The following is a 72089-nucleotide window of genomic DNA, read 5'->3' on the forward strand; positions in this document are numbered from 1 at the left end:
CTGTAGAGGAAATTCAAGTTGACAGGACAGCACAAAGACTTTCAACAGATACATATGTAGCCAAGTTAAATAAGAAATATACAAATGTACATGTTTCATGTACATATGCATGTGCAAACTTTGTGTGCAGTTCATGTATATGTTGTAGATACATACAGTGCAAGTAATGAGGGATACATCCAGTTTTGTTCTTCTAATACACACTCTAGAAAATGAACCGCTGCCTCAACGAGAAAAAGTGATTAACAATTTGCATAGATTTTATTAAAGTTATTTCAAGTTAACTAGAGGAGTCTTGTGAAATTAACTCAGTTAAAAGTTGAAATAACTGAGTTTAAATAACTTTAAAATATCTATGCAAATTTTAACATAAATTGTTCTCGTTGAAAGGCAGTTCTTTTTTCAGAGTGCACACATTGCACTTCACATTTTATCAGGCGTTAGGAATATTTTGTTGTGTATATAACCATAATGTTTCAGAAATACTACACATGGGTGAAAATACAGTCAACGCTCCTTTGACTTCCTACTGAGTGCACAAATATCAGTCACATGTATTGAGCCTACGGAGCCAATAATCAATGATACCTTCCTGTGCATGCACTATAAATACAGCTTATTTGAGTCTATATGAATAAAACAGATAATTTCTGAAATAGTTAAATGAAATGTTGATTTATATGACTAATAACAGTGTGTTATTAAGATAAACTGGTCTCACTTACTAAGTACTTTTTAATGTATTTTACAGAGTTTTCAAGAATGAAACTTTCCCTAGGCTGTTAACCCAAAATTCTATCATTAAGTTTCAGTGACTTTTTGTCAGAACAGACGGGAGCCCGGCACCCGGAGAAGGTGGACCCACAATACAAACTCCCAAAGCTCCCAGGCTTTGAGGTACAAGTAGTCATTGTGTTTATTTCAGGCTGAGGTTCAGTACACAGGTTGTCAGATAGCGGAGCAGAGGTACAAGCAAGGTAAGGCAAAAACACAGTCATCTCCAGGCAGGGGTCTGAGGCAGGAGCAAACACTGGCATATGGGCTGAGGCAAAAAGCACGGTCACGAAACACAGAGCAAGATACTGGTACATGGCAAGACAAATCAGGACTGAATACAAGAGGGCTGGAATGTGTGCTGGAAGCGACAACAAACTGGCAAGTGAGTGATGGCTGAGAGGAGATTAAATAGGCAGGTGTTAACAAGGTGCATGTGAGGGAAAGGATCTAGAAAGGGGGCGTGGCTGGTGAACAAAGAGTATGGATGGGGCAAGATGGAGTGCGCAAAGTGGAGTGATGTAATAGACAAAGATATGTGAACAGGTGCCAAGAGCGTGAGTGAACACAAAGCAGACAGAAACAAAGAGAAAGACAAAGACACAGGGCAGGTGTGGTGAAGTGAACATAATCAGATATAAGTGAGGGACGAAGACACGAGGCAGGTGCAGGACATGGGATGAAACAGAGAACTATGAACAGAACTACCACTGAATATAATATTACTATGAACAAGAGTAAAATAAAAACTGAGGACAGAAAAACATAACCAAGAACCGGGCATGAACTGGAAATGGAACCTAAATACTTAAGCAAAACTAAACCATGAAAACAAGGGTACACAAGCTAAGAGAAAAACAAACTACATGAAAACAGAAAGCAAAACCCGACATAAAGCATAACCGATAACACAAAAAGGAAAAGCAAAAATAAACAAGAGATAAACAATGCTAACATAATCTGACAGAACAAAACTAGAATGGAACTGGATGATGGCTAAAGAATGAAAAGAAACAAAGTGACAAAGCAACATGGAACAGAATAAACACAAAATAAATAACTAGTAAAACAAAGCTGGGGCAGATGGTGGGTAGAAGAAAGGAGGAAAAAAAAAACCATAACCACGCTCATGGCCGAGCATGACACTTTTGAAGCGAGTTGACATGAGAAAAGGTAAAAGAGTGAGAATGTTCTAACCAGTAGCAGGCTCACTCCATGCTACAGCGGGATCCTACAGATCCCTTCTCTACTTTCAAGGCTGCAATTTTCTGTCTGATTGTTTCCTCTACAGATGAAAATGGTTTTCATACACACCTAAATGTCATCTCTCTCCCAGAGAGGAGCGCTCTCATGCCATGAGCAGTGTGCCTCCATGAGCGTGTTTTATGTGGGTGTTGTGCATGTCTGTGGGTGTATTAATTGCGATGTAGAGGCGGGTCCTCAGATAGATCTGTTTGACTTTAACACGTTCAGGACAAACCCTTCAGGGTTCAGATGGAAAGGTTCATTTTAACTCCACATATCTGCGATTAAAGCTGGAAGTGGTTTTATTTGATGCATTACAAAATGCAACTGGATGACCCAACGACGTCATGGACCTGACTTAACAGAAAAATAGACCTTTTTACCCCCCGTGAGTCATGCTGAAACATTGGGCCTCATAAAACATCATATTAGTCAACTTATCTCAAATTTCTTCTCCCTTTTTTAGGATGAGCTGCACCAGAGTCAGGAAATGCTCATAGGTCCAGATAATTGCATAAATCACCAAAGTAAACATGGCGAATTCTGCCTACGGGTAAAATCAACACGTTCAATCATTCGATCTGCCTACATAAGTCAGAAGTGTCCCGTCAGGACACTGGGATCAGAGACACAGATTGAAAATTTTACTTGTTAGTCTGAAGGATTAACAGTGTAAAATGTGGAGTGGGTTAAGGGACTTGCTAAAGCCAACGAGAAAGCGAGTTTCCTGAAATATCACCTGAGGGTCGGACAGTGACGGTGAAATGAGTAAATAACAATCTGTCGTAAAAATGGGTTTTCAAAAAAGTCTTCCCATATCAAAGCGTTCAAAGAGAGCTTGACATCGTTAGTTTAATTTGTAGTCCGGGGCGGTGGGGAGGACAGTTGGACTATGACTTTTGTTTTTTCATTTATCTTTGATGTCTTTTTAGTAGAATGCAATGGGCCCCAAACCTGGGGTCTAAAGTTGCATCCTAGGTTCTATAGTTATCTTAACCAGATCTGGCATTGTATCCGAGGGCTCTCTTCAAGATGGTGATCGTTCACTTAATCGCAGACAACTGCACCTCATGTGCACTTGGGTGACCGGGGATTGCCTCAAGGTATTTCTTCAGGTTCTTCTTCATCAGGCCTGTTGCTCCCACCACAACTGGAATGATATCGATGTCTTTCAATGACCATGTTGTTCTTAGGTCATTTTTTAGGTCTTGGTATTTTGAGATCTTTCCCCTTTCGACCTGTCTGTCTATCTTCATGTACCACCAGGTACCCAAAAACTCTCTTGAATGTTTTAACGTCTCTCAAACTGGTTGTAAACAAAAAATACAGTTTGACGTTTATTTGGGCTTCACTGCAGGTGTCCTCTGTATTTACGAGGTCTGTGAGAAAAGTATCTGACCTTTTTATTTTATGCAAAAAATATATGGATTTTATTCATATGTTTTTACGTCAGCCAAGCTTGAACCTTTGTGTGCATGCGTGAGTTTTTTCACGCCTGTCGGTTGCGTCATTTGCCTGTGGGTAGGCTTTGAGTGAGCGCTGGTCCACCCCTCTCATCGTTTTTTCATTGCGAGGAAATTGCAGAATGATTTGGGCTTTTTTCCATCAGAATTTTTTCAGAAACTGTTAGAGACAGGCAGCTGGAAACCATTCAGAACATTTATCTGGCTTTCGGTGAAAATTTTATGGGCTTCACAGAGATTACGGAGTGTTACTACCACTTTAAGGACGGCCCACAATGGCGCACGGCGCGCCGCGCTCCGAGCCGCAATCGATAGGCAGAAACCACCATTTCATTTCTAAACAGATGGCTATGTCGATCCGGGACCGTCGTGTGCAATTTCTCTGGTTATCACAAGAGCTGGACATCAGCCATTTTCCGGCAGATTTCACTTTTAACAAGAGATTTTGTCATGGAAAGCCGCGCGGAGGCTTCACGCGTCACGACGGAGCCGCTGATGGAGCGAGACAAAGAACACCTCCGTTTTGGAGTGTCAGAGGACAAATTTGGACATGCCCAGCTCTCCACAATTTCTCTTATACTCACTCGACTGGTAAGCACTGAAAGCCGAGATAGGCATGTCCCAACTTGTCCTCTGACACTCCAAAACGGAGGTGTTCTTTGTCTCGCTCCATCAGCGAATCCGTCGTGATGCGCGAAGCCTCCGCGCGGTTTTCCATGACAAAATCTCTTGTTAAAAGTGAAATCTGCCGGAAAATGGCTGATGTCCAGCTGCAAAAACATATTAGCCATCTAAAAATTATTGGACTAAAATTTATCAGAAGATAATTGGTCCGATGATGCGTTTCAAAGTTATCTGAAAAACTAATCCGATAATCAACTCAATCAATCAACTTTTTTCTTATATAGCGCCAAATCACAACAAACAGTTGCCCCAAGGCGCTCCATATTGTAAGGCAAGGCCATACAATAATTATGAAAAACCCCAACGGTCAAAACGACCCCCTATGAGCAAGCACTTGGCAACAGTGGGAAGGAAAAACTCCCTTTTAACAGGAAGAAACCTCCAGCAGAACCAGGCTCAGGGAGGGGCAGTCTTCTGCTGAGACTGGTTGGGGCTGAGGGAAAAAAACAGGAAAAAGACATGCCGTGAAGGGGGGCAGAGATCGATCACTAATGATTAAATGCAGAGTGATGCATACGGAGCAAAAAGAGAAAGAAACAGTGCATCATGGGAACCCCCCCACAATCTACGTCTAAAGCAGCATAACCAAGGGATGGTCCAGGGTCACCCGATCCAGCCCTAACTATAAGCCTTAGCGAAAAGGAAAGTTTTAAGCCTAATCTTAAAAGTAGAGAGGGTATCTGTCTCCCTGATCTGAATTGGGAGCTGGTTCCACAGGAGAGGAGTCTGAAAGCTGAAGGCTCTGCCTCCCATTCTACTCTTACAAACCCTAGGAACTACAAGTAAGCCTGCAGTCTGAGAGCGAAGCGCTCTAATGGGGTAATATGGTACTACGAGGTCCCTGAGATAAGATGGGACCTGATTATTCAAAACCTTATAAGTAAGAAGAAGAATTTTAAATTCTATTCTAGAATTAACAGGAAGCCAATGAAGAGAGGCCAACACGGGTGAGATATGCTCTCTCCTGCTAGTCCCCATCAGTACTCTAGCTGCAGCATTCTGAACCAACTGAAGGCTTTTTAGGGAACTTTTAGGACAACCTGATAATAATGAATTACAATAGTCCAGCCTAGAGGAAATAAATGCATGAATTAGTTTTTCAGCATCACTCTGAGACAAGACCTTTCTGATTTTAGAGATATTGCGTAAATGCAAAAAGGCAGTCCTACATATTTGTTTAATATGCGCTTTGAATGACATATCCTGATCAAAAATGACTCCAAGATTTCTCACAGTATTACTAGAGGTCAGGGTAATGCCATCCAGAGTAACGATCTGGTTAGACACCATGTTTCTAAGATTTGTGGGGCCAAGTACAATAACTTCAGTTTTATCTGAGTTTAAAAGCAGGAAATTAGAGGTCATCCATGTCTTTATGTCTGTAAGACAATCCTGCAGTTTAGCTAATTGGTGTGTATCCTCTGGCTCCATGGATAGATAAAGCTGGGTATCATCTGCGTAATGAAAACATTAGCTTCAATAATTAGCAGTTAGCAGTTTAGTGGAACTGTGCCCATCACTGGATGTACTGGACCATCATGGTGAAGAAGGAGCTGGCCTAGAAGGTGGGATTCTCAATTTACTAGTTGATTTATGCTGCTATCCTCTTGAACTTATCCTCAGCTAATTTCACGACCATAGGGTCATGAACTTTGGGTAATGACTGAAAGAACAAGGTGACAGATACAAGCAGCAGAAATGAGATTCCGGCGTCGGTATCTGGGCTTACACTCTGCAACAGGTTTTTAGCTATTAATGCTTAACAGCTAAACACCTTTGTTAAGTCTGATATCAAAGATTTCAACGCTTACCTGTTAAAGGTTTTGTAATCAACAAACCGCTCTATTCTCTGTAAGAGAGGAGAGCTGCTAACCTCTGCAGTCACAGAAGAACTGGTCACAAGATAATTACTCTTGACACCATACCAACTCACCGGCAATATCACCCAAGTCATCCAGAGACATACAGTTTTAACGTATGGTTAAAATTTTAACAAAACTAATTTTGGACATGTTATTTAGATTAACGCCACTTCTGAAGTTTTATAAAGAGAAAGTATCAGCTATATGTTTTAGTTTTAAAGTACTGCACTAATTTTGAAGGTATTAGTGTGGACATGCTGTGTGCAGGTGCATTATGGGTAATCCTGGTACAGTCACGAAAGGAGAAATGCATTTGAGACGCTCTGATCAGGCTCCACACGGACAACAGTATTAAACTCTTTGTTTATTGTGCCTAAAACTCTCATGAATATATTCTCTGGCTTTATAGATGTTGTTACTTGTTATTGTGTTTGTTTTAAATGTCAGATATCAGATATTGTCAATATTTTCCTGTTTGCTGTATGGTCTCGACTGCCTTCTACTGGCCAGTAGTGTTCATGGCAGTATTTGCGCTAGGTATTGAGATATCCCATAAATTATAATTCTTTGCGCACCTGATAGTTGTTGCAGCCTCTTGCTGCAGCTAAAGAAAAAATATACATTTTGTTTGTATAATGTTCATTTACAACTGTTGTTGTGGATTCTGTTGTTTAAACCACAGAACTCTCTGGCGCAAAAAAAAAACAACATGTACTCAAAGGATTATGGGTAACGGTCTGAGCGTCTGGGCACCAGTAGATGGCAGTGTTCTATGCATTTTGACCCCAGTTACATCAGATGGTTGTCAAATCACAACTTGACTTAGTTATGGCTTTATCAAATTGCTTTTTTTTACATATAATTAAAATGGCATATTTTACAAAAGTACATTTAAATACCAACACTCACATCACATTAACGTGTTGGTTTTTACATAAAATGAATGAGTCAGCCAATCAGTATTAGTGGAGGCTCATTTACCCATAATCCCTTTGGTATCTGTTAGTGTTTGTTACAAAACTTCAGAATTAATGCATTATTTAAAAATAAAAGATATGTGTTATATTTTAACCTTGTACAAATGACAGAATTGACATTAATAAAGATATTCTATCGGTATAAATTCATAAACCAAACCATAAGTCAGCATTGATTTATTTTCCAAGACCTCCGCCTCACAGTGACACTGTTATTGAGTAGAGAGTTGCGCTTTGCTGCTCCTCTCAACTGCTTTGGTGTGAGAAGCTATGTAGTAAACAGGAGCTTCCAGCAGGGGTCAGAGTGCTCAAAGACAGAAGTGCTGACTCATTGTTTAGGTCTGTGGCCGTCTTTGATGCTCCCAGAAGCGATCGTGGTGTTAAAACTCAAAATCAGCTTGTTAGTAGTTGCAAGTGTACTGGAGACAGTACTGAAAGTTATCGGTAGCTTCCGATAAATTTTGGGTGGTTTATCAGTTTAGCTTTGTAAAAGATAACTTTTCAGTTAGCTGATTATCTGTCATCGAAGCTAACTTTTTGGTTAGCTGTGCCCACCACTGGGTACAACATCCATAAAAATAAAAAATCAGATGCCGCCCCAATGCATCTATTGATCTCACACTCCAAATTACCCCCACTCATGTACAACACCCCAAGATACTTCAACTCATCCAACCGGAGCATTAACACTCCCCTGACCCAGAGGGGACGATCCACCGTTTTCTGACAGAGGACCATGGTCTCAGATTTTAAGGTGCTGATTCTCATCCCTTCACACTTGGCCTGAAACCTGCTCAGTGCACATCAGAGGTCACTGTCAGTCAACCTGTGTCTGTAGTCATAACAGGGCAGCACAGTGGCTTAGTGGTTAGCACAGTTGCCTCACAGCAGGAAGGTCTGGGGTTCGATTCCACCCATGTCCTGTTCTTCCCTACCTGCATGGATTTCCTTCCACCATCAAAACACACACATTGGAGTCTGTCCCTGATCAAGGCAACACTGCAGATCCGGACTTAGGCGCCAGGCTGTGGCTGCCCACTGCCCCTAGTGTTTGGGTTGTGAATAACTGTAGGATAGGGTTAGGTGGAGATAACAAATTTTGTTGTATGCACAATGACAGTAAAGGCTCTTCTTCTCCTTCTGTAATACTAACAGTTGTCACAAATTAAGTTAGATTGTAAGATTTTTTTTTTTTTTTTAGTTTTACACCAAATGTTTGGAAATTCCAGAAGGATGAATGTGTACAAACTACAGGGTCACCTAAATACAGAGTATGACAGCAGACAAAGTGTATAAATATTGATGTGAAGCATTCAAGATAATGTTCACTGAAGTCACGTGGAGAAACGGTGTTTCTGTGACTAAACGTGAGCTTGGTTTTCGAGATGTTCCTGCGGTCATTTTAATGGGATTTTCCCGTTGAGCCACATGGCTAATTACACGGGGGGGTTTAAACCTTAAAGGGTCATTTTGGAGAAACGGAAGAGAACAGCAGTGACGAATGAATACGATGCTGTCAGCGTAATAACGGATGATGTTTGAGTCACGGCTGGAGGTGAACAGTAGAAATGATGGAGATAAACTTTGAGTCATGATCCACGAGATATGATCAAAGTCAAAAGGGCTATCACTGGCCGACTGAACAAAGCAAAAATCATGGAAAAGTTACAGTCAAGTACTCCCATGACCCGGCACCAAACTCACATGTCAAGACATTTGTCTTGAGCTCAGTTCTTTCTTTCTTTCTTTACAAAATAAATGTTTATATTGTTCTTATCAACTGCACTTAGGCAGTAATAGTATTCACTTCAAATAAAGGGGAAGTAAGGATTGCTGTGTTTTACTTCTGACAAAATTCTACAGAAGGAGAAGGAAAGGTAGTAGAAGGACCGAGAGGTAAACCTTGATGGTGTCAAGTGAAGCCCTACCAGAAGAAGAAAAGTTGCAGTTCCTTGACTGGCCACATGAGGCTGGTTCTAAAAGGGAGAAGCTTCACATTCAACTCCATGTTAAAATGTCCAAATTTAGAGCAGAAATAAAAATGTTTACAGCCTGGTACAAAATATAGTGTATATATAATATAATGATAGTTTTCTCCTTCATGACAACTGGACAGGGGTGAATTTTTCTTTTAACTTCTTAGATTAAGACATTTTTTATAAAGTTCTGTATAATTGGGGGTGTAGCCATTTTGAGTGACAGCTGCTGAGCTGATCCCTACTCTCACGGTGTTGTTTGTCCGCTTCACTCGGTTGCTTGCTGTTGTGTTGTTGTTGTTGTTGTGTCTGTCATTTTGTAGCATTTTATTACAAACAACTGGAATAATCTGGCTTGTTGTGGTGAAATGTCCTAACGGATCATCTAAGACGCCTCTGTTGTAATATTCACACTGAGTGAAATTCATGTATGATTTAATATTGCATGCTAACAGCATTTGCCCTTTTAGCAGCTGTTGATAGTCTCATCCATTAGGTCCACATAATGCACAATCACTGAGAAAATAAGCGTCTCATAAATTTTCATGTCCACATCAAAGAACACCATTATTGTGAATCACCATGTAGTCCCCAAAAATATGATTTAATAAATACACAAACACTGAGTCACCCACACTCTGTCCCTTTATGCATTAATGAATTAAATGTGACATAGCCAGAATCAGTGCAGGAGCTGCTGCCAACATGGAAATCCTACAATCTTTGTCCAGGATAGATACAGTCTATGAGTTAAATGTGTAGTAAGATGTAATGAAAAGTAGTAGTACACACTCCTGTCCAGTTAGTGGCAGTAATGCGTCAACCACAAATAAATTGTACAGTAGAAGAAGAACAACAGCTAGTAAAAGAAGATGACTGGATCCAAGAGTGTCTAACTGCAACTTCCAGAAAATCTTTCCTTAATGCAAGGTTAGTGCTACTTTTTTTTAATCTACATTTTAAAATTGGGATTAGTTGCGAGCTTGGCAGAACGTGCATGTTACTTGGAGGCAGAGTGGGACTGGATCAACAACAATCTGCTGTGAGTGAAGCAAACTGTGAAAAACAACATGATAATTAATTGTTTGAAGCCAACAGAAAATGATGGTGTGATTTCAAGTGTCAATTTAGACATTACACAGCAGCCATCAGACTGGACCCGAAGTCAGACACACCCATCTGACACAAACCCAGATGCATTTGCGTGCGACTCCGCTTTAATAAAGCTGATGCCAGTCGATTAAAAAAAAAACCCAGCCTTGATCTTGGAGACTGGGAAATTCCAACACAAATGTGTAAACGGAGCTTCAGAGTGATTAAGAAGAGATGAGGTAGAACTCAGTCTGAGTTTATTAATCCTCACAGAATGATCACATGAATAAACTTCACAGACAGAAAGAACTGACTTTACATCATCACATCATTTAGTGGAATCTTCCTCTTGTCACGCTCAATCTCACCCCCAGATTTCATGAAAGTCTGTTGAAATATTTATATTAATGCTGACAAAGAAAATAACCAATAGACCACCGAAACTGCGCCACCTCTTTGGCGAAGGCAGCGGCGCCAATGTTCTGCTTCAGGATCTGCTGAGCGTGTTTTAAAGTCTTCTTTTTGTCAGGGTTTTATTTTCTTTGGTTTGTTTTGTTATTTTTGTTTTTATGTGAGGTGATGGTCTAGTGGTTAAGTGTTGGGCTTGAGACCAGAGGATCCTCGGTTCAAATCCCAGCCTGACTGGAAAATCACTAAGGGCCCTTGGGCAAGGCCTTTAATCTCCTAGTTGCTCCTGGTGTGTTGTGGGTGCCTTGTATGGCAGCATCCTGACATCGGGGTGAATGTGAGGCATTAGTGTGTAAAGTGCTTTGAGCGTCTGATGCAGATGGAAAAGCGCTATATGAATGCAGTCTATTTACCATTTATTTCTTTCTCTTGCTGGGTTTTTCTGCTTGGGTCTGTCTGTCTCTATCTCTCTTGTCTTTCTCTTGGGTCTTGGTGATGGGTGTTTCCCTCTCTCTGGCCACGCCCTTGTTATGGTGCTTTCCATGCACACCTGTTCCTGATTTGCTGATTATCACTCGGGGTTATATAAGATCACTAGGTGTGTTTGTCCCTTGCCAGTTTGTTGTGCCTCATGCCTTCATTCCAGCTCTGTTCCTGTGTTCCATAGTCCTGCCTGCCTCTTTGTGTGTTCCTGACCATCCAGCCTGATACTTTTCTAATCGATGCCGGCGTGTGTATTCCTTTCTCTTAAGTGTGAGGCAGCAGGTGAGGTTTTTTTTTGTGCTGTATAATCTCTGTACACTGTAATCAAAATGAATCTTTCAGAGATGCCTGTTTAATCTTTTTGACCTTGTTATAATCCTATTTGTCAGCATGTTTCCACAATGATGATAACTCAGTTACAATTAGCCAGAGGCCTGTTTTGCACTGAAAATAGACGAGCTCACACCATGCGGTGACATCATGGCAGTTGGTGAACTGTTTCTCTCATCTGTCAGTGCCCTTTATTCACATTTACAACATTGTTTAAACAGTAAAATGTATTTTGTTTGTGTAAAATTAAGCAGAAAATTAGGACTTGTCTGTTGATGACGGTGACCCGACTGAATGATGCTCCACCAGATAGGCTCGTCCACGTGCACAGCGGTGGTTTTCACCAGCCTCACATTGCATGAATCTATTTTGCATCCTGCATGTGTTCAAAAGGGCTATAAATGATGGTGGCATGTTCTGTAATCAAGAGAGCATAAGCATCACCTGTGACGAGGACAGTGTGAAGAATTTAGACTCAAGATGGAGCAGCATATAGAAGAATTAGGGTCTTCTGGGATTCCTGCGCTGCATTCAAATAGAAGTTAAAACTGCTACTCATAAGTAGTGCAAGATGTCCATTTTGTGATAAATTCAATACAGTCAACAGACAACTCTCAAGCAGCCAAGAAAGAAAATGTAATGTTAGAAGATGCCAAGCTCAGAAACTAAAGTAAGTCCTTATAGGCCCTGAGGCCCATAAGGACTTTGTTCCTTTAATTTGGCCCACCATGGATGGGATGCCCCAACTTAACAAGGGGATAGGTGGGTACATAGTGAGGACTAGTGCCAGTAGTCCATCCAGAGAGGGCTGGCTACTGAATCTAAAGTTCTACCTCCACTACCACACCTTTCAGTCTCTAACATATAAGTCACTACTGGGGTGATTTGCTTTGTAAATTTTTGTCAGAGTAGTGAGCGAAGATGGCACCTGTGTTTGTTTGGGCTGCGTCTCGCCTGCTAATGTGCCGACTTTCTGTCATGTTTCTGATCGTCTGTGCCATGATATCAGTTTTGATGGACTGCAACTGTGTCGGTGCTGTAAGGAGTTATGATCGAGGCTCTCTTTTTCAAATCAAAGAGTCAATGGAATGCCTTTTCAATGACTGGGACAGCTACAAACAAACTTTCCCACCCCTGTTTGTGTGTTTGTCCTCCTCCCAGGAATACCTGTTGTTATTGCGCTGTCCAGGTAGTTCCAAGAAGGGGTCCAAGAGGAAATTCTCAAGGCCTTGAGGCTGCAGAGTGGGTATCCAGTTTCGGGTAAAATGTGAGGCGAGGTCCGTGGCTCGCTTATACCGAAGCTACAGGTGGCTGCTCCCCATTTCTCTTTGGCGGGACATGGCTGGCGGTGCTGCTCTGCTGGCGCTCTCGGTGATTCCTCCATGCAGCAGTGGTTGGCCTTTGCATCGCTGTATCCCTGATGGACGTCTCGCCTGGATCCCTTGCTCATCTCAGCCGTCTTTGTGTACATCCTGGGAGCGACGTGGGTCGTGCTGGTATAGCTGGACGTCACATGACCGTGGGAGATCCCTGCAGCCAATCTCGCTGCTTCCTGCTGATTCGACCGAGGCGTCATTGCTGAGTCAGAGCGGATTATTGAATACACGCTCCATGGCAACTAAAGCATTCTCTATTAATGAACTTTTTGTCAGGAAGAACCTGGATTTCCTTTTCCTCACTGAAACGTGGCAGAGGGAAAACGAGTTCATACATTTACATGAGCTCTGTCCGGCTGGCTGTTTAGTTGTGGGAAAGCCCCGCCCCTCACCGTGGTGGGGGCCTGGCTGCTGTGTACCAGGACAGGTTCACATGCAGACATACGAACACAGATCACGCCCCCTCTTTTGAGGTACTTATGATGGAAGTTGGTTCCTCAGATACTTTTTATTGTATTTTGATTTATCGCCCACCCAGGCCCTGCTGGGACCTTTTTAAAGGATTTTACAGACCTTTTAACATCCATAATTCGATTGGAAAGGGTTTTAATTATGGGGGATTTTAATTTGCACAATGACACATCAAGTCATGCTGTGGAACTTTTATCAGTGACTGAGGCATTTAATTTTAAACAGCATGTGTCAGGCCCCACCAATAGTAAAGGCCATACTTTGGATCTGGTCTTCACATTGGGTCTGCATGTTGCTGATGTGTGCGTAGAGGATGTTCTGTTGCGCGACCACGCCTGTGTTCTCTTTGACTTGAGGGTGCCGTCTCAGCCAAGGCCTGTGCTCTCCAAGGTAGAGAGGAGGATTATCACAGGGGCAACATCCACACATTTTTGTGATAAGTTTGATCCTCTTCTTTTTAGTGAATGCACTGAAATTGATGGCCTTGTGGACAGCTTTAACGGTCACTGTGCAAGTTGCACCACTTAAATCTAAGAATGCATCTCGTGAAAAGTTCTGCCCCTGGATTAACGATGCAATCATGAATCTAAGGAGATATTGTCGTCAAATTGAACACTTGTGGAAATCTACAAAACTGGAGGTTCACAGGCTGCATTTGAGAGACCTAATAGTCTCCCTAAATAAGATGTTAGAAGAGGCCAGGGCAAACTACTTCAATCTGCTGATTTCCTCTAATAGAGGAAATCCCAAGGTGTTCTTTGAAACTATTAGCTCTATTGTGGCACTTGCTACTTATGTCACTCCTGTTCACTCTAAAACTACTAGTGATGAGTTTCTGACTTTCTTTATTGATAAGGTCAGAGCTATAAAAGACAGATTGCCACAGTCAGTGCCACCTTGTCAAGGCCCCCAGCATATGGGACCACCCCCTCAATGCTGGGCATCATTTGCTCCTGTTACACAGGAGGACATTTTATCCATTTTCAGCAAAATGAAACCATCTTCTAGTACACTAGATGTTCTTCCTTTTAGACTTTTCATGAATGTATTTGACTCTATTGGGCCATGTGTTGCCAAAATGTTTAATATGTCCCTGTTGACTGGTGTGTTCCCCAGTTCTTTTAAGCATGCTGTTGTGGAGCCACAGCTTAAGAAAGCTGGACTGGACCCTACAGATCTGAAGCACTTTAGGCCAATATCAAAAACCCCTTTCCTGGCTAAAGTCCTGGAAAAATTGGTCTGTGCCCAACTAACTTTCTTTTTGCAGACCAACAACATTTATGACACTTTTCAATCTGGGTACCGTGAGTTTCACTCCACTGAAACGGCTCTGTTGAAAGTGTCGCGTGACATTATGATGGCCGCTGACACTGTCAAATGCACTGTCCTTGTTTTGTTAGATCTGTCATCTGCATTTAACACAGTTGACCATGGCATCCTGATCAGGAGACTACAGGATCTGGTGGGGATGTCGGGTCCTGTATTAGAGTGGTTTAGCTCTTACCTGGTTGGTAGAACATTTAGTGTGTCTGTTGATAATGTGATGTCTGAGTCTGCTGACCTTTTGTGGGGTGTGCCCCAGGGCTCAGTTCTGGGACCTATTTTATTTCTTTTGTACATCATCCCTCTTGGCAAGTTGATCCAGCAGTTTTGTGACATATCCTATCATCTCTATACTGATGACCTGCAGCTGTATTGCTCCTTTAAAACAACTGAGACCCAGAAACTCAATTCTTTAACCAGTTGTCTCACCAAAGTTAAGGAATGGCTCAATGAAAACAGCTTGCAGCTGAACTCGGATAAGAGTGAAACATTGATTGTTGCTCCAGAGAGTGCCGTGCCTCCTATTAGGCTGCACCTTGGTGAACTGAATAGTTAAGTTAAGGCCTGCGCAACCTTGGCATCATACGAAACAGTTAGTTAGGAATTGTTTTTTCCAGATCCGGAATATCTCTAAACTTCGAAAAATGGTGTCTTTTGAAGAGATAGAGATGATTGTACATGCTTTTATATCTTCGCGATGGATTATTGTAACAGCCTGTTCATGTGTCTTAATAAGAAAGAACTGGCTCGTTTGCAGGTTGTGCAAAACTCCGCTGCACGGCTTCTGACCCGCACCCACAGGAGAGCCCATATTAGCCCAATACTCAAGTCCCTGCATTGGCTCCCTGTCTCGTTTAGGATAAATTATAAAATGCTGGTGCTTACATTTAGAGCTCTGCATGGGCAGGCTCCGGAATACATCAAGGACCTGATCCAACTGTATGTGTGCACCCGGGGCCTGAGGTCCTCCAACCTGAACCTGCTGATGGTTCCCAGTACCTGTTTTAAAACTCGAGGGGACAGATCTTTTAAAGCCGTGGCGCCGCGCTTTTGGAATGAGCTTCTCTGCTCCCTTCGCTCGATAGACTGTCGATGCTTTTAAAAAGCAACTTAAGACTCACCTTTTTAAAATTGCATTTTAGCTTGATCTTCTTTTAAATGTTTGTAAGTGTTATTTTGTATTTATTGATTTTATCATGTGAAGCACTTTGTGACCCTGGTCTGTGAAAAGTGCTATATAAAGTTTACTTACTTACTAGTAAGTCCCTTCGGCTGCTCCCTTGTTTGCACTTGGGGTCACCACAGCAAATCCAAGGTGGATCTGCATATTGAATTGGCACAAGTTTTACGCCGGATGCCCTTCCTGACACAACTCCACATTACATGGAGAAATGTGGCAGGGGTGGGATTTGAACCCGGAACCTTCCGAACTGAAACCAAGCGCATTAACCACTTGGCCACCACCCCTGCTACTTACTTACTTACTACTGGGCTGTTTGTAGACATGATGATTTGCAAACCACATATTAACGTACATAAATAGTGACACCACAACTGTAAAATTTGATCAGTATCATGTTGCATGTGAAAATTGAATGAAATGTCCCCAAAAGTGGTAGCTGTGTTATGTGTCGGACGCAGCTCGGAGAACCGACCAGCGTTTGAAGGACCCAGTATGAAATAAGCAGAGCATGGTACAAAGGCTAACTGAATTTAATACATAACAGTGATACAAAAAATAACAAAAGAAAGTGCGGTCTGGCGTGGTGCGCTCCCAGCAGCGCTAACGGTCCGGAGCCAGAAGCTGTTCGGACCCAAGGACCCCGCCGACACCCCCCAGGTGGCCGCAACAAACCGAGTCTGTGAAAGAAGGAACCATTATGTGAGTCCACACTCTACACACAGAGAGAACACTTAAAGGTGTACAAACAGCAAACACTTCCTGGCTTGATTACTAATCAGCTTCCCAACCTGCAGGCATGGAACATCCAGTTCACAAAACTCCACTGCAGTGGAAGCCGATACATGACTAACATACAGCTCAATATAAAAAGGTGTGAGGGACACCACATTTACTGACTGTATAAATGTTAGTCACAAAATCTAACGTACCTCAGGAAGTGTGCTGACGAGCGTGAGACCTCACCCCCTCCTCTTTCACAGACCGTGCATCAAACCCTGGACGTTCTCTGCATCCACTGATGATGAGATGGCTCCCGAGACGACGATCTCACCCGTCTGGTCACAAGGTCGAGTCTCTGGCAAATACACACTGTATACTCCAGTCTTAAATGCCACCATGTTCCAATCCATATAGATGCACCTCAGCTGTGAGTCCTGACGAGCCGCAGGTGATCAGGGTGAGGTCCTGATAACCTCAGCAACACAGCCACTCAGTCCCAAATGCAAGCCACCTGGAAGGAAAAACAAAAGACAGAAACAAAAAGGCAGCCAGGCCCCCCAGCCATACAACAAGCTGTTCTGAAGAATGGTGGCCACTTTATAATCTGACTTGACTGATATTCTTTTATGAGTAAGAACCCTACAGTGGACATACTATATGTCAGCTTCAATGCCCCTGTGACTTTTGAACAACCCTCCTGATATTTGCAGTTATCTGCCTCACGACAACATTTTATTTTAATCTGGAGTGGCAGAGTGTTCCAAACCGCCCTGCCTCCTTCTAAAGTTACACTGGAGACAGGAGTGGACAGCACACAAATACACTCAGATAGGCCCCCATTGTCACTTGTTTTCAGCTGGTGATTAGTGGAGGTGGAAACGTACGAGATACGAGCGTCTTAACATAGACACTGCCGTCTCATGAGGTCATTTTCGAGTGGAAACAAAATAAAGCAACCCTTCCTCTGTAGGGTTGTGATCTTCTTGTACTAGATCAAGGGGGGGGCTTTAAGGGTGGATGACGGGTTTGGAAAAGTCAACCACGTGTTCTGTACACACACACACACGCACATATATATATATATATATATATATATATATATATATATATATATATATATATAATGATGGTTCAAGCGGTTGAGTGCACTTGTTTCCACAGTGGAAGGTTCCCAGTTCAAGGCTGTTCTCCGTGTAATGTGGGGTTGCATCAGGAAGGGCATCCATTGTAAAATACATGCAAGTCCACCTTGGAACTATTATGGTGAAAACAAGGAAAAGCCGAAGGGACTTACATTTTCAATACATACATATATATGAGGCTAATGCAGACACTTTAGCGACATCGTTCCAGTCCAGCGGGCTGTAAATCTGAGACATCTGAGCTTGACTGGGAAAGTAACTTATGATGACATGACTTTGAGAAAATGTTCTTGTTCCACCTCATCTCTGCTCCTTCTCACTCCTCTACATCACAGCTGCTCTTAATGTCTATTTTAATGTGCTGCTGTGGTTTAAACTTACATGTAGTTTTCATTGTTTTAAAGACCCCAGCAGAGGGAGACCCTACCACTGCACCCAACCTGTGTAGTCAAGAAAAAACAAACTGAGAGACAGCAGAAAACCGATGTCTATTTCATGTCCATATTTCTGGTGCTTAAATTCACACATTTGACAGACGTTTATCTAAAACGACTTACGGTCAAGAAGATAAACACCATTTTCTTTGCTACGTTGCTGACTTTAAGTCATTTCTTTTAGTAATTGAAAAATTAAAACATTGACAGCTCTAGATCATGTACCACATATCACATGAGTGATTGTCTACAAATATAATTTTAAACAAAAGTTGACAGGGATCCAGATCCTGTCCACACAGTGACTCCCTTGATATCTGCAGTGTTATTTGAACACTGCAAACAACAGCTCAGTGATTAGCTTTTTATCAGCCCGCTAACCTACGGCAATTAGGAAAACACTGATTATAGAGTAAATGTGAGTGCAAAAAACAGACAGCAAAGCGAAACAGTTGTTTCTGGCAGTGAGCAGCCCGTGGCTGAGAATCCACACACACATGAAGCCCTTGTTCCCACTGCTCGATTCAGCATCTGGGCTCAATTTCACACTTCAAAAACACTGAGAACAGCACAACTGTTGTTGGCCAGCAGTCGTCCCATTAGAGGGAGATTTAAATGCTGATATTCCCTTAAACATTAATGGTACACGGACTAACTCTAATGATGCCAAGCAGGGTAGGTTCATCTGAGCAGACTTCAGTTCCTCCAAGTCTGACCTGATTTACGGGCTCATGAAAAATGCCTCATATCTGGAGTATTTGTGTTACTAACTATAATTTCAGATTAGCTGTAATAAGAGATTATCTTCTTTCACTCTTGGGACTCTTATTTTACACCCATCATAAAGCAGTTTGCAGTTGTTGCATAAAGCAGTTGTCTTTTTTACACCCAGCGCCCACGTTGTGCAATTAGCAAGTGCACGTGCACTTGTGTAGATCCGTGAGCGTGTTGGTCTTAAAATGAGGTGTGGTCAGGTGCAGTGCTGGAGCGTCGCTATCATCAGATAGCAAGAAGTGACTGTGCCATAGACCCCTGGTTCCCAACCTGGAGTCCGAGCCAAAGACCAGAGCGAGTATCTGTCAGTCAGGTTTATGAATAAATAGAATAATAAATCACTTTTAGCCTTTCTAAGGCACACGTGGGGGAGCTTAAAAGAAGGCTTTGAACCACTGCCCCAAACCTCCAAAAATGTGGTCTAAATTTGATCACATAGTTTTTCTGCTATTTAGTCGGCACACACGTCAGAGTGAAAGAAGGCATGGTGGCCAAGCGGTTAAGTGTGCATGTTTCCAATGCAGAGGAGTCGCGGTTCAAGACCACCCCTGCACGTTATCCATGTAATGTGGAATTGCATCAGAAAGGGCATATGGTGTAAAACTCCACCTCAGCTCTGCTGGAGTGACCCCAAGTGAAACAAGGGAGAAGGTGAAGGGACCTACATGTCAGAGCAAAAGGAAAAGTCTGCAAGAGTGTAGTTGTACTGCTTAGAGGCGTTGACCCAAACAAAAAAAAAAAAATAAGGAAAATGCAACTAAAGCTGAAAATAGTGTGATTTTCCTTTTTGAGTGACACACATGGAGGGGATTATGACTGACTGTATTACAGGGACAATGTAGCTGGACATTTTGGACATTTCAGAGGGGTGACACTGAGAGGGTGTCAGCAGGACGGTCACACAGTATATAGGGAGAAAGATGCCTAGGATGGAGCCAACAGACAAGAGGAGAAGAAGGAGACCATGTGCTGAGGTAGGACATGCAGGTGGCTGGTGTAATACAGGAAGATACAATGGCCAGGGTGAGATGGAGACTGAAGATCTGCTGTGGTGGTGTCTAACAGGAGCAGCAGAGAAGTAGGAGAAGATCATGACTGCATAATATTCAGGCCCACCTTGCATAGGCAGCAATTCGTCATACTACAAGAAAACTGAACTGAAACCAAAAATGTAAAATGAAATAAAATAAAAATTAGCAGGAGGTGTTCCAGGAACGAGGGCCTCAACTTTTTCACCTCAGGGAGCTCTGGTGGCTCCTCCTATAAATGATCCACCTGTGCAGTTTGATGCTTTGCCAGAAAACCTCTCACTTGTGTCCAACATCTAAACAGTTGTGTACCAGGTGTCAAAGCACCAACTCTTAAAATTAATGACAATCTGACTGGTTTATTTCATACTACTCCCAAAACACACCCATGATTAATCACAGATTACATACAACCACTTTGTGCACTTTGGTATTTACTTGACATGTAAATACTAAAGTGCAATTGGACACGCTCCTATGTGTTATGATTAGACACAGCTGAACCCAAAATGCAGAGAAGACAGACACACAACAGATTCAAGAAATTGTGCTTTATTTACCGTAAGATGAGTGGATGCAGTCCAAAGATCGGGTGCAGTCTAACCTGTTAAGTGACAGGAGGGAAGTTGTGAAGAGGAATAAGAAAGGCCAGTAACAAGATAAGGGATGACATCGCAGGAACAAGGCATTTGAGAAAATAATCCAGCAACCAAACCAAAACAGTGAGCAACTTAAATAGTGGTACAGAAATGAGCAAGAAGTACTGTGATTGGGATGTGGAACAGCTGTGAGGAACAACAAGTGACAGGGCCACACCCACAAACACACAGACGGACCCAGGGTGAGTACAACCTAAACCCTGAAAAAGATGCTCAAAAGCTGTGCATTAACAAAAAGAGACCTCAACCAAACATCGGTGTCAGAAAACCAAAGTAGAACTCAAAAATAACAACAGTATAAAACAACAGTAAGGTGACCAAAAACAACAGTATTTAACAAACAGAATACCAGACAGAGACACAGGGTGGAACCGTTTGGATCATCAAGATGGGGCCCTTGCACTTTATCCATCAGTTTCCCTCCATCTGTGAGTGGTATTCTGCATTACGCTGTAATATGTTTGGATTTATTTGCAGTACTATATTCAACACGTTGCTTAAGAAAAGGCTCCCACAGCGCTGAAGCTCTTAAACCTCTCAGTCAGAGACCAGGATGCCAGAGTCACCATCACAAGACAAAAACAGGATTTGAGTTTGGCTGAGTTCTGGTCACATGGACAGAAAAGTGGATAAAATGTCACAGAAATGAGTTGGGACGGGAAAATTAAGACACATGTCTCAGATTGAGCTGAGTCGTGCTGCCAAAGTGCCTAAGCAGCGATCTGGCTGTGATAAACCTTCTCGGAGATCACTAACATAAATGTGTCTTGAGAAAAGAACGAACAGTGACCGTTTCTTTTCAAGAAAAAAATCATTAAATGAATGTGGAGACAAATGTAATAAGTGAGTCTGAACACTTTCCCCACAGTCACACTGATGCTGATCCACACTGTTAAAAGTGATGATAAAGAGCCAATATCATCAGGATTTTGACAAAGCAAAGTTGTGTGATGTTTTAACATGCAGCACATGAGATGCGCGCTATGTGGCGGAACATCTCTGGACTGGTAACCAGTTTGGATGGTTATCAACTGGTAACCATCCAAACACTTCAAACACAGGGGTATAGTGACTCCTCCCTCTAAAGAGATGAGTGAACCCAAACCATGCTAGCATGATGACCACCATAGCACACAAGAGCCAGCAGATCAATTCACTGTAGACATCAAGTATCTGGGTTTTTCTATTATTTAATCAACCTTCCATAATACACCTTATGGTGTTGGGCCACCAGGTGTCACCAAGCAGGCACTGTGGCACTAGTTCTGAAAGTCTCTGTAACTACTTGAGGGATCAAACACCTTTCTTCCAAAAGATATTTCTTTATTTGGTGTTTTTCTGCCAAACATATCAGTACAAAATCAATCAATCAATCAATCAATTTTTTTATATAGCGCCAAATCACAACAAACAGTTGCCCCAAGGCGCTTTATATTGTAAGGCAAGGCCATACAATAATTATGTAAAAAGTATAAAAAATCTCCCAGAGGTCTTCAGTTGAACTGAGATCTGGTCACTGGGAATCCCATATCGCAAAACCATTCAGTGCCCCCTCGTGCCCTGTGGATGGGGGCATTGTCATCATGGAAGAAATGACTTCCTGCATCATAGCCCTCCCCTCTAAATGGATCCTTTGATTTAGCTCATCATGTTACAGCAAAAGACGTATTTTCATTGCTGCACCAAAGATGGTCTTTTGTGCTTGCTGCAGTTCCATATTTGACCATGTAGAAAACCTGAGGTGCTGTAAAGTTTCTCTGATGTCAGTATACTTCAGTTACTTTGAAACCCTTTAGTGAATGAACACTGCCATCTACTGGCTCAGAAAAAAACACCAAATTCTTCATCAGGCCTGTTTAGCCACTACGTGTCATTGACGAATGTCACAAGAATGTGTATTTAATTATCCAATACTGATTTGTTCCTGTATGTTGTCATTTTTGTCAATTCTTCAAGATTTTCATGACGAAAGTGGACAACACAGCTGTTTTCAGGTAAATTTTCCAAAGCACTGTCTGTCCAGAAGGTGTCTTGCCTTTGAAACGTGCAAAAAAAAAGGGTGTTTTATTATTGCTCCAGTCTGCACATTTAAAGAATACTGCAAAAAGATTACAGTGAAGTGTTTTTTATTATATTGAAATGTAGTTTTAGATTTTAAATGCAAATTGTGTGCAAAATATAATGTTATGTACTTTGCAGGATCATTAAGATTTATTTTTGGCCTGTGGTTGTAAACCCAGATTCATTTCTGGTCCTTCATAGGAAAGAATTTGGGCACCCGTGCTATGAAAGGATAAGTGGACCCAAACCACACCAGCTGAATGCTCCCATAGCACACTGGAGCCACTGGAGGGGGTCAGGCATTTAGGAATTTCCTTTGATTTATCACCCAGCTGTAAAAGACCTCATCTAGGTCTCCTTAAATCATCACAAAACCAATGTAGCGATGTCCAGATACACCAAGGACCTCCAGAGGTCATGTTAGGTGACTATTTGCTGTCCAGTGGTCATGACTGTACGCTAAAACCTTGCTGCAGGACTCTTTATGGACCTCCACAGATATGAGCTCCATGAACATCTGTCTGCTGACTCATGACTAATGTTGACCTGGACTTACATGCAGGAAAGTGAGAAGCATCACATGTGCACACCTCAGTGAGAACAGCCCACTAACCAGAATGAAGAACGTCACTGCTATCAGTTCACTATAACGGATCCCACTGGGGTCCATTCATAACACAGAAAATCTGTCATTATTGGGTCTTTAATACAGAAAAAGGAGATGGTGCCACAGTACAGCTTAATTTATGACTTCTGGATGTGAACATGGACAAACTCAGCATCTAAAAAAGATGTATAGGTAAGAAAAAACCCAAATGCTGCCTACAAAGAAAAACAGCTGAGCTCAAAAGTAGTAAAACAGATAAAAATAACAATTGTCAATTATGACATATATGCATAATAACAATTATGTTCTGTTTTTTACTGTCATGAAAAAGACGTTCTCTGTCTGTCTTCCTTTGATCCTACAATCAGCATCAAAGGAGAGGTAGAACTTGATCTTTAATCCTTACTGATTCACTTAGATCTTGATTGCTGATTACTGTGATCCTGCAAAGAGAAATAATGGAAACAGGATAAAAGCTCAACAATAAAGGATCTGAGGCAAGATCTACCCCATGATCAAGATCAAGGGCATCGGGATCAAAGGCACATTCAGAATCAAAGGAACCAGGATCAAACAGCAAAGGCAGGTGCAGTGTCCACCCCTTGATCAGGATCAAAGGAATCAGGAACAAAGATCAAAGGCAGGTTCAGAGTCATATTAATCAGAATCAAAGGTAGGATCCAACCATTGAACAACTTGCATGACATTGGTGTGTGTGTTAAACCTTTGTTAAAATCATGCTCCCCCCAAAACACAGTCACCTTGGTTCAATGACTACCTGCGTGACCTCAAGCATAAGGCTAGAGGTCTAGAATGGAAATGGCGTAGTTCCATATTAGAAGTATTCCACCTTGCATGGCGAAATGCTATCTGAGACTAAAAGCATGCATTACTAGGTCTCAACTAATTTTAAAAATGTTTGCTGCTGTTCAGCTTGGTTTACTACGTTATCGGTCTAAAAGTTATTGGACGACAATTCATCGGAAGATACACTCAACAAAAATATAAACACAACACTTTTGGTTTTGCTCCCATTTTGTATGAGATGAACTCAAAGATCTAAAACTTTTTCCACATACACAATATCACCATTTCCCTCAAATATTGTTCACAAACCAGTCTAAATCTGTGATAGTGAGCACTTCTCCTTTGCTGAGATAATCCATCCCACCTCACAGGTGTGCCATATCAAGATGCTGATTAGACACCATGATTAGTGCACAGGTGTGGGAGCAAAACCAAAAGTGTTGCGTTTATATTTTTGAGTGTAATTAGTCCGATAATGGCTTTTAAAGTTATCTAAAAAGATAAACCGATAATGAAAACATTATCTTCGATAATTATCTGTTATCGGAAGTGTGCCCACCACTGATTATACCGTATTTCTTGTCTTTCTGATGCCTGATTCTATTTTTCTCTCTGTTTGAGGTGCAGCTCCATGCAGAGATGGGTGTGGTGTCTGTTCTGGAAACTGTCCTGTGCACTGGCAACATTTCTTGTATGTTCGTTTTATGAATTGTTCTGTAATTTGTCTGTATCATGGCCCAAGCAGATGGTCACTCCTTTGAGTCTGGTCTGCTTGAGGTTTCTTCCTCAGAGGTTAGACCTAAGGTTAGACCTTAGTTGTGTGAAGCACCTTGCGGCACCTCTGTTGTGATTTGGTGCTATATAAATCAAAATAAATTGTGTGTGTGTGTGTGTGTGTGTGTGTGCGTGTGTGAGAGAGAGAGAGAGATGCATTTTCATTTACTTTCACTTTTGATACTCTGTGTGCTTCTTACCCTGTGTGCTGCTATACAATGCTGCTGGAACCTCAGTTTCCCTGAGGGAGTCTTCCCAAGTGATCAGTTAAGTCCTATCTAATCTAATCTAAAGACATAAAGCACTGTGAGCATCAGTGAAATTTGTTCATGTCCAAACGACAAAAATCTCCTATATGGATGTTACGATAATAATAATTCTTTAATTATTTCTGGTATATAAATTGTGGCTTCAGTCTTCTCAGGACTATGTTCTTCCACAGCGTGTAAAAACTACACACCAGTGGGAGAAAAAGAAAACGTTTCCAGTTGTGATCGACATCCGGATCGTTGTGGATCAAAGACAGTCACGACTACCCGGATCCAGAGTATGTTCCTGTCACTGACGTTTGAATCCGCCTTCCTGTGTAACAACATGAGTGCATTTAACCTCCCACACAGACGACGTCACACAGCAGTCAGCAGTGGAGTGTGTCACCTTGTGAGTCAGTGTGACCGGGAACACCCACCGTGCTGATATCAGGGGGCCCCAGAGGGCTGGTCTGTGGGGGGAGGAAAGGCTTACCAAAACACTCCGGTAATCTGATCTTCTGAGGGGGAGAAGCTTCCATGGAACTCTGCTCAGTGTCTTTATACCATCTAGCAGAGGGATGTCGAGCTCTGAACTCTGAACCCGTTGAGGTGTCTTGAAAACATCATCTTTTAGATGTTGCCAGTATCACACAGCACGGTGATAACTGCTAAAGTTATCATGACAGAATGGCTCTTTTGTGAGCCTTTTCTTACAAATATCTGTAATAATGTGGCTTGTCATGTGGTTAATTGGCCTAATGGTAAATGGGCTGCATTTATACAGCACTTTACCATCTATATCAGAAACTCAAAGCTGTTTACAATGATGCCTCACATTCACACAGACACTCACACACCGATGTCAGGGGTGTTGCCATGCAAGGCCCTTACTACACAGCTGGGAACAACTGGGGAATTAAGGGCCTGGCCCAAAGGTCTGTAGTGATTGGCCAACTAGGGTTTGAACTGAGGATCCTCTGGTCTGAGGCCCACCGCTTAACCACTAGACCATCACCTCCTGTGTCATGTAAGAACTGTGTGCTGTAGTTTTGTATCTTTTTTTCACTCACTGACTGATTTTGAGTCCAGGGCGTATTCTGCTGTGGGAGTGTTAGACTGCTCTCTGTGCCAGGAAAGGTGCTCACCAGGATTATTTCTAATAGGATTTAGTCACAGTTATTTGCTGGAACAGTCTGACTTCACACAGTTGAACACATTCTAGCTCTGCATCCACGTTTGTGTTTTGCTATTTGTGCAAGAAAAAGAAAATTTGTGAGTGTGACTGAAACATGTCTGACTTCATTTTATGTCTGAAAGAGAAAATGCACGTTGAGGCAGAAATCAGCCTTTTTACCTCTGAATATATATGAGGGGTGACTAAAGGTGTCAAATGTATCGTCTTATAAGTGTCTATAAGGTCCATAGTGTTCGACGCCAAAACGTGTTCTCTGCAGAGAAAATCCAAATCACTGTCATAAAGCAAAAATGAAACCCCCTTTGAGGAAACCACAAGCCAGCAGTGTTTTCCGAACCTCAAAGTGAAATACACTCAGGGAAATGCAGATGTGAAATTCAGTTTAAGAGGAAAGCCACCATGATACCAAACATCTGCTGTTCCACAGGGGGAGAACACTTTCACTGCCTTTAAGGTTGGAAAGGAGTGGATCCCAGTACAAGAGACGAACGTGACATTTCTCTGTCCGATCCACTTCTTATTGAGGTGGTGTCATGGTGGATCATCACTTACAATGGTGTTCCCTGGAAGTTAGAGTTACTTTGCATCATCACTGACACTATATCAGAGTGCAGCTCAAACCAGTCAAATTCCTTGTATTCTTGTAGATACTTGGCGAATAAATGAAGGATCCTGCACAGAGAAACACATCGCATGAAGATCGCAGATGTTGTAGCCGAGACTCCTCATCCATAACTCTGCTGCTGGTGACTAGTGGTGATCTGTGGAGGCAGAATGTACAGTTGTATGCAAAGGTTTGTGCCCCCTGATGATTTCCATGATTTTCCTTTATAAATCAACGGTTGTCTAGATCAGAAATTTCAGTTAAATATATCATATAGCAGACAAACAGTGATATTTGAGAAGTGAAATGAAGTTTATAGGATTTACAGAAAGTGTGCAATAATTCTTTCAACAAAATTAGGCAGGTGCGTAAATTTGGGCACCCCAACAGAAAAAATACATCAATATTTGGTAGATCCTCCTTTTGCAGAAATAACAGCCTCTAAACGCTTCCAATGAGAGTCTGGATTCTGGTTGAAGGTATTTTGGACCATTCTTTACAAAACATCTCAGGTTTGTTAAAAACCACACCACAGATTTTCAATAATATTCAGGTCTGGGGACTGAGATGGCCATTCCAGAACATTGTACTTGTTCCTCTGCATGAATGCCTTAGTAGATTTAAAGCAGTGTTTAGGGTCGTTGTCTTGTTGAAAGATCCAGCCCCGGCACAACTTCAACTTTGTCACTGATTCATGAACACTGTTCTCAAGAATCTGCTGAAATTGACTGGAACCCATGTGACCCTCAACTTTAACAAGATTCCCAGTACTTGCACTGGCCACACAGCCCCACAGCATGGTGGAACCACCTCCTGTGAATGCTGTCTTCTTTTTCAGCCATGCATACCGCCCCTTGTTATGTCCAAATAACCCAATTTTAGTTTCATCAGTCCACAGCACCTTATTCCAAAATGAAGCTGGCTTGCCCAAATGTGCTTTAGCATACCTCAAGCGACTCTGTTTGTGGTATGTACACAGAAAAGACTTCCTTTGCATTACAGCATCATACAGCATCTCTTTGTGCAAAGTGCGCTGTATAGTTGAACGATGCACAGAGACACTATCTGCAGCAAGATAACATTGTAGGTTTTTGGAGCAGGTCTGTGGGTTGACTATGACTGTTCTCACCATCCTTCGCTTCATCTTATCTGAGATTTTTCTTGGCCTGCCACTTCAGGCCTTAACTAGTACTGTGCCTGTTGTCTTCCATTTCCTCAGTATGTTCCTCACAGTGGAAACTGACACCTGAAATCTCTGAGATAGCTTTTTGTATCCTTCCCCTAAACCATGATGTTCAACAATCTTTGTTTTCAGGTCATTTGAGAGTTGTTTAGAGGCTCCCATGTTGCCAATCATTAGAAGAGATGCAAAGAGGAGACACATTTGCAAATGGCCACCTTAAATACCCTTTCTCACAATTGGATTCACCTGTGTAAGGAGGTCAAGGGTCACTGAGCTTACCAAGCCAATTCTGTGTTCCAATAATTAGTGCTAAATGTATTCAAATCAATAAAATGACAAGGGTGCCCAAATTTATACACCTGTCCAATTTTGTTCAAATAATTATTGCACACTTTCTGTAAATACCAGAAATTTCATTTCACTTCTAAAATATCAGTGTGTTCATCCGCTATATGATATATTTCATTGAAATTTCTGATCCAGACAACCAATGACTTATAAAGGAAAATCATGAACATTTTCAGGGGTGCTCAAAGTTTTGCATACAACTGTACATGCAATTTTAAACTGTTTTTGTCCTCTCTATTACACATGATGCTGTCAACCAGCCAATCCACAAAAACTATCTTAAAAACACAGTACAGACCAGTTATTCAATTTTTATATTTTTCAATCCGTTTTTACTACCCCAATTCCAGTGAAGTTGGGACATTGTGAAAAATGTAAATTAAAAGCAGAATACAAGGATTTGCAAATCCTCTTTAACCTATATTCAGTTGAATCCACCACAAAGTCAAGATATTTAATGTTCAAACTGATAAGCTTTATTGTTTTTGGGCAAATATTTGCTTATTTTGAAATGGATGCCTGCAACACATTTCAAAAAAACTGGGACAGTGGTATGTTTACCACTGTGTTACCACTGTATGGGGGTGTGTTAGTGCCGATGGCATGGGCACTAACACACCCCCATGCCATCACAGATGCTGGCTTTTGAACTTTGTACTGGTAACAATCTTGGTGATCTTTTTCCTCTTTTGTCTGGAGGACATGATGTCCATGATTTCCAAAAACAATTTGAAATGTGGACTCATCAGACCACAGCACACTTTTCCACTTTCCGTCGGTTCATTTCAAATGAGCTTGGGCCCAGAGAAGGCGGCGGTGTTTCTGGATGTTGTTGATGTATGGCTTTCACTTTGCATGGTAGAGTTTTAACTTGCACTTGTAGATGTAGCGACGAACTGTGTTAACTAACAATGGTTTTCTGTTTTTTTTTTTTTATGGACTGTAGTTGATGGAGTCCCTAAATTCCTTGCAATTGAACATTGAGAAACATTGTTCTTAAACTGTTGGACTAGTTTTTTCATGCAGTTGTTCACAAAGTGGTGATCCTCGCCCCATCTTTGGTTGTGAATGGCTGAGACTTTTGGGGATGCTCCTTTTATACCCAATCAATGAATGCTTAAAGAACACCTGTTTGGAAACAGGTGTTCTTTAAGCATTCATCAATTTTCCCAGTCTTTTGTTGCCACTGTCCCAGCTTTTTTGAAACATGCTGCAGGCATCCATTTAAAAATGAGCAAATATTTGCACAAAAACAATTAAGTTTATCAGTTTGAATATTAAATATCTTGTCTTTGTGGTGTATTCAGTTGAATATAGGTTGAAGAGGATCCCAACTTCATTGGAATTGGGGTTGTATTTTAATTTTGTTGTTAATTTTTGTTTTCTCTTCAATTTTGTGGTCTAATGATGCTTTAACATGAATCCCTGTGTATACAGTTGACGTGCATGCCATGCAGCTGTGTGTGAATCATGTCTGAAAGCTGCACCAGGTCTGCTGCCTCACAGTCGTCATGTTCAGGCAGGGCACCCAACCATACCAGACTTGGAGACAACACACACGTGGCTGCACGAAATAGCTCATCTGTCCTTACTTACACAACATGAGCACAAAAATGGCAACTGTGCTGTTTGTTCATTGGCAGTGAGAGTTGCCGTGCGCTGGTGGAAACTGTAGCTATGGTACCACAGTAAGTGCTGCAGGTTTCAACCTGCAGCACCAAGTTTGGATACTTGACAGGAACTTGATTAGTTCATTTTGGTTGTATTTCACAAGTTGTTAACAGTGGAAAGTTCATGTGGAGAAGATGTGATTTAATATTTGTTCCTAATAGTCTGATGTGTTTAGGATGAACTTGGCCCAGTTTCAATATTACCTTCCACCCTGTAATACGTTGACTCACTCTGACATTTAACAAAAAACATTTCAGTCGTCTTCCACAGACAAACAGATGATGTTTTCTATTTCAGTCACTCAGACTCAGAACCTCGGTGGGACGTTATGCAAACATAAGCCTGATGTTTTTCTAAGGTGCATATTTTTAGCGTTTTTTGTTTTTTGTTTTTTTACAGTACTCTTTAACGCAGACAAAGTTGTCTGAATAGATTTCAGTGAATTTGTTACAGTTACACATTCTGGAAAGTTGGACACAGAAGAAAAAAAATGACCCCGTCTTTACTCAATTACAAAAAAGAAAAAAGGGTGATGGAAAGTGTTTTATAGTTGGTACTGTGTACATGCATGTGTGCATGCATGTGTGTGTGGTCGATGTCTCACCTGCTGTCAGTTATAGACTAAACACCTTTACAGAATCTTCCACCCAGAGCAAAACAGTGCACAACGTAACACAAGTGTCACTGTGAGTTTAAACTGATGCAGTGTTGCTTCCATGTTCAGCGCCCATATTTCTGAAGTAGTGAGTGTGCATGTGTTCATTTGTGCAGCCTGCATGGCTGTTGGTTGTGTAATGACGTGTGGTTGTAGGTGCAGTGCACGTGCAGAAAGCCTCCAAAACCTGGTCCAGTCTAGTCCAGTTTTTCTTAATTTCATACCTCTTACTATTCACTTGATATACATAATATACATACAATCTGTTTGTTCGCACAAAACTTAACTGAAAACAATTCAGTAAAGGTAAGGTAGTAGAAAAGTACAAAACTGTAATTGGCATTTACACTGCTCCACCTCGGGGTGATTCGGTGACAGTTCTCAGCTTGTACACTGTGTCACATTCTGAGTAAATGTCTGAATTCACCAGAAAACCTCTGATTTTAGTTGCATCAGGTTGTGTAATGGCACTGGATGTACTGAAGACCCCAACACAGAGAACAGACAGTGGACAGTCCAAGGTCAAATGCAGATATTAGTCAATATGGTTGAGATGGACTTAATCTGAGACAGTTCTAGAACCAGTTAAAGATCGAATCCATAGTGATATTGTACAGAATGTTAGAACAGTCTTTGGGGGAGGTCCCAGTCACAGCGGGGAAGGGATATGTTGATCTGGAATCCTGCCATTGGAAGAAGGCAGGATCAGAGACTGCCCCAGGTGTCAGACAGAGAGCAACTGCTTGTGGTGGATCAGAGGAGGTAGTGTTTCAGGCCAGCAACTGCAAGCAGCAGAGAGATTTTTTTTTTTTTAAATGTGTATGCTTCCTAATCATTGTGAGTTGATGACTTAAAGGTGGACCAGCTGCTTCCTCTTCATTGTACAGTCCTGATTAGCTGAATCCAAATGTAAGCTTCAAGATCTGAGTCTTCCAGACAGCACTTCCACTACTCTGGTTTCCCATATTGTCTGCCTGAACCTTGACTTCTGGCTGGCAAAATGAAAATCCAAAGGACAAGTCAAAGGCAGTTTCCAGAAATGGACAATAAGTCAACTCATGACTCAGGCAATCGGTCCAGAAAAACTAAATCCAAGGAGAAAGGTGAGAGAGACAAGACCAAACAGGCACAACAACGGTTGGCAGTGAGGAATCACAAGAAGAATAACAACAATGCTGGTAGTTGCAATGGCATTAGGAAGCATGAAGGAGGAGCTTAAATACATGTGGGAGTGGTTAATATAATCACAGACTGATCACCAAAATGCAAGTAAAGACAGTGAAAACAAACAGAGAGAGGTGACTAACAAAATAAATCAGGAAGTGAGGGAGAAACCAGGACTGCAACAGGTTCTACCACAGCTGGGATCTTCACGATGAAAACATATGACAGTCTGATAGACTGATTTATAATTATTCATTTATGCCCAAAATTCTCCCGTCACTAAGTGAGTCACTGGATACAAGCCCTTTGCTCCCCCTCACATTCCACACCCTGTAAAACAGAGTCGGGCTTCAGAGGGTGCCATAGCTCATCACTGACAGCTTTGACAGGTCCTGTAACAATATTAAATAAGTCATACCTTTTGTTTTTTTATAGTTTGAAAGGTCCTGTGACTGAAAAAAAAACAGTGTGACTTATCAAAAATACAGTAACGATTTTCAGAATAATGTTCAGTATACAAAAAGTATAGCCTAAAAGACACATACGCATGTGCAAAGAGACACCACACGGGACCTTCAAAGGTCTGTGTGCACGTATGTGCCCTGGGATCAAGCTGCCAGCTTGGGTCATTTAATAATCTCTTCAGATTTAACTTTTGCTTTCCAAAGTAACAACTTTTTTCAAGTGGGTCCGTGAAAATCAAAGTATCAGAAACATGTGGTGGTGTAGAGCAGACAGTGACTTACAGGACGAGCTCAGGTTTCTCTAGTTAGTAAAAAGCCTCCACATCCTGAGTGTCTGATAAGCATGACAAAATTCAGGGAGCTTCGGTAATTCTTAGCAGAAACGTAGGTTTGGGTTTATGACAGTGTCCTCTTCTCTGCTGTCCTAATGGTCCTGTATTTTCCCATGACTTGAGGAGATACTAATGCTTGGGGAAAAATGACTTACAGCACTGTTTTGGCTCACCATGCTTAAGTGTTCCATTCTGACTAACTTCAGAGCTTTTAAATCTATTTCTCCTATAAGACGAAGAAAAACCAGTTTCACTTTTTTCTGTGACCCATTTTTGTTCCTGAACATGATCTTCAAAGTGATGGTGCATGCCAGCTCCAACACAGTACAGACCTACCATCCCATAATGGAAACAAAATGTATGGATTCTGTGGGAAGGAAAACTGTGTGGAGTCCCTCAGGGCACGAGCGCATGAACGTAGCCACGTGCTGAGAAAGCATAAAGCTCATGGGGAAGTTCTGCGCTGCAGCGACAGTTCGGGGGGGGGGATGTGTTTTTGAATGACATGTGACAAGTTCAGATGTAAAACTAAAAAGAAAAGCAATAAATATTCACCCGCTGTGGTTTCCACAAAAGCAGTTTGTGGTCCCTGCGGTCACACAGAGATAATTTGAAACAGGGCTGTGTGCATATTAAGAGAATGTTTTGTTCCCATAATTAAAATTTATGAATTAAAAAAAAAAGGCTGTCACATCTAACTAAATAAGACGTAACTCACAATTAATACACCATTTAAGGAAAAAAATTATAAAATGCATGTATTTATTGTCATTCTCCACTTAATGTGAATTGGCTGCACCATATTTAAACAAATGACCAGAAATATAATTTAATGTTCAGTAAACGTATACAGCCTGGTATTGTACACAAATGTCCACAAAGTGATGCTTCTGAGAATTTGTGCTCCATTGTTTGTGGTGCAGAATATAGATAAACATTTTGTACATTTATGCATGGAGCCATTCAGCCTGTAAAGACCAGCAGAACTTATATGTTAAAGCTGTACGGACTTTCAAAGTGCACTGAAATCCAAGAATTACAATGCAGGTTTATTTTTCTAACATGTTGCAAAATTACATCTCATTTTAATGAAGAGGACGGATTTATCTGTGTGTGTGTGTGGTGGGGGGGGGCAAAATGAATATTGTCTTTTCCTTAATTGCCATCATGCAGACTAACTACAGGTGGAAGCACATGTGCACATGTATGGGGTTTTGAGATTACCTGTGACCCATCTTACATTAATATTAGTGGTGTCACGTGACACAAGTCACGGTTCGGTACATATTTGCATTTAGACGTCACAGTTCGGTACGAGTTCGGTACATATTTGCGTTTGGACGTCACTGTTCGGGACGAGTTCGGTACATATTTGCGTTTGGACGTCACTGTTCGGGACGAGTTCGGCACATATTTGCGTTTGGACGTCACTGTTCGGGACGAGTTCGGCACATATTTGCGTTTGGACGTCACTGTTCGGCACATATTTGCGTTTGGACGTCACTGTTCGGGACGAGTTCGGCACATATTTGCGTTTGGACGTCACTGTTCGGGACGAGTTCGGCACATATTTGCGTTTGGACGTCACTGTTCGGCACATATTTGCGTTTGGACGTCACTGTTTGGACGTCACTCCAGCAGAGGACTGCCCCTCCCTGAGCCTGGTTCTGCTGGAGGTTTCTTCCTGTTAAAAGGGAGTTTTTCCTTCCCACTGTAGCCAAGTGCTTGCTCACAGGGGGTCGTTTTGACCGTTGGGGTTTTTACATCATTATTGTATGGCCTTGCCTTACAATATAAAGCGCCTTGGGGCAACTGTTTGTTGTGATTTGGCGCTATATAAAAAAAATTGATTGATTGATTGACTGTTCGGGACGAGTTCGGTACAAAGTGTAAATGTAAACATTTTCGTTAAACGTTTATAAATTGATGACATCTCTTGTCATTCTAATTGAGATAAAATTACTGTGCAGTGCGTTACGTGTTTTACGAAGTTTGTGGACGAAACCGCCATCATCTCATCCAGGATTGTGATGAGGCTGCAGACAGACGAGGTGGAACAGTTGGTCCCCTGGTGTGGTCAGAACAACCTGGAGCTAAACCCGCTCAAGACTGTGGAGGCGACAGTGAACTTCAGGAGGAACCCCCACCCCCCATCCTCAACAACACTGTGTCGATTGTGGACACTTTCCAGTTCCTGGGATCCACCATCTCCCAGTGGACCTCCCACATAGACGCCATCAGAAAAAAGGCACAGCAGAGGATGTACTACCTCAGACAGCTCAGTAAGTTCAGCTTGCCCCAGCAACTGCTCATCATCGTCTATCATCATCCAGTCTGTCCTGTGCATCTCCATTTCTATTGGTTTCCCTTTGCCTCCAAACATGACAGGCACAGACTTCAACAAGAGAAGAAAATAGAAGACATTAGGTTAAACATATCCCAGCATGCCTGAACCCAGCAACTACACCCTGCTATTGAGGTGGGTGCCATTACTGAGCTATTACCTAGATTTACAGAATTTGAGAGTATCTCACTAGGCATGCTGATAAAACTCGTAACATCAACAAAAAGCACAACCTGCTTATTTGATCCTATACCAACAAAACTGTTTAAGGACCTGTGGCCCACTCTTGGGCCGACTGTGCTGGAAATTATTCATCTTTCTTAGTGTATTGAAAAACTATCAGCCGATATTCAATTCAATTCAATTCTATTTATATAGCGCCAAATCACAACAAACAGTTGCCCCAAGGCGCTTTATATTGTAAGGCAAGGCCATACAATAATTACGTAAAAACCCCAAAGGTCAAAACGACCCCCTGTGAGCAAGCACTTGGCGACAGTGGGAAGGAAAAACTCCCTTTTAACAGGAAGAAACCTCCAGCAGAACCAGGCTCAGGGAGGGGCAGTCTTCTGCTGGGACTGGTTGGGGCTGAGGGAGAGAACCAGGAAAAAGACATGCTGTGGAGGGGAGCAGAGATCAATCACTAATGATTAAATGCAGAGTGGTGCATACGGAGCAAAAAGAGAAAGAAACACTCAGTGCATCATGGGAACCCCCCAGCAGTCTACGTCTATAGCAGCATAACTAAGGGATGGTTCAGGGTCACCTGATCCAGCCCTAATTATAAGCTTTAGCAAAAAGGAAAGTTTTAAGCCTAATCTTAAAAGTAGAGAGGGTGTCTGTCTCCCTGATCCGAATTGGGAGCTGGTTCCACAGGAGAGGAGCCTGAAAGCTGAAGGCTCTGCCTCCCATTCTACTCTTACAAACCCTAGGAACTACAAGTAAGCCTGCAGTCTGAGAGCGAAGCGCTCTATTGGGGTGATATGGTACTACGAGGTCCCTAAGATAAGATGGGACCTGATTATTCAAAACCTTATAAGTAAGAAGAAGAATTTTAAATTCTATTCTAGAATTAACAGGAAGCCAATGAAGAGAGGCCAATATGGGTGAGATATGCTCTCTCCTTCTAGTCCCCGTCAGTACTCTAGCTGCAGCATTTTGAATTAACTGAAGGCTTTTCAGGGAACTTTTAGGACAACCTGATAATAATGAATTACAATAGTCCAGCCTAGAGGAAATAAATGCATGAATTAGTTTTTCAGCATCACTCTGAGACAAGACCTTTCTAATTTTAGAGATATTGCATAAATGTAAAAAAGCAGTCTTACATATTTGTTTAATATGCGTTTTGAATGACATATCCTGATCAAAAATGACTCCAAGATTTCTCACAGTATTACTAGAGGTCAGGGTAATGCCATCCAGAGTAAGGATCTGGTTAGACACCATGTTTCTAAGATTTGTGGGGCCAAGTACAATAACTTCAGTTTTATCTGAGTTTAAAAGCAGGAAATTAGAGGTCATCGATGTCCTTATGTCTGTAAGACAATCCTGCAGTTTAGCTAATTGGTGTGTGTCCTCTGGCTTCATGGATAGATAAAGCTGGGTATCATCTGCGTAACAGTGAAAATTTAAGCAATGCCGTCTAATAATACTGCCTAAGGGAAGCATGTATAAAGTGAATAAAATTGGTCCTAGCACAGAACCTTGTGGAACTCCATAATTAACCTTAGTCTGTGAAGAAGATTCCCCATTTACATGAACAAATTGTAATCTATTAGATAAATATGATTCAAACCACCACAGCGCAGTGCCTTTAATACCTATGGCATACTCTAATCTCTGTAATAAAATTTTATGGTCAACAGTATCAAAAGCAGCACTGAGGTCTAACAGAACAAGCACAGAGATGAGTCCACTGTCTGAGGCCATAAGAAGATCATTTGTAACCTTCACTAATGCTGTTTCTGTACTATGATGAATTCTAAAACCTGACTGAAACTCTTCAAATAGACCATTCCTCTGCAGATGATCAGTTAGCTGTTTTACAACTACCCTTTCAATAATTTTTGAGAGAAAAGGAAGGTTGGAGATTGGCCTATAATTAGCTAAGATAGCTGGGTCAAGTGATGGCTTTTTATGTAATGGTTTAATTACTGCCACCTTAAAAGCCTGTGGTACATAGCCAACTAATAACGATAGATTGATCATATTTAAGATCGAAGCATTAAATAATGGTAGGGCTTCCTTGAGCAGCCTTGTAGGAATGGGGTCCAATAGACATGTTGATGGTTTGGATGAAGTAACTAATGAAAATAACTCAGACAGAACAATCGGAGAGAAAGAGTCTAACCAAATACCGGCATCACTGAAAGCAGCCAAAGATAACGATACGTCTTTGGGATGGTTATGAGCAATTTTTGCTCTAATAGTTAAAATTTTATTAGCAAAGAAAGTCATGAAGTCATTACTAGTTAAAGTTAAAGGAATACTCGGCTCAATAGAGCTCTGACTCTTTGTCAGCCTGGCTACAGTGCTGAAAAGAAACCTGGGGTTGTTCTTATTTTCTTCAATTAGTGATGAGTAGTAAGATGTCCTAGCTTTACGGAGGGCTTTTTTATAGAGCAACAGACTCTTTTTCCAGGCTAAGTGAAGATCTTCTAAATTAGTGAGACGCCATTTCCTCTCCAACTTACGGGTTATCTGCTTTCAGCTGCGAGTTTGTGAGTTATACCACGGAGTCAGGCACTTCTGATTTAAAGCTCTCTTTTTCAGAGGAGCTACAGCATCCAAAGTTGTCTTCAATGAGGATGTAAAACTATTGACGAGATACTCTATCTCCCTTACAGAGTTTAGGTAGCTACTCTGCACTGTGTTGGTATATGGCATTAGGGAACATAAAGAAGGCAACATATCCTTAAACCTAGTTACAGCGCTTTCTGAAAGACTTCTAGTGTAATGAAACTTATTCCCCACTGCTGGGTAGTCCATCAGAGTAAATGTAAATGTTATTAAGAAATGATCAGACAGAAGGGAGTTTTCAGGGAATACTGTTAAGTCTTCAATTTCCATACCATAAGTCAGAACAAGATCTAAGATATGATTAAAGTGGTGGGTGGACTCATTTACATTTTGAGCAAAGCCAATAGAGTCTAATAATAGATTAAATGCAGTGTTGAGGCTGTCATTCTCAGCATCTGTATGTATGTTAAAATCGCCCACTATAATTATCTTATCTGAGCTAAGCACTAAGTCAGACAAAAGTTCTGAAAATTCACAGAGAAACTCACAGTAACGACCAGGAGGACGATAGATAACAACAAATAAAACTGGTTTTTGGGACTTCCAATTTGGATGGACAAGACTAAGAATCAAGCTTTCAAATGAATTAAAGCTCTGTCTGGGTTTTTGATTAATTAATAAGCTGGAATGGAAGATTGCTACTAATCCTCCGCCTCGGCCCGTGCTACGAGCATTCTGACAGTTAGTGTGACTCGGGGGTGTTGACTCATTTAAACTAACATATTCATCCTGCTGATATCACATCTATCATTTTGCTCTAAAATTCTGGAAACAGTGGTGTCACGGCAGCTCGTAGACTATCATACTGAGAATAATCTCTTTGAGCCACTGCAGTCTGTTTTTAGAAAATATCATTCCACAGAGACGGCTCTCACTGAAGTGGTTAATGATCTTCTGCTTACAATGGATTCAAGCACCACTGCTGTTCGAGTGCTGTTAGATCTCAGTGCTGCATTTGATACCATGGATCATCGTATTCTACTCGATAGGCTGGAAAATCACTTTGGGATCACTGGGAGTGCCCTTGCATGGCTGACGTCATACTTCACCAGTCGTTTTCACTGTGTTTTGTACAGTAACACTACCTCTAACTTAGTGATATGAAATTTGTGGTTCCAATTTGTGGGTCCATCTTAGGCCCCCTGCTTTTCTCCCTTTATATAGCTCCCCTTGGGCACATATTGCGGCGTTTTGGGATTACCTTTCACTGCTATGCTGATGATAGCCAGTTACACATGCCGATAACTGCTGGTAATCTCATGCACATAAAATCCTTAGAAAATTGCCTTGCATCAGTGAGAAGTTGGATGTCTAGAAACGTCGTACTTTTATATTCTGATAAGACTGAAATGATGGTTCTTGGTCCAGTGAGACATCGCCATCAATTTGACCAGTTAACGCTCAGCCTCGGCTCGTGTGTCATACATCACACTGACAAAGTGAGGAACCTTGGGGTAATTTTTGATCCTACATTGTCCTTTGGCCTCCACATTAGAAATATTACTAGGACTGCTTTCTTCCACCTGCGAAATATAGCGAAGATTCGTCCCATCCTGTCTATGGCTGATGCTGAGACCCTGATGCATGCATTTATCTCTTCTGGATTGGACTACTGCAGTTAGTATTAGGGGTCTCAAATTGGTTAAAAATGCTGCAGCCAGACTTTTGACAAAAGCAGAAAGCTCGACCACATTACACCCATTTTGGCGTCTCTTCACTGGCTTCCTGTCCCAGTAAGATCAGATTTTAAGGTTCTGCTACTAACCTAGAAAATGATTCATGGACTGGCACCTCCCTACCTAGCTGACCTAATTAAACCTTACATACCGGCCCGGGCTTTGCGTTCTCAGGGTGCAGGACTACTTTGTGTCTCTAGGGTGAATACGAAGTCTGTGGGTCACAGAGCTTTCTCTTATTGTGCCCCTGTTCTGTGGAATGATCTCCCTGCATCAATAAAACAGATTCTGTGGAGACTTTCAAGTCCAGACTTAAGACGCGCTTATTTTCCCTTTCGTATGGCTAGCTAGTATAGTTCTGCACTTGTTATTCTTTTAATTCATTTATTAGTAATTGGAGCGGGCCGCGGCCTCAACTTTACCTAAATTCTGGTTCTCTTAGTAAAGCTTAGGGCTTATGGCCGGTGATCACCTTAGTATTTCTTCTGTTTTTCTTGTTGTTTAATGCTGACGAATTATACTGTATTTTTTGTCTTTCTGATGCCTGATTCAGTTTTTTTCTCTCTGTTTAAGGTGCAGCTCCATCCAGAGATGGGTGTGATATTTGTGCTGGAGACCCTCCTGTAATGTGCACCAGCAGCATTTCCTGTATATTCGTTTTGTGAATTGTTCTGTAATTTGTGTCTGTATCATGGCCCAAGCAGAGGGTCACCTCTTTGAGTCTGGTCTGCTTAAGGTTTCTTCCTCAGAGGGAGTTTTTTCTTACCACTAGTAAGGTTAGACCTTACTTGTGTGATGCGCCTCGAGGCAACTGTGTTGTGATTTGGAGCTATATGAATGAAAATAAATTGAAATTGAATTGAAAATTGAAAATCATCTGTGAAATTTTACACTAATTCATATAAAACATCACTTCTTAAGTTGGTGGATATTCTGTGTGTACCAGGATGACGTCCGGATTGAAAAGACATTCCCGTTAGCTTGGCTAATGGGGAATTCCCCTTTGGCTGACCTGGTAGAGTTCTGGTCTTTAGTTCAAGCAGTCTGGGGTTCAATCCCACCACTGTCCCGGCCACAAAGGTCCTTCGGTCACATGAGTAACTTGAATGTGCACTGATCTCATCCTGGCACAGCGATTCAACACAACCACGTATCAGTTTACTTTAACTTTCAGTGGTTTTGAAGAAAAAGGTAAATTAACCAGTTCCATTTATGGTCCCAAAGTTTCTAATTAGAATGATCCATTCATGCACTTTAACTGTCTGATTTGCTGTTTCCTCTTTTCAGAAACAGACAGCAGACTGAGGGGTGAGGCCACGCCTCCTGCACTGAGGGTCTGGCCACGCCTCCTGCACAGAGCATGGAACTAGAGTGACACACCGTCTGTGCACATGAGATAAAATGTCAGTGACTTAAGGAAACAAATAAGCATGTGTCTATAATCATACTGTGCAGAGTCATACTGTGTATTCTGCGTGCAGTTCTGCGAACCAAACTGTCAATCAATCAATCAATCAATCAATCAATTTTTTTATATAGCGCCAAATCACAACAAACAGTTGCCCCAAGGCGCTTTATATTGTAAGGCAAGGCCATACAATAATTATGTAAAACCCCAACGGTCAAAACGACCCCCTGTGAGCAAGCACTTGGCTACAGTGGGAAGGAAAAACTCCCTTTTAACAGGAAGAAACCTCCAGCAGAACCATGCTCAGGGAGGGGCAGTCTTCTGCTGGGACTAGTTGGGGCTGAGGGAGAGAACCAGGAAAAAGACATGCTGTGGAGGGGAGCAGAGATCGATCACTAATGATTAAACGCAGAGTGGTGCATACAGAGCAAAAAGAGAAAGAAACAGTGCATCATGGGAACCCCCCAGCAGTCTACGTCTATAGCAGCATAACTAAGGGATGGTTCAGGGTCACCTGATCCAGCCCTAACTATAAGCTTTAGCAAAAAGGAAAGTTTTAAGCCTAATCTTAAAGTAGAGAGGGTGTCTGTCTCCCTGATCTGAATTGGGAGCTGGTTCCACAGGAGAGGAGCCTGAAAGCTGAAGGCTCTGCCTCCCATTCTACTCTTACAAACCCTAGGAACTACAAGTAAGCCTGCAGTCTGAGAGCGAAGCGCTCTATTGGGGTAATATGGTACTACGAGGTCCCTAAGATAAGATGGGACCTGATTATTCAAAACCTTATAAGTAAGAAGTGTCAAGTGCTTTTGTACTGTACGGTTCAGTACAAATACATGTAATGTGACACCCTAGTTAACATCCATAAGATTTCTTGTAAATCACTTCCAAATCTACCAAATGTTGGTCATAAATTCCGAAATTAGCCTTTGTTCATGTACGATCTTTCCCAATTTCATCACGATTAGTTGGTTGCTTGGGGGTGAGACCCCTTCAACTGGAAAATGTAGGAATGGATGTATATCAACAAATTAAATGTATTTGGCCACACTAAATTGATGTCAAAATAAATGTAAGAATCACTATGTGGTTTATTTTCTCTCGACCTGATTTGGGTTTGTAAATATTTTGACCTTGGATTGTTACACTGATTTTATCAGGTTTTTCTCCAAATCAAACCACTTTGTCCTTGGCTGACCCTCAGTCATTCCTCTCTGTTTGGTCCAAATCAGATTAAAACCCATTGATTTATTTTGACACACATGACTGAAAACAAAAGCCTTGTAACAAAGCAGCAGCATGTGGATGAATGGGTGACATACAGACACACACACGCGCACACCTGAACATAACAGCCTAACACACACTAAAGAGTAATAATTTGTGTGCTTTAAGGGTTTGTAGCAGAAACGACCCAAAATCAGCACCAGATGTTTGGTAGGTGTGGAAATGATCTTGGTTTATGAATATTTCTGCAAACCCCAGAGCAAGCTGTTAATAATACAGAGTCCTGACAGAAGCCCACTGTCGGTCCTCCCCTAAAAATCGGTGCCTCCACTGCTCAGGCATCATTTCAGAACTCAGCAGCTCGTCTGAGACGGAGTCTCTTCACCCAAATGGATTAATGTTATTATTAACCATCAGATGACAAAGTAAAGCCCCTTAAATCAGGGGTCTCCAAACTATTCCAGAAAGGGCAGAGAGGGTGCAGGTTTTCTTTGCAGCCACTGACTTCAGCAGGTGATTTCACTGATTAACATCCCTTTGAACAGGTGGGATGAGTTCATCAGTGAAATCACCTGCTGGAGTCAGTGGCTGCAAAGAAAACCTGCACCCTCTCGGCCCTTTCTGGAATAGTTTGGACACCGCTGCCGTAAATCATTCTAAAGGCAGTTTGAAGCAGAAATGAGGCGACGCTTGAAATGACCGACGTGCAGTGAACGCATCAGCTAGCAGCTTGTGCACCGCAGTGCTCTGATCGCTTCCTCCAGCTTTTTATTATGAAATAATGCTGAATTTATGTGGAAATGATTGTTGTACAAAAACCTCAGGTATCTGTCACTGAGATAGATGAAGACTGGAGGCAGTTTGAAACAGAAACAATAATCGGTGAACTGCGGCTAATGACACGTGCAGTGAAGGCAGGGCGGGCCAATTTTTAGGGGGGACCGTTCAGTCGGCGACACAGGTGCAAACGTACAGGTCATATGTTTAGTTCTTCTGTCATTGTCACTCATCGTTCACAGAACGACAACACATGCAAATATTTCTGGTGTAAAACTGGAGATACAATTGTATGCAAAAGTTTGGGCACCCCTGATAGGTTTTATGTTTTTCCTTTATAAATAATTGGTTGTCTGGTTCAGAAATTTCAGTAAAATATATCATATAGCAGACGAACACACTGATATTTGAGAAGTGAAAGGAGGTTTCTTGTATTTACAGAAAGTGTGCAATAATTATTTAAACAAAATTAGGCAGGTGCATAAATATGGGCTATCTCAGAGATTTCAGGTGTCAGTTTCCACTGTGAGGAACATAGTGAGGAAAAGGAAGACCACAGGCACAGTACTAGTTAAGGCCCGAAAGGGCAGGCCAAGAAAAATCTCAGATAAGCTGAAGTGAAGGATGTTGAGAACAGTCATAGTCAACCCACAGACCTGCTCCAAAGACCTACAACATGATCTTGATGCAGATAGTGTTTCTGTGCATCGTTCAACTATACAGCGCACTTTGCACAAAGAGATGCTGTATGATGCTGTAATGCAGAGGAAGCCTTTTCTGCGTACACACCACAAACAGAGTTGCTTGAGGTATGTTAAAGCACATTTGGACAAGCTAGCTTCATTTTGGAATAAGGTGCTGTGGACTAATGAAACTAAAATTGAGTTATTTGGACATAACAAGGGGCAGTATGCATGGCTGAAAAAGAACACAGCATTCCAAGAAAAACACTTGCTACCTCCAGTAAAAACTGGAGGTGGTTTCATCATGCTGTGTGGCTGTGTGGCCAATGCAGGTACTTGGAATCTTGTTTAAGTTGAGGGTCACATGGATTCCAGTCAATATCAACAAATTCTTGAGAACAATGTTCATGAATCAGTGACAAAGTTGAAGTTGCGCCGGGGCTGGATCTTTCAACAAGACAACGACCCTAAAGACTGCTCAAAATCTACTTGTAAAGAAGAATGGTCCAAAATATCTTAAACCAGAGTCCAGACTATTGGAAGCTATAGAAAGCATTTACAGGCTGTTATTTCTGCAAAAAGAGGATCTACTAAATATTGATGCATTTTTTTCTGTTGGGGTGCCCAAATTTATGCACCTGCCTAATTTTGTTTAAATAATTATTGCACACTTTCTATAAATCCTCTAAAGTTCATTTCACTTCTCAAATATCACTGTTTTTTTGCTATATGATATATTTAACTGAAATTTCTGATCCAAACAACCAATGATTTATAAAGGAAAATCATGGAAATCATCAGGGGGCCCAAACTTTTACATACAACTGTAATTCATAAATGCCGACATGCCCAGTTTGGCACTGACATGAATATGACTACACACCCCCAAATATGCTGTTCACACCGAGAAACACCTGGTAGGTGAGTTACAGCACCTGGCTCCTCTCTTTAGCAAAAAACCTTCCTTTTTGCTAAAGCTTATAGTTAGGGCTGGATCAGGTGACCCTGAACCATCCCTTAGTTATGCTGCTATAGACTTAGACTGCTGGGGGGTTCCCATGATGCACTGTTTCTTTCTCTTTTTGCTCTGTATGCACCACTCTGCATTTAATCATTAGTGATCGATCTCTGCTCCCCTCCACAGCATGTCTTTTTCCTGGTTCTCTCCCTCAGCCCCAACCAGTCCCAGCAGAAGACTGCCCCTCCCTGAGCCTGGTTCTGCTGGAGGTTTCTTCCTGTTAAAGGGAGTTTTTCCTTCCCACTGTAGCCAAGTGCTTGCTCACAGGGGGTCGTTTTGACCATTGGGGTTTTACATAATTATGGTATGGCCTTGCCTTACAATATAAAGCGCCTTGGGGCAACTGTTTGTTGTGATTTGGCGCTATATAAAAAAATTGATTGATTGATTGATTGATTTGTCTGAACTTTTCTTTTGTTTTTCTTTGCCATCCTCCCGGTCTCTTTCTGTTCACGTTTTACTTGTTGTGTGGGCCGCTGAAGAGGAGGTACTGCTGGCCCACCACCAGAGGGTGCCCTGCCTGAAGTGCGGGCTTCAGGCACGAGAGGGCGCTGCCGCCTCAGGAACAAGCCGTGGTGACAGCTGTCACCCATCATCCGTGACAGCTGTCACTAATCATCCACATCTGGAATAAAAGCAGGAAGACACCTCCACCACACTGCCGAGATATCGTCTTCTATCAGAGGTAATACTCTCAGCCTTTTTGTGAGATTTGTAAATCTGTTATTGTGAGTGTTTGCAGGAGTACCGTTCTTTTTTTGTGGAGGCTGTGCAAGACGGCGCTCTTTTTCTTCTGAGGGACCGCTGCAACTTGTTGAGTGAGAGGTGGAGGTGGATTTCCCACCAGGATTGTTACTGGGTGTTCACACACCCACCCTTTGACTGTCTTTTGCTTTTTGCCAGCAGTACCAGATCCGACACGCCGTGAAGGTGGCCACCTGGGGACTCCGGGACTTGGCGGCTCCAGTATTCCTCGGGTTCGGTGACGGTGGAAATCATGTGGTTCCGGTTCGTTTCCAGACGGGCGTCTCCTATCGTCGAGCCTGCCCACACGACACCTTCATTGATTGACTGTTGCACATTCTGAATCTGCTGTGTTTGGTTGTGTCATTCACAACAGTAAAGTGTTGTAATTTGACTTCTTCCATTGTCCGTTCATTTACGCCCCCTGTTGTGGGTCCATGTCACTACACTTTCCCAACAGGATATCTCGGCCAGCGTCATGGACTCCGAGGGGCGTCACCAGGCTGTTGAACAACCAATGGGAGAGCAGGGAGTGCAGGCATCTGCAGGAGGCGTGATTGGTGAGCTACAGCATATTCTCACCGCCTTTATGGCTCGGATGGATCAAATAGCCGAGCAAAACATCCTCCTGAACCGCAGGGTGGAGGCTCTCTCCGCGCAAGTGGCGGCGAGCGCTCAGGGCGCTGCTGCAGCTCCTCCTCCTGCCAACCCTGTGCTGGATATAAATGTTCCAGTGGTGGTTCAACAACCCCTCCCACCATCCCCTGAAGCATACATAAGCCCTCCTGAGCCGTACGGAGGTTGTGTGGAGACGTGCGCGGACTTTCTTATGCAGTGTTCGCTCGTCTTCGCACAACGTCCCGTCATGTACGCGTCAGACGCAAGCAAAATAGCTTATGTGATCACTCTGCTTCGGGGAGAGGCACGCGCTTGGGCTACAGCGCTTTGGGAGCAAAATTCACAGCTCCTTCACACGTACACTGGGTTTGTGAGGGAGTTCAGAATTGTGTTTGATCACCCTAACAGGGGAGAGACCGCTTCAACTGTGCTGCTGTCGATGAGACAGGGACGCCGAAGCGCAGCTGCTTATGCAGTCGACATCCGCATCGCGGCTGCGAGGTCCGGCTGGAATAACGCTGCGCTCCGCGCCGCCTTTGTAAACGGACTGTCGTCAGTCCTAAAGGAGCACCTAGTGGCCAAGGATGAACCGCGGGAATTAGATGGGCTTATACGGTTAGACAATCGGTTGGAGGAACGCCGTCGGGAACAAGGCGAAGGACGTGGCCGGGCGCGCGCCGTCCCTCTTCCTTCCGGGTCCGAGAAAGGTCCGCCCTTCCCACGCTCCCTGGCCTCTACGTCCCGTGGGGCGACAGCTCCCCCTGCTGACGAAGCTATGGACACGAGCAGGGCCACATTTAGATCACCTAATAGACAGAGGAGGTTTCCACGCGGGGCGTGTTTTGTTTGTGGCTCAATGGAGCATCAATTGAGCGATTGCCCCCGAACGGTTAAACACCAACGCCCGCCCCTAGAAACTGGGCTTAGGGTGGGCCAAGAAATTCACGTGGGACACACACATATTGCCGCACGGCTCCCAGTTACAATCCTTAGTGGGGATTTAACCCTTCAGGCCCCAGCACTGGTAGACACAGGGTCAGAAGGGAATCTGCTAGACAGCAGATGGGCCAGGGAGGTAGGGCTCCCTCTGGTGGCGCTACCTACACCATTGCAGGTGCGAGCACTAGATGGCACCCTACTCCCTTTAATCACACACAAGACACCACCAGTAACTCTGGTAGTGTCAGGGAATCATAGGGAGGAGATTGAGTTTTTTGTGACTCCTTCTACCTCCCGTGTGATTCTGGGGTTCCCCTGGATGATGAAACACAATCCCCGGATTGATTGGCCGTCTGGGGTGGTGGTACAGTGGAGCGAAACCTGCCATCGGATGTGTTTGGGATCCTCGGTTCCTCCCGGTTCCCAGGCTAAGGAGCAGGTCCAAGTTCCCCCCAATCTGTCGGCGGTGCCGGTTGAGTACCACGATCTTGCTGACGTTTTTTAGCAAGGATCGGGCACTCACTCTTCCCCCGCACCGTCCATATGATTGTTCCATCGATTTGTTGCCAGGCGTGGAGTTCCCGTCCAGCAGGCTGTACAACCTCTCCCGACCTGAGCGCGAATCAATGGAGACCTACATCTGGGACTCCTTAGCTGCCGGGCTGATCCGCAACTCCACCTCTCCGATGGGAGCAGGTTTCTTTTTTGTGGGCAAAAAAGATGGCGGTCTTCGTCCATGCATTGATTACCGGGGGCTGAACGAGATCACGGTTCGCAACCGATACCCGTTGCCTTTGTTGGATTCAGTGTTCACCCCCCTGCATGGAGCCAAAATCTTCACAAAGTTGGATCTTAGGAACGCATACCACCTAGTTCGGATCCGGAAGGGAGACGAATGGAAGACGGCATTCAACACCCCGTTAAGTCATTTTGAGTACCTGGTCATGCCGTTCGGCCTCACTAACGCCCCCGCGACGTTCCAAGCTTTGGTTAATGACGTCTTGCGGGACTTCCTGCACCGATTCGTCTTCGTATACCTGGATGATATACTCATCTTTTCTCCGGACCCTGAGACCCATGTACGGCATGTACGTCAGGTCCTGCAGCGGTTGTTGGAGAACCGGCTGTTTGTGAAGGGCGAGAAGTGTGAGTTTCACCGCACTTCTTTGTCCTTCCTGGGGTTTATCATCTCCTCCAACTCCGTCGCCCCGGATCCGGCCAAGGTCGCAGCGGTGGGAGACTGGCCCCAACCTACGAGCCGTAGGAAGCTGCAACAGTTCCTCGGCTTCGCAAATTTCTACAGGAGGTTTATTAAGGGGTATAGTCAGGTAGTTAGCCCCCTGACGGCCCTGACCTCACCAAAAGTTCCCTTCACCTGGTCGGATCGGTGCGAAGCCGCGTTTAGGGAGTTGAAACGCCGGTTCTCGACTGCACCGGTCTTGGTGCAGCCCGATCCTGGTCGCCAGTTTGTGGTTGAAGTGGACGCCTCTGACTCAGGGATAGGAGCCGTGCTATCCCAGAGCGGAGAAACCGATAAGGTTCTTCACCCGTGTGCCTATTTTTCCCGCAGGTTGACCCCAGCAGAGCGGAACTATGACGTGGGCAATCGAGAGCTCCTTGCGGTGAAAGAGGCTCTTGAGGAGTGGAGACACCTGCTGGAGGGAGCATCAGTGCCTATCACGGTTTTCACTGACCACCGGAACCTGGAGTATATCAGGACCGCCAAGCGACTGAACCCCAGGCAAGCCCGCTGGTCACTGTTTTTCGGCCGTTTTGACTTCCAAATCACCTACCGCCCCGGGACCAAAAACCAAAGATCAGATGCCCTGTCTCGGGTGCATGAACAGGAAGTCAAGACCGAGCTGTCGGATCCACCGGAACCCATTCTCCCGGAGTCCACTATCGTGGCTGCTCTGACCTGGGACGTGGAGAAGACCGTCCGGGAGGCCCTGGCACGGAGCCCGGATCCCGGAACAGGACCAAAGAACAGACTATACGTTCCACCAGAGGCCAGAGCTGCCGTTCTGGACTTCTGTCACGGGTCCAAGCTCTCCTGCCACCCAGGGGTGCGTAGGACCGTGGCAGTGGTCCGGCATCGCTTCTGGTGTGCGTCCCTGGAGACTGATGTCCGGGCTTACATCCAGGCCTGCACCACCTGCGCCAGGGGCAAGGCGGACCACCAGAAGGCACAGGGACTTCTACAGCCACTTCCTGTGCCTCACCGCCCCTGGTCCCACATTGGTCTGGATTTTGTCACAGGCCTCCCGCCGTCCCGGGGACTCACCACCATACTCACGATAGTGGACCGTTTCTCCAAGGCGTCCCACTTCGTGGCCCTCCCGAAGCTCCCGTCGGCCCAGGAGACGGCGGATCTCCTGGTCCACCATGTCGTCCGGCTGCATGGGATACCAACAGACATCGTTTCGGATCGCGGTCCCCAGTTCTCCTCGCAGGTGTGGAGAAGTTTCTGCCGGGAACTGGGGGCTACTGTAAGCCTCTCGTCTGGGTATCACCCGCAGACTAACGGACAGGTCGAACGGGCCAACCAGGAGTTGGAGCAGGCCCTCAGGTGCACGACCTCCGCACACCCGTCGGCTTGGAGTGAACATTTGGCCTGGATCGAGTACGCTAATAACAGCCAGGTGTCCTCTGCCACCGGCCTCTCCCCGTTCGAGGTGTGTCTGGGGTACCAACCCCCTTTGTTTCCTTTGGTGGAGGGAGAGGTCGGTGTGCCCTCGGTCCAGGCCCACCTGCGGAGATGCCGTCGGGTGTGGCGCACCACCCGTTCGGCCTTGTTGAGGGCCCGGACGAGGGCTAAAGCCCATGCAGACCGTCGACGGTCCCCGGCCCCCGCATACCAGCCCGGGCAGGAGGTATGGGTTTCCACCAAGGACATTCCACTCCAGGTCGAGTCCCCCAAATTAAAAGACCGATTCATTGGACCCTTCCCCATCCTCAAGGTCCTCAGTCCTACCGCAGTGAGGCCGGGAGTTGGAGCCTCACTGCGGATCCATCCGGTCTTTCATGTCTCCAGGATTAAACCGCATCACACCTCGCCCCTCTGTGCACCCGGTCCGGCGCCGCCTCCTGCCCGTATTATCGACGGGGAGCCGGCTTGGACAGTTCGCCGGCTCTTGGACGTCCGTCGAATGGGCCGGGGCTTTCAGTATTTGGTGGACTGGGAGGGGTATGGACCCGAAGAACGCTCCTGGGTGAAGAGGAGCTTCATCCTGGACCCGGCCCTCCTGGCCGATTTCTATCGTCGCCACCCGGACAAGCCTGGTCGGGCGCCAGGAGGCGCCCGTTGAGGGGGGGGTCCTGTTGTGTGGGCCGCTGAAGAGGAGGTACTGCTGGCCCACCACCAGAGGGCGCCCTGCCTGAAGTGCGGGCTTCAGGCACGAGAGGGCGCTGCCGCCTCAGGAACAAGCCGTGGTGACAGCTGTCACCCATCATCCGTGACAGCTGTCACTAATCATCCACATCTGGAATAAAAGCAGGAAGATACCTCCACCACACTGCCGAGATATCGTCTTCTATCAGAGGTAATACTCTCAGCCTTTTTGTGAGATTTGTAAATCTGTTATTGTGAGTGTTTGCAGGAGTACCGGTCTTTTTTTGTGGAGGCTGTGCAAGACGGCGCTCTTTTTCTTCTGAGGGACTGCTGCAACTTGTTGAGTGAGAGGTGGAGGTGGAATTCCCACCAGGATTGTTACTGGGTGTTCACACACCCACCCTTTGACTGTCTTTTGCTTTTTGCCAGCAGTACCAGATCCAACACGCCGTGAAGGTGGCCACCTGGGGACTCCGGGACTTGGCGGCTCCAGTATTCCTTGGGTTCGGTGACGGTGGAAATCGTGTGGTTCCGGTTCGTTTCCAGACGGGCGTCTCCTATCGTCGAGCCTGCCCACACGACACCTTCATTGATTGACTGTTGCACATTCTGAATCTGCTGTGTTTGGTTGTGTCATTCACAACAGTAAAGTGTTATAATTTGACTTCTTCCATTGTCCGTTCATTTACGGCCCCTGTTGTGGGTCTGTGTCACTACACTTTCCCAACATTACTCTTTTTATTTTTAGTATTTTTTTAAATACAAAACAGTCAAAAACACAAACAAGAAAAATGTACAACATTTATTTGATGTGTAAATCTCTATCAACTGTAATGTTTCTGCAGTGGTTGTGTCAGACAGACAGAGTCAACCCCAGCACCATGTGACCAACGTCTGCACATCCTCAGCCGCATCACAAACACTTTCCTCCTCATTATTACAGCAGCTGATGGATGTGCATGAAAAAATAAACATGACCACGAGTACAGCAGCTGCTGTTAGAACCAGGTTCATCCCACCGACGTGCACGTGTGCAGATCAGTTCTGCATGTGCACATCGTGTCTCGTGGTGTGTTTGTGCGTCAAACTGGCACCATTCTCATGCAACTACTGACAAAATAAGAACATTGCATGCATGTGTAAAATAATAAAAGATTTTCAAATAATAATTCCCTATACAAAGTAAAAGCTTTGATATTATTATTCATTTATTTATTTATGTATTTGACAGTTTTCTGTCTCCTTAGAGACGCTAGATAGGTGCTGTTCCAGGCTGTTTCACACAGGTAATTTCACACACACACACACACACACATATACAGAATGGATCTGGTACTAACAGCAGATCAACAAGTGATGTGTTCATATATCAAGGAGGAATAATTGCTTAAAATATATTAATAAGCATGAATAGCAGCCGATCTGCTCTGTGTCAGTATGATCCCGTCAGATCTCAGAAGCTAAGCAGTGCAGGAGACCTCTTTGGAACACCAACGGCTGTGTGTGTTTCTCTGGGTAAAACTGGAGTTGCATCAGGAAGGGCATCCGGTGTAAAACCTGTGCCAAATACCAATGCGGATCTGGCTGTGTCTGCTGTGGCGACCCCGAACAATACGGGAGCAGCCGAATGGACGACAATATATTCATAAACATGAATCCATGTTGGATAATTAATTTTACTGGACTCAGGGGACTAAATTCATGTTGGATAATCAATTTTACTGGACTCAGGGGACTAAATCCATGTTGGACACTTAATTTTACTGGACTCAGGGGACTAAATTCATGTTGGATAATCAATTTTGCTGGATTCAGGGGACTAAATCCATATTGGACACTTAATTTTACTGGACTCAGGGGACTAAATTCATGTTGGATAATTAATTTTGCTGGACTCAGGGGACTAAATTCATGTTGGATAATTAATTTTACTGGATTCAGGGGACTAAATCCATGTTGGATAATTAATTTTACTGGAGTCAGGGGACTAAATTCATGTTGGATAATTAATTTTACTGGAGTCAGGGGACTAAATCCATGTTGGACACTTAATTTTACTGGACTCAGGGGACTAAATTCATGTTCAGCTTTCAGGCTCCTCTCCTGTGGAACCAGCTCCCAATTCAGATCAGGGAGACAGACACCCTCTCTACTTTTAAGATTAGGCTTAAAACTTTCCTTTTTGCTAAAGCTTATAGTTAGGGCTGGATCAGGTGACCCTGAACCATCCCTTAGTTATGCTGCTATAGACGTAGACTGCTGGGGGGTTCCCATGATGCACTGTTTCTTTTTCTTTTTGCTCTGTATGCACCACTCTGCATTTAATCATTAGTGATCGATCTCTGCTCCCCTCCACAGCATGTCTTTTTCCTGGTTCTCTCCCTCAGCCCCAACCAGTCCCAGCAGAAGACTGCCCCTCCCTGAGCCTGGTTCTGCTGGAGGTTTCTTCCTGTTAAAAGGGAGTTTTTCCTTCCCACTGTAGCCAAGTGCTTGCTCACAGGGGGTCGTTTTGACCGTTGGGGTTTTACATAATTATTGTATGGCCTTGCCTTACAATATAAAGCGCCTTGGGGCAACTGTTTGTTGTGATTTGGCGCTATATAAAAAAAATTGATTGATTGATTGATGTTGGATAATCAATTTTGCTGGATTCAGGGGACTAAATCCATATTGGACACTTAATTTTACTGGATTCAGGGGACTAAATCCATGTTGGATAATTAATTTTACTGGAGTCAGGGGACTAAATTCATGTTGGATAATTAATTTTACTGGAGTCAGGGGACTAAATTCATGTTGGATAATTAATTTTGCTGGAGTCAGGGGACTAAATTCATGTTGGATAATTAATTTTGCTGGATTCAGGGGACTAAATCCATGTTGGATAATTAATTTTACTGGATTCAGGGGACTAAATCCATGTTGGACACTTAATTTTACTGGACTCGGGACTAAATTCATGTTGGATAATTAATTTTGCTGGACTCAGGGGACTACAACCCCAATTCCAATGAATCTGTGAAGGCTCTCAGTTGTTCAGGTGGTTTCCATAGTAGAGAAGCTTAAATGTTTGACTGGACTGGGTTGCTTGACGTGAGGACATTTCGCTTGTAATCGCAGAAGCTTCCTCAGCTAAATTTCTTGCTCTGGTAGTCTGACTTGTGTCTTGACTCTTGTAGAGAAGAATAACAGAAGCCAGCAAAAGCTGGACTTTTAAACCTAACCACACCCCTCCTACCAAGAGGCAGACTGCTATTAGCTAGTGACTAACAAGTGCTCTAATTAGCACGTATTGTGCTCTAGTTAGCACCCTCCTAATGACAGGGCAGCTGTCCCACCTAACGATGGGAATGACGTCTCTCCTCTTCGCAAATCTTAAGATTTTGCCTATTGTATGTAGCACAGATTCCATCACTTACAATTTGGCCAAGCACCTCCAGTGGATTTTGACTCTTCTAGTGTGTAACTCAGACCACCATGTGGAGAACACACAAGGATCTTCAGCTGGAGGCAGATGAAACTATGGTGTCATTCGATGTGATGTCGTTGTTAACCTGCATCCCCAATGCTGAGGCCATCACAGCTGTGAGGCAGAGGCTGCTTTAGGACGCGTCTCTACTTGAAAGGACCAAACTTAAACCAGACAACATCTGCCAACTCTTGGAGATCTGTCTTAATACCACATATTTCCTGTTTAGGAGGAATTACTACAGGCAGATCCATGGTTGTGCGACGGGGTCTCCAGTATCCCCCATTGCGGCCAATCTGTAGATGGAGTTAGTGGAGAAGAGAGCCTTGGCATCGTTCACGGACATCTCTCCCAGTCACTGGTTCAGATATGTCGATGACACATGGCTTAAAATCAAGCAACAGGAAGTGGAGGCCCTTACAGAGCACATCAACTTGGTGGACTCCAATATCAGGTTCACACGTGAGGATGCCAGAAACAGCCATTTAGCCTTTTTGGACTGTGATGTTACGATTGGAGAGAACAGGCAGCTCCAGACAGGGGTTTACAGAAAACCCACTTACAGTGACCAATGTTTGCTCTTTGGCTCAAACCACCCCCTTGAACACAAGATCGGGGTGATAAGGACTCTTCAACACAGAGCCCCACAGGTGCCCACAACTACAGAGGGAAGGAATAAAGAACAACAACATGTCCGGAAAGCCCTCACAGTATGTGGGTACCCACAATGGTTCCTGGATAAAGTGCAGAAGTCAGACTGTCACGGAGCCAGGAAGAAGAGGAGTGTCTCTCCCGTATTTAGCAGGAGTAGGGGAAAAACTACAGAGGATCTTCAGACAGCACAAAATCCCAATTTACTTTAAACCGGTTAACACCTTGAGACAGAAATTACTTCGCCCTAAGGACAGGATCCTTAGTTACAAACAGAGAAATGTGGTGTATTCTATCAGATGTCAGGAAAACTGTAACAAACACTACATAGGTGAGACTAAGCAGCCGTTGCACAAAAGGCTATACCAGCTCCGCAGAGAGGGCACCGGTGGACCTCAGTCTGCAGTTCATCTCCACCTTAAAGACACTAACCACACGTTTGAGGACAAGGAAGTTAAAATCTTAGCCAGAGAAAATAACATTGAATGCCTGTGACCTTTGATCCCTCAGGCGGCACTGCATTAAAAACCGACATCATTGTGTAAAGGATCTTACTGCGTGGGCTCATGAACACTTCAGAAAACCATTGTCAGTTAACACAGTTCGTCGCTACATCTGCAAGTGCAAGTTAAACCTCTACCATGCAAAGTGAAAGCCATACATCAACAACATCCAGAAACGTTGCCGCCTTCTCTGGGCCTGAGCTTATTTGAAATGGACAGACGCAAAGTGGAAAAATGTGCTGTGGTCTGATGAGTCCACATTTCAAATTGTTTTTGGAAATCATGGACATCGTGTCCTCCGGACAAAAGAAGAAAAAGACCATCCAGATTGTTACCAGAGCAAAGTTCAAAAGCCAGCATCTGTGATGGTATGGAGGTGTGTTAGTGCCCATGGCATGGGCAACTTACACATCTGTGATGGCATCATCAATACTGAAAGGTACATCCAGGTTTTGGAGCAACACATGCTGCCATCCAAGCAACGTCTTTTTCAGGAATGTCCCTGCTTATTTCAGCAAGACAATGTCAAGCCACATTCTGCACGTGTTACAATAGCGTGGCTTCGTAGTAAAAGAGTGCGGGTACTAGACTGACCTGCCTGCAGTCCAGACCTGTCGCCCAGTGAAAATGTGTGGCGCATTATGAAGCGCAAAATACAACAACGGAGACCTCGGACTGTTGAACAACTGAAGTCGTACATCAAGCAAGAATGGGAAAGAATTCCACCTACAAAACTTCAACAATTAGTGTCCTCAGTTCCCAAACACTTACTGAGTGTTGTTAGAAGGAAAGGTGATGTAACACAGTGGTAAACATACCACTCACTGTCCCTGCTTTTTTGAAACGTGTTGCAGGCATCCATTTCAAAATGAGCAAATATTTGCATAAAAACAATAAAGTTTATCAGTTTGAACATTAAATATCTTGTCTGTTTTTATTTACATTTTACACAATGCCCCAACTTCATTGGAATTGGGGTTGTAAATTCATGTTGGATAATTAATTTTACTGGACTCGGGACTAAAATCATGTTGAATAATTATATTTTGTCTGCATTCATTTTTCCACCGTGGCCATTCTTTACTTGAATGCAACACTCGGAAACAATTTTCAGATTGTTTGATATGCAATTTTTATGACCCCAAAAACTTATCATTTCATGGCACAAGTTTTGAGTTTGAGTCTGATGTGCCAGGCAGTGGTTACCAGATTCACATTAAGACTGATATGCAAAATATTACTGCTTTAATTTTAATGATACTCAGAAAGCATCAGTCAGAATAACGCTGTCTGTCCTGAAGCACCTTTGCACCTCCACTGTCGCTCCTGATTCACAGGAAACTGAAAGTTTTTACTGTTTTTGTTAATTTGTTTGTTTTCCTCTCCCTCGATGTGCATGTGTTTTTACTCATAACTCCATTTCTTTCCCTTCCAACTGTTTATTTGCCTGTTTCTCTGTTTCCTCTATTAGTTCATCAGTTAAACCCTTTTGATTTATGTCGGGTTGAGCAAATCCTCACATATGGTTTTCTGCAGCAGCCCGAGTGAAAGGAACACGCACAACCCAAAGTGTGTAAAAACACAGACGCGATCCATAAAACACACAAACTACGCACATGCACACATACGTCACATCTTTTACAACGTTCAGGACACACATCTTCATTTATTGCCATGACAATAATCAATAACATTCCCACCCTTTATTCACTGGAATTCCCCTGGAATCAGTCTCACACACACACACACACACACACACACACACACACACACACATTTAGTGCAGAGTCATGAAATGCAGACAGCAGCCAACAATTCCAACACTTTGAACAAAATGAGGATAAAGTTTGTGTTGTGACAGTCACTGCCCACCCACAACGTACGTGTGTGGTGTGTGTGTGTGTGTGTGTGCACGCACGCACAACAACAACTCAAAAACAATCATGTCTATCATCTCATCAAATTATAAGAACACATAATGAGTTTATAATTGAAGTTTTTCATTACTGATTAACTTTGATGCAGCAGATCAATCAAACACACCAACTCTGTTGTGGTTGTGTGAAGAACCGTACAGCTGCCTGCCACCTGCTGAACACTCCCACGTGTTGGATGCTTTGTGAATGTTCATCCATATTAAATCATGAATTTCATATTTACAGGTGAATGGACCTTTAAACATTAATGCAGCAGCCAACAGTGATTTTCTGTGTAAAAATTTTGGAACTTTAGCAGAAAATGAAGCATCACTTTGAGCCTTTCTGGCTGCTGTGCACATTTAGTGCACGACGGTTCTGTGTATGTTTTGTGCATGTGAGCCCTGCCCTGTGAAACTATTGCCCCTCCCCTCACTACTCACTGGACAACTACCGATTTTTTTTATATTTATATATGGTGGACAGCAGCAACTTTCCAGAAATACATCCAAAAATTACATTTCAAGGCTAATTGTACCTCTGACCAAGAATGGGATTGGGCAGGAATCCACATACATCTGACTTTTCCCACATAAACAGCTGTTAGGGTGTTAAAAGGCTCCAGATGCTGATTGTTGTGCTCAGTGTGGGGACAGTGAGGAGAAGGTTTGAGGAGGAGTGGCTGAGGAGGGAAGCTTCATTTATATCATGAAGTCTGGCAGGAAAATCATTCCTGCTGCGTTTAACGGCGACAGTCAGAATCGTGTCTGTACTTTAGATTAGATTAGATAGAACTTTATTTATCCCTTGGAAAAACTCCATCAGGGAACATGAACTAGTCTGTTCAATAGGGACACTGTGTGTGTGCCAGTCCATCACAGACAACTATGCTACCGCTACTCAAAACAGCAGAAAATTAAAGGTTTAATTGTTGTGCAAACCATTTTGCTTTACAGCTGCCCTCACCAACAGGGGGTGCTGTAGCTACCTCACCACCCCAGCGTTCTTACATACGAGGTCTGTTAGAAAAGTATCGGACCTTTTTATTTTTTGCAAAAACCTGATGGATTTGAATCACATGTCCTTGCATGAGCCAACCTTGAACATTCGTGTGCATGCGTGAATTTTTTCACGCTTGTCGATTGCATCATTTGCTGGTAAGCAGCCTTTGTGTGAGGACATGTGCAGTGCGCTCGGAGGATTTTCATTGCAAGGAAAAAAACGGAATGACTGGAGCAGCACTGCATCAAATTTTGCCAGAAACTGAGCGACAGCCAGGCGGAAACCATCCTCTGGGCATCACACAGATTAAGGAGCAGTACAGCCGGTTTAAAGACGTCCGCACAGCGGTGGAGAGTGAGCCGCGCTCCGGTCGGCCATCAACATGCTGAAATGACCAGATCATTTCCATAGTGAACACCGTGGTGATGCGGGACCGTCATGTGACTATCCGAGAAATTGTGGAAGAGGTGGACATCAGCACTTTTTCGGCACATTCCACTGTGACAGAAGATTTTACCATGAAAAGAGTGGCGGTGAAATTCATGCTGAAGGCTTCTCACAAAGCTGCTGACGGCGGAGCAAAAGCACCTTCGTGTTGAAGTCTCACAGGACGTGCTGTGACATGCCCACCTCTTCCACCATTTGGAAGATTCAGACAGCTTTCAGTGGCTTTTCAGTCGTGTGACTATCCAAGAAATTGTGGAAGAGGTGGGCATCAGCAGTTTTTCAGCACATTCCACTGTGACAGAAGATTTGGCCATGAAAACAGTGGCAGTGAAATTCGTGCCGAAGCCATCGGCACGAAGCTGCTGACGGCAAAGCAAAAGCACCTTTGTGTTGAAGACTCACAGGACATGATGTGACATGCCCACCTCTTCTACAATTTCTTGGATAGTCACACGACTGAAAAGTCACCGAAAGCCGTCTGAATCATCCGAATGGTTTCCACCTGGCTGTCGCCCAGTTTCTGGCTAAATTTGATGCGGCGCTGCTCCAGTTGGTCCGTCTTTTCCTTGAAATGAAAATCCGCCGAGCGCACTGCACATGTCCTCACACAAATGCTGCTTACCAGCAAATGACGCAATTGACAGGCGTGAAAAAATTCATGCATGCGCACGAAGGTTCAAGGTTTGCTCATGCAAGCACATGTGATTCAAATCCATCAGGTTTTTGCAAAAAATAAAAAGGTCCGATACTTTTCTAACAGACCTCGTATGTTTGACTCATTCAGCTTTATGCTATTAGTTTGAAATTATTTATCGTTATAGTCTTACGTTGGGTTAATTTTATATTCAGTTAGTTCTGTGGTCATTGCGTACAGTGGTATAGTTCAGGTTCCATCAAAGCCCACTCCTTTATGTGTGGAGGTTACATGTTCTTGAGTTCAAAACATGAGCTTTACATACCATCAGAGGTTGGTGGCACCACACTCCATGTAAAAACTTTCACCCAGGTAGAAACCACATGAGCTTGGAAACCGGTGTGGTGATGACTTCATTACTGCTCCCTCTGTGCTTTACTGGACATCACTGTGAGATATCTGCTGGGCAAAGATGACAAAGAAGAGGAGGAAAACGTTGCCACGAACAGCGGGAGAAGAAGAAAACTAGAAAGGTGGAAATGAGAGTGGGGACTTGGAGGTTAAGCGAGTGTCTGACAGGGTGATGCCCCACAGGTAGGTTGTGAGATAAAGGAGAAAGAAGATTTCTGGAGTGTGTGGACTACATTCTTTATAGGAGATGCAAGCTAAAAGAAATTACAAACTGTAAGGTGGTGGCAGGAGAGAGTGTCACTAGACAGCATAGGATGGTTGTTTGTAGGATGACTTTAGAGGTAAAGAAGAAGAAGAGAGTGAGAGCTCAACAAAGAATCAGATGGTGGAAGCTGAAGGAGGAAGACTGTTGTGTGAAATTTAGCGAGCAGGTGAGAGAAGCACTGGTTGGAGGGGAAGCAATTTTGGACAACTGGAAAAGTACTGCCGATGTGGTGAGGGAGACAGCTAGGGCAGTACTGGGTATGACATCTGGACAGTGGAAGGAAGACAAGGAGACATGGTGGTGGAATGAAGAGGTCCAGGAAAGCATAAGGAGAAAGAGGTTGGCAAAAAAGTTTTGGGATAGTCGGAGAGATGAAAAAAGTAGACAGGAGTACAAGGAGATGCGGCGTAAGGCGAAAAGAGAAGTGGCAAAAGCAAAGGAAAAGGCATATTGCGAGCTGTACAAGAAGTTGAATAGTAAGGAAGGAGAAAAGGACTTGTACCGATTGGCCAGACAAAGGGACAGAGCTGGAAAGGATGTGCAGCAGGTTAGGGTGGTAAAAGATGCACATGGTAATGTGCTGACATTTGAGGAGTGTGTGCTGAGAAGGTGGAGGGAATATTTTGAAGAGCTGATGAACAAAGAAAATGAGCAAGAGAAAAGGCTGGATGATGTGGTGAGAGTAAATCAGGAAGTACAAGAGATTAGCAAGGAAGAAGTGAGGGCTGCTATGAAGAGGATGAAGAGTGGAAAGGCAGTTGGTCCAGATGACATTCCAGTGGAGGCATGGAAATGTCTAGGAGAGATGACAGTAGAGTTTCTAACCAGATTGTTTAATAAAATCTTGGAAATTGAGAGGATGCCTGAGGAGTGGAGACGAAGTGTGCTGGTTCCTATTTTCAAGAACAAGGGTGATGTGCAGAGCTGCAGTAACTACAGAGGCATAAAGCTGATCAGCCACAGCATGAAGTTATGGGAAAGAATAGTAGAAGCTAGGCTTAGAAAACAGGTGAAGATCTTTGAGCAGCAATATGGTTTCATGCCGAGAAAGAGCACTACAGATGCAGTGTTTGCTCTGAGAATACTGTTGGAAAAGTACAGAGAAGGACAGAAAGAGTTACATTGTGTGTTTGTGGACTTAGAAAAAGCTTACGATAGGGTGCCAAGAGAAGAGTTGTGGTATTGTATGAGGAAGTCTGGAGTGGCAGAGAAGTATGTTAGGGCAGTGCAGGACATGTACAAGAATAGTGTGACAGCGGTGAGATGCGCAGTCGGAATGACAGACTCATTCAAGGTGGAGGTGGGATTACACCAAGGATCAGCTCTGAGTCCTTTCTTGTTTGCAATGGTGATGGACAGGTTGATGGATGAGATCAGACAGGAGTCCCCATGGACTATGATGTTTGCAGATGACATTGTGATCTGTAGTGAGAGTAGAGAGCAAGTTGAGTCTAGTCTGGAGAAGTGGAGATATGCTTTGGAGAGAAGGGGAATGAAAGTCAGTAGAAGCAAGACTGATTACATGTGTGTGAATGGGAAGGAGCCCAGTGGAATAGTGCAGTTACAAGGAGTAGAAGTGGTGAAAGTAGATGAGTTTAAATATTTGGGGTCAACTGTTCAAAGTAATGGAGAGTGTGATAGAGAGGTGAAGAAGAGAGTGCAGGCAGGGTGGAGTGGGTGGAGAAAGGTGGCAGGAGTTATTTGTGACCAAAGAATATCAGCAAGAGTGAAGGGGAAAGTTTACAAGACAGTAGTGAGACCAGCTATGTTGTATGGTTTAGAGACAGTGGCACTAACAAAAAGACAGGAGGCAGAGCTGGAGGTGGCAGAGCTGAAGATGTTGAGATTCTCTTTGGGAGTGACAAGAATAGACAACATTAGGACTGAACATATCAGAGGGACAGCTCAGGTGGGACAGTTTGGAGACAAAGTCAGAGAGGTGAGATTGAGATGGTTTGGACATGTGCAGAGGAGGGACCCAGGGTATATAGGGAGAAGGATGCTGAGGATGGATCCACCAGGCAGGAGGAGAAGAGAGAGACCAAAGTGGAGGTTCATGGATGTGCTGAGAGAGGACATGCAGGTGGTTGGTGTGACAGAGGAAGATACAGAGGACAGGGTGAGATGGAAACGATTGATCTGGCGACCCCTAACAGGAACAGCCGAAAGACAAAGAAGAAGACTGTGAGATATCTGCAATGGGTGGAACATTTTGGAACACCTCTTGACGTGATTGTACGATGTATCCAGAAGGTATTCACAGTGCTTCACTCACTTTTTCCACATTTTATGTTACAGCTTTATTCCAAAATTGATTCAATTAATTTTTTCCCCTTAAAATTATACTCACAACACCCCATAATGACAACATGAAAGAGTTCAATGTTTGTCTCATCAGACCAGAGAATTTTGTTTCTCCTGGTCTGAGTCCTTCCGGTGCCTTTTGTCAAACTCCAGGTGGGCTGCCATGTGCCTTTTACTAAGGAGTGGCTTCCGTCTGGACACTCTACCATACAGGCCTGATTGGTGGATTGTTGCAGAGATGGTTGTCCTTCTGGAAGGTTCTCCTCTCTCCACAGAGGAATGCTGGAGCTCTCACAGCGTGGCCATCGGGTTCTTGGTCACCTCCCTGATTAAGGTCCTTCTCCCCCGATCGCTCTGTTTAGACGGGCAGCCAGCTCTAGGAAGAGTTCTGGTGGATCTGAACTTCTTCTATTTACAGATGATGGAGGCCACTGTGCTCATTGGGACCTTCAAAGCAGCAGAAATGTTTCTGTTCCCTTCCCCAGATTTGTGCCTCCAGACAATCCTGTCTCAGAGGTCTACAGACAATTCCTTTGACTTCATGCTTAGTTTGTGCTCTGACTGTCAACTGTGGGACCTTATATGTAGACAGGTGTGCGTCTTTCCAAATCATGTCCAATCAACTGAATTTACCACAGGTGGACTCCAATTAAGCTGTAGAAACACCTCAAGGATGATCAGTGGAAACAGGAGGTACCTGTTAGATTGTAACTTTCCACTTTTCCTGGGTGTATTGGGGAGTGAACTCAAAAGACTCAAAAACTGACTGGAAACGGACTTCAATTTTAGATGTTGTATTAAACAGATGCCTTTCCTGGACAGCAAGTCGCTAACTCAGCCGGCAGACTGGCCAACCCCGTCCCCCACCTGCCTTTTATCCCCTGCACTCCAGCTCCGCGCCCAGATGGGTAGGCGGCTACCCTCAGTAATGTGAATCAGTAACGTGTTGTGTTGCATGTATGTATGTGTTTTCATGAAACATGTTGCATTTAACATTTGACATTTATGTGCGGTGTGCTGCTCGCGTTATGTAAACATTATGTGCAAAAGTAAAACAGTGTTTGTCAGTGTGGTGTGATAAGCAGATGAACAGTATGCCTCATGGCATTCCAGAGGAAATACGAGAATATTATTATTATTATTTTTTTTATTATTATTATCATTATAAGGATATATGAAGTTATTAGCAAGTTATATTATGATTTATATCACAGACGAATTAGCCATGAAACATAATATCCAACACACCTGAACTGCATTTTGAGCTTCATGACAAAGGCTGTGAATACTTATGTGCAACTGATTTCTTAGTTTTTTATTGTTAATAAATTTTCAAAAATCTAAAAAAACAACAAAAAAAATCGCATTGTCATTATGAGGTGTTGTGGGTAGAATTTTGAGGGGAAAAAATTTCATCCATCTTGGAATAAGGCTGTAACATAAGAAAATATGGAAAAACTGTAGCACTGTGAATACTTACTGGATTTGCAGTACTTCTATTTTTTTTTAAATGTTTTGCCATGTTTCTTTCTAACTGTCATGACCACTTCACTCCCACCTGCATCATGAAGTCATTCACTCACCTGCTTTCAGTCAGTTCATCAAAGACTCTGACATAACCAACGTCAGGCGGCTGCTACGCAATCACGCCGTGTTTGTTCGGTTCAGTCATGTTGTGTTTCATGCTGTCCTGTTTCTCCTCTTGAGCTAAACACTTTCTTCTGTGAGCTTCATCTCATACGTCTTGCTGATCATCTGCTGACCTCGTGTGTGAACAGCTGAATAAGTTGTGGGTGGAGGGGACCTGGCGACCGGAGAGATGTGACAGAGCAGGATAAAGGAATAAATGGTAAATGGACTGCATTTATGTAGAGCTTTTCAATTTGCATCAGACACTCAAAGCGCTTTACAATAATGCCTCATATTCACCCCGATGTCAGGGTGAACGTGAGGCATTCAAAGCACAAAATAACTTCCAGGCCAAGAGTTCTGTGTTAAACACATTAGCAGTGACTCTGTGATTATATAAATGTCTATGATTGTGTGTAAAAATAAAATTTAACCTCTTAAACCCTAGAGTCCCCAAATTTGGGCACTTTTGAACATTTGAACACTCATAACTAACCAATGCTGATACCAACATACACTTATTATACATCAAAATGTCAAGCGAAGTCTGCTCTACAAAAATATCAATCACATATGAACTAACCACAGCTGAAACGCCAAGCAAATAAAGACATAAATCGGAATTCATTTTTTAGGAAAAAAAAAACTCATTTACTTCTACCAAGTATTATTTACTTTCAATTTTTTTTGCATCCACAACATCCCCTAGGACCTGTCTTTTAGCTGATCCAAACTTTTGCATTTTTGACCTTGTACAAGCTGAGAAATAAATCATAATGTATGGGTATGTGATTTTGGTGAAATAGGCTCGAGGGCTTAAGGGGTTAAAACAAAAGCACAATCTCTACTTGTCCAATGGCAAATCATCGTAACATCGTAGCTCATTTTCCAGGCCGTAGATCTTTGCCTTCAGGGCCATCAGCTCATCCTGCACCTTCAAAGGAGTGGATTAAAAAACAGCTAAACCAATCACAGATAGCAGGAAAACACACAAAAGCTTTAATGACGCTAAATGAAACTTTCCTCAGATCACATAAAGACATCTTCTACCAGAAATCTTCTACCTGACAAAAAGGCGTGCACAGCGCAAAACAAGTGTCATTTGTACTTTCCACAGAACCCAGCTGTGGTTTTCACACCCAGAGGCCACACTGTGTAAATACTCAGACGATAAGTGCTCGTGTGCATCTGTTGGTGTGTTCATTTTGTTTTGTTTGGGGTATTTCTCTTCATTTTGTTTGTTTATTTTTCTGTCTTTTGTTGTACTTTGATTTAGTTTTGTTGTACAAGGTCTGTCAATAAAGTAACGTACCTTTTTATTTTTTTCAAAAACTATATGGATTTGAATCACGTGCGATTACATCAGCCAACCTTGAACCCTCATGTGCATGCGTGAGTTTTTTCATGCCTGTCGGTTGCGTCATTAGCCTGTGGGCAGGCTTTGAGTGAGCACTGGTCCACCTCCCTCGTCGGAATTCCTTTGTCTGACTTCTTGCTGAGAGAATGGCGCTTTGTTTGATCAAAATTTTTTCAAAAACTGTGAGGCACATCGAAGTGGACACCATTCGAGAAATTCAGATGGTTTTCGGTGAAACTTTTAACGGCTGATGAGAGATTATGGAGTGTTACTGTCGCTTTAAGGACTCCCCACGGAGCCGCAGGGCACGCTGCGCTCCGAGCCGCCGTCGTCAGCCTGTTTCAAGTTGAAAACGTCCAAATTTAAGCCTCTGTTGACCCAGGACGTCGTGAGAGAACAGAGAAGTTTCAGAAGAGGTCGGGATCAGCAGTTTATCTGGTCATTCCACTGTTAAAGGAGATTTTGTAATGAAAGACGTGCGGACGGATTCGCACATCGGCGCGCAGCCACTCATGGCGCGGCGCCACAGCAAAACACCTCCGTGTTGATAACCATTCCTAAGATTTAGGCGGATTTCGATGGCTTTTAGTCGAGTGAGTATCCGAGAAATTATTTAACAGCTGGGCATGTTCCAACTTGTTCTGTAAGGCTTCCAACGGAGGTGTTTTGTTTAAAGCAAAGCGCCAGTCTCTGAGCCATTCCTGAACAATGAAAAAAAAGACGAGAGGGCTGGACCACTCCTCACTCAAAGCCTGCCCACAGGCGAATGACGCAACCGACAGGAAAAACTCATGCATGCGCATGAGGGTTCAAGGTTGGCTGATGTAATCGCACATGATTCAAATCCATATAGTTTTAGAAAAAAATAAAAAGGACCGTTACTTTATTGACAGACCTCGTAGTTTTTTGTTGTTGCTTTTTGTCTTTTTGTTTGGGGTATTTCTCTTCATTTTGTTTGTTTTTGTTTGTTTGTTTTTTTCTGTCTTTTGTTATACTTTGATTTAGTTTTGTTTTTGTTGTTTTTTTGTCTTTTTGTTTGGGGTATTCCTCTTCATTTTGTTTTTGTTTATTTTTGTGTCTTTTGTTATACTTTGATTTAGTTTTGTTTTTGTTTTATGTTTTTTGTCTTTTTGTTTGGGGTATTCCTCTTCATTTTGTTTGTTTCGCTTTGCGTTATTTGTTTGCAGTGGCCCTCCTCAAACCCAACACGTCTCCTTTTGCTCCATCTTTTGCTCGTCATATTAAACTCTGCACTGCCATAACAAATAAAACCTGTTGTCATGGTTACAGTTCTCATTGCGATGGAAACACAGTTCGTGCTTCTCAGAAGAAGCGTCCCTGAAGTGTTGCTTAACACAGTCTGATTTTTATGGCTGCATTTAAATGTTTTTTTTATTTTTCAGGCAGCAGAAGATTTAATGGTTTCGTTGTGTTAATCTCTGTCGCTGTCAAACACAAAATGACCTTCTTTTTTTCCACGAGCTGAGAACGTCATGTTGTTTCTATTACGCCAAACCGTCTCCCAGATGACCTCACAGACGCTCAGTGATTCCACCTGGCCGCGGGTGACGTCTACTTAACATAACATACTGTGTGTGTGTGTGTGTGTGTGTGTGTGTGTGTGTGTGTGTGTGTGTGTGTGTGTGTGTGTGTGTGTGTGCGCGCGCTGATTTAAAGCGTATATACATCAGAAACCCTAGAGAAGAAGCGTCGTGCATGTTGGCCGCGTGTTTTTCTGTGCACGGCTGCATTTGTGCGTTTGCACTCGAGGGAGTCCACTGAGCTGAGGGACTGAGGTGTGAGGAGGTCAAGAGGTCAGAGGTCTCCTCTGAGGAGGAGGAGAAATAATGAAGCTCAGTTTCCCATCATGCATCTTTTCCCAAAGCCTCTGTGAGCTTCTTATGAGTCTGTTAGTCCATGTCCATAAAAATGAGAATGCTGGTGGACATGTCAATCTTTATTTAAGACAGGGTGAATGGGTGTAACCTGAATATAAACAAATATCTCAAAAACTAATTGAGTCATTTTAACCAAATTTTGTACATTAGTTGAGTCCCACCCAAAGATGAACCTATTAACTTTTGAGGTTCAGGTGTTAAAAGTCAAAGTCACAGCCCAGAGTTAAAATTCTTGTCCAACAGAGGCGGAAAATTTATCAGGCATGTGTGGGTTTTCAAAAAATACTATTGCCTTTCACCTTGACTGACCTAGAAGGTTGTAGGCAAGGTCACTCAAGCTTTGATAGATTATGATGGCAGAACGGTGCCACATAGGCCCATGTTTACTGTTCGACACGAACAGGAGGTCATACATTTGCAGCCCTTCCAGATTTACCTTTGCTTATGCCCAAGCCGAGGAAGACTTATCACTGTTTACGTTCCTTCTCCGACAGAATGATGGAATTCTGTTTAATATCAATTTGCAGCCAGTGTTGTCTTTTATATATGTGTAGAATCTATTTCCAACACCTTCCCCCTGATGTTCTTAGATTCTTTGTTTCTCACGTCACAAACAGGCAGCGATGAGAGAGATGCTCACGTCTCTGGAGTTCCCTCCAGGCTAATTTACTCGCTTGAAGAAAACTCACTTGCTGGTGGGTCTGAATGTCTGCTGGGAATTGGCAGCAGTTTACATAACCTTGCACCACATTCATTCTCCTGATTACAGCGTTACGTAGCAGCATTTGAACTCACGTCTTCTGCGGTGAAGGTCACTGGAGGGTGTGTGTGTGTGTGTGTTGTGAGTGTGATGTGCAGTGTTTCACGGTGTGACCTCCAAACATCTGTTTGTTTGGCAGAGTGCTGTGGAGGGCAGACGTTAAGCAGTTGTGCAAGTTACTAAATTCCACTTAATTCCACCTACTGTGCACGTAGCCTGAGTCTGGCCTCTGGGTGCATGCTGATGTATTGTCTTGCTTACTTTCCCTTGTGAATTTAAAAATAGTCCTCCCCTTGCCTGTCCTCGGCTTTTCAGATTCGGAGACGTTTGGGAAGAGCTTAAAGAATCACGGGGTCTTTGGACAGAGGTGTTTAGTGACGCACGAGAACAACGGTCCAAGTCTTTATGTTCCTGGTGCTTCCTGTATTACCATATATTTTGTAAGACTTAGACTCAAACCAGTGATCTGAAATGACGACTGCATGTTTGATTAACGTTTGTCAGGGCCTGTTAACTATTGAGGGAGAGCTGCGAGGCTCCGTGCACAACTGATACAGTTCATTCTTTGGGTTTTTCAAGACTCGCACTGTCTCTCATCCATTCAAGGTATTTTTACTACATGTTCAACAAACCTGCACTTTCATGTGTTTTCTTGTGGATGCACATGATCCCTGCTCTCGCCTGACCACACCCCTCTCTCAGCTTAATGACCCATTAAAGGCCCAATTACAGTCTTGGGTCCAGGGACCTGTAAAGACATGCAGTTTTAGTATGACAAACAGTTCTGATGATTCCAGAACTGTATCGGTGCAGCGCAGGTTAGGTGAAATGGAAACTTTAAATTGCCCGTAGGTGTGCGTGAAAGGTGTGAATGTGTTTGTTTGTCTGTATGTGGTCCTGTGACAGACTGGTGTGCCAGGTCTCTTCAGAGGATCTGTGGGGCCGCTAGATTAACTTTGTGTCAAACCAACAAACGAACAGTCACGTAGGAAGACTTGGATCAGGCGTATCACTGGCGTTGTGTGCCAAAATGTCCTAGCTGACATTTTGGCAATGTGGAGTGTGCATGATCTCTGTGCATGATCCAGCACGTAGGTGGATAATTATACAGTAACAGAATCACACTCAAAGCAAATTTTTAATGTTAATGTTAATGAGGCCAGATTTTTCCGTCATTGTCATTGTGCTTCTATAGAATTGCCCAGGGGCCTCAGTTCTGAGGACCCCAGCAGCAGAGCATGGGGACACAAATGCTGACTCACACACAGAGGCGTAGGATCAATCAAAAAGGCTTTATCTGATAAACTGGCAGTGGTTCGCTACACAGCGTAGCAGTCAGCGTGGCAGAGGTATCAGGCAGGTGCGAGGCTGAGGCGTGGTCATAAAACAGGCTGAGGTCAAACAAGGTAATAGAGAGTATGACAGGCTGAGACAGAGGCGTGGTCAAAAAAACAAAACAAGGTCAAAAACAGCAAGGCAATCGACAGGAACAAGAGGCTGGAACGAGGCTTACAAGACAATGAACTGGCATTGAACACAGAACACATGAGGCTTAAATAACAGAGGTGGCAATCAGAGAAAACGAGGTACAGGTGAGGGGAACAAAGGGACGGAGATGAGTGCAAGAGGGTGCACTGAGACAAAAACAAAGCAAACAGAAGCAAGAGAAATCAGTTACAAAAAATCCCAACGGTGAATAACAAAAAATGCCAAAGATAACACCAGTGACCTAACAAATATTAACATGAATGGAACTGGGCAGTAAACTAGGAAATAAAATGAAAGACCTAAAAAGAGAACAACAAGAAAATAAAAGACTAAACTAGAACAGAACACACTGTGGCTGAAGTATGATTACACAGAAAAGAGATCATCAGAATGAACAAGACTCGAGTGACAAGAGAAAAGACAGAGGATCAAAGTGTGAAGCGGACGCAGACGGGGCAGAACATAACAAAAGATCCAAACACGAGAGGACATGGGACCAGACATGGTCAGGACCTGACAGAAAAAGGACAAGTACACGCCCACATTTCACTCGGCTGCCTCAGATCCATTACTTTCAAGAGGTGAGAATGGATCAGTTGTTTTCCCGGCTGGTTGCCATCCTGAAACCGTGCTGGTTCTGTAGTGTGGGGACACACGCTCCCAGACTTGACCTATTTTCTGTTATTTGGCCCGTTGTTCAGCGTTGCTAAAACAGTTTGGGTTTGAGCGTCATAGATACATGTGGACATTGTTAAAACTAAAAACCTCCAAATCACAGAGCTCTGTTCTGTGTGCAGTGCCTTGCCCTCAGGCACTTCAGCAGCTGAGGTTAAAGGAAAATAAAGGCGCTCTCACTCAGTCCCATTTACCACCCACGAGGTCCCGTCCGATTGTGGAGTTTTCATGATGAGAACCTTCCACTTACATGAGTCGTTCGCTCTTCATTTGGCTTCTGCTGCTTTTCAGTAGTTTGTGGCGTTTTTGTGATTCAGCCATTAAAATGCAGCCAGAAAACCAGCTGGGTTCGAAAAGATCAGTGTTTTCCATTCGCTCACCACCCTCTTCAGGAAAGGTTTGAATCAAACGCCATGAAGCCCGGTGCCTCATGTCAGCCTCCCCAAACACTGCAGGAGTTCATTTCCAGTGTTCTCATTGGAAACATTTTGCTTCCTCTTGAAAGTCCAGATTAGGAAAATACACCTTAATGTTTATTCAGATGCTCAACAAATGCCATTTCCCCAATCACCTCCATGAGTAATGCCTTAAAGTGTGTGCTGGGCTTTGATGAGATTTGTGAATGATATCCTAAATCCGGAACACTTCTGCTGCCGTAAAATCTTTATTTTAGCTCGTGTGGACTTTAAAGGTGGCTCGTGTTGAGAGTGTTAAAGGCCGGATCACATTTTATAGGACTGACCAGGGAAGAGATCTGCAGTGTGTGACATTTTTAGGTGTCATGTTGCATCATCACTGGCTTTGAGCAGGAGTGCACGTGCGCTTTCACAGTGTCCCCTGGAGGGTCAAAGTGCCCCGTGTGGACTTGGGGGGATATGCATTAGCACGTTCGGGCTTGTGTATCGGCGTGTCATGTGATCCGAGCAGACATTTTTTTTAACCTGGATATTGTCAAACAGAGTTTCTCCACAGTGTGGAGTTGGGTAGCGACCATATGTTTCCTGAACCTCTCTGTTCCATGTCTCCATGAATCTAAGTGGAACAAAGCTCATGCGTAAAAATGGCAATAAATAAATATAGAAATAAATACAATTGTCACTTGCATTTCTAAACAACCCATATACATTTATTGGATTGGGTTTTTCTTCCTTCTCTTCATTCTTCTTCATTCTAATAGCAAGTTAAAAATAGGGTTTTGAAGCCACTTTTTGGGGTCATCTCATGCAAAGTGTCTTTTCATCTGCCTCTGCTGGAACAAATGTTCTTGAAGTGTTGTGATGATGTTTTGGGCTCCCTCCAAGCCGCTCAGGTCCAGTCTGGGAGGATGCACTGGTGCCACGCATTGCTGTGTCCTCGACACCACAGAACTGCCTTGGATCCTGGATGGCAATCCCCATGGCAGACAACCGGGCCCTCCCTACCTCTCAAAAGTAGCCATCTATCTGCCAGTGCCAAGTGAAATGTGGGCGTCACTTTGGCCTTTTTGGAGTTCTCGGCACTGAGGCACCTGTATGCTAGACCATCCGAGAGAAAAGCGCCACACCGCCAAAATCAGGAGGATCAGAGTGCATTTTAATTATTGAGGAATCACACTTCTCCGCCAGGAAAGTCTCTCACAAGATGCTGGAGAGGAGACTTACACCAATAGTCAAAACTCCTTTTCAGGAGGAACAATGCAGGTTCTGTCCTGGTCATAGAACGGCAGACCAGCTCTTTACACTCACACAGATATATGTGTTTTGTAGACTTGGAATATGCCTATACCCCTGAAGTGTCTTGTGGCAGGTGCCAGTGGAGTTTGGGGGACAGGGTCTGTTGCAACACACACTAAGCAGGAGCTGTGTCCACATTCTCAGCATTTCACCAATCCTGTTTAGTGGCTGTTGGACTCTGCCAGGGCTGCCTCTTGTCACCTGTTCATGATTTTCACAGACAGGATTTCAAATTGGAGGATGGTCAGTTTGTCTGATGAAACCAACAGAATCACATCATCTGCAAATAGCAGAGAGTAACATGAGTTCAATATAGTAAATGGACTGCATTTATATAGCACTTTACCATCTGCATCAGAAGCTCAATGTGCTTTACAGTGATGCCTTGCATTCATCCATTCACACAAACACACACAGCGATGTCAGGGTGTCAAGGATCCTCTGGTGTGAAGCCCAGTACTTAACCACTAAACCATCACCTCCCCTTAGACCCCCCACCCTACCTCCAATAGACAGATCAGTGCTGCATCTGAGGTCCTGCAGTTGATTAATAGTCTATTTCTGCTCCTGCCCTCACCTGGTTCATGATTGAAAGAACAAGATCACGAATACAAGTGTTGGAAATGATGTTCCTCCATAGGGTATCTGGGTTTACATTGTGGGACAGGGTGAGAAGTTTGATATCCAAGTAGGCCCTGGAGTAGAGCTGCTGCTTCTTTGCACTGAACAGACCCAGCTCAGGTGGTTCAAGCATCTGGTGAGGATGCCCTCATGTTATCTCTGTAAAGAGGTCTTACAACTGGAAGGTCTGCCCAGGGGAAGACCCAGGACATGCCAGAAGGGTTACATCTCCAAGCTGGCTTGGGAATGCCTTGGGGTTGCCC

This window comes from Thalassophryne amazonica, chromosome 7 (assembly GCF_902500255.1).
Source record: "Thalassophryne amazonica chromosome 7, fThaAma1.1, whole genome shotgun sequence".
Classification (NCBI taxonomy): Eukaryota; Metazoa; Chordata; class Actinopteri; order Batrachoidiformes; family Batrachoididae; genus Thalassophryne; species Thalassophryne amazonica.